The sequence below is a fragment of the Vigna unguiculata genome, chromosome 2 (assembly GCF_004118075.2).
Source record: "Vigna unguiculata cultivar IT97K-499-35 chromosome 2, ASM411807v1, whole genome shotgun sequence".
NCBI classification, from domain to species: domain Eukaryota; kingdom Viridiplantae; phylum Streptophyta; class Magnoliopsida; order Fabales; family Fabaceae; genus Vigna; species Vigna unguiculata.
This window is the reverse complement of record NC_040280.1, coordinates 19963254-20034461: the sequence shown is the minus strand read 5'-3', so window position 1 is coordinate 20034461 and position 71208 is coordinate 19963254. Positions and strand designations below refer to the sequence as shown.

Genomic DNA, 71208 nt, shown 5'->3' with positions numbered 1-71208 from the left:
GAGATGACAAGGACCGACTAGGGAGCTGACCTGGTTTGATTTAGTCTTAGGGCACCAAGTATGTTTGGGCTTGCTCCAGCTATTGATGACATGAAGAAAATGATATGGACTTCAAAAGTTGACCCAGTGTGAGAGTACGGATCGACCTCAGGGTACAAAATGTGTTTGACTTGCTCCATTTATGATGAAAAGGGTTAGGCAAATTAAGGGGAGTTCAAAGATTTCTCTGATTTGAGGACCTGGATTGACGCACAAATTGTGTCTGATCTGCCTCAATTATGGTAAGGCATGGAGTGGTTGAAAAAGATGGGGACATCAAAAGTTGCCCCTAGCGTGACCATGACTGGTCATATGAATGGTGATATGAAGCAACTATCTAGTTTGGATTTTAGAGAAAAAGGTTGGACAATTGTATGAAAAGGTTGGACAAGGTTTGGGCTGAGAGTAGAGGATGAAGATGAAATCCATGAAAAGGGTGAGAATGAAACAACGAAGGAGGATGCCCCTTATCTAATTGATTAACTAGGCTTATCAAAAACTGTCTGAATCATTGAAAGCAAATCTCAAAACATATTTTTCAATTTTTATTTTTCCCTTTTTTTTTTTAATTTTGGACAAACCTTTCAGCACGTCAATATGATTTCCATGAATTAAACTTTTTGAAAGGTACCGACAATCAGTCTTGGATTTGTGTGGGCTTTATTATGCTTGTATCGTGGTCAAAGCTATGGGTATGAAAACAAATGTGGATAATATAAACTCAAAAAGATGTGATGGTATTTTGGAACAATGATCTTTGAATAATGCTGCATCATAAATTCATTTGCCTCTTATGTGTTCACCATTTCTCTTTTTTTTTTTCTCTAAACATCGATTCTTTTTTTTTATTCTTGATGTAACCAAATCATCATCATCATTTTTTTGTCTTTTTCAAAAAATTTTATTTTGATGGAATTTTTTATTGGTGAACCGTCTGTTAAACAAAAGTGCAAACCATCAATGTGAGATGACCCTTGTTCAAGGTAATTTGAAAGAAAAATATTTTATCTTTTAAGTCTCAAAGGGGTAACAAAGGATCACATTTTGTGTTTTATGATAAAGAAACATGGTCACACATCATTTCCAAAACATGATTATTTTCTCTTTCAAGAAATTTTAACTCAAGAAAAACAAATTGGTTCATGTTAAAGTTTGTCCCTTGCTTTTATTTTTTTATTCTTTTTTTTTGCCTAAACCACTCTTTCAGGTTTTCAGTCTAGCAGACATTTTTTATTTTTATTTTCATGCTAAGAGATTTGCTCGCAGTCTATCCAGGCCAGTGTGCCCCTTTTATGTTGATCGTCCATGAAATTCAAAATGTAGGCTTTATGGTGAAAATGTAATGAAAAAAAAGGATGAGTTTGAAAATCTCATGTTATGCAGATTAAACAAATGCTTCAAAAGATATGATATCAAACATTATCTATTCATTCAACCTACTAATTTGACCAAAGCATGTTTTTTTTTTTGCCAAAACTGCCTTTTTTGGTTTTCAGTCTACCAAACTTTATTTTCTTCTTTTCTCATTTTCCTTTTTTTAATGAATTTTTTTTTTTTGGTCTCGATGGATTCAAGGACCACCCAACAAGTGTAGACAAGGATAAACTTAGAAAATCTACCAACTCTAAGGGTTTATGTTTATCAACTTGGGTAATGCCAATGTTGATAGGGCAAATCCTTCATTGTAGGGAAGCCGAAGGATAGACTGTTTCAAACCATGCGCACACGAACGTCTCAAAAGAAAAAAGCCAAGTCGTTATTCTTGATTAAACAATTGATCCCAGAAAAACGTGACACCCCATTATTCTTTCTTTTTTCAAGAAGTGAATTTGATGATTTGCGAGAAAAACAAGTGACTCAAAATGTAACAACCTTTTTTATTTCCTTCCTCTCTTTTGCAGAGTCGGTTTATTCATATGAGGTGAGATGCATGATATGGATTAAAAATAACTATGTACATGTCACTATGACTAAAAACAACAATTGCAACGCAAGTTTGTGCCCAAGAGGCACTTAGTCACTTGTATGTCGATGCGATTAAAGAGTACCATGCATGATATGCAACTAATTGAAAAAACCTACATGAGATGTAATGCATGTGCCTCAAGAGGCATTTATTCCCATGATATGATGATGAAATGTGATACAAGTATTTGGAAACATCATGCATGATATGCAAAGTGACATAATGAAATGCATGAATGCAGAGTGACATAATGAAATGCCTATTTTTGCCTCACGAGGCGCTTATTTTCATGAGATGTGATGTATGATATAAAAATGCTATGCGTGATTGTGTATACAAACACATAAAAAGACAAGAATACACAGATAAAACAATTAATCCAAGAAGCAAATATATACAAACACATAAAAAGACAAGAATACACAGATAAAACAAAAGGGGAAAGAAACATTAAGAAAATCACATCAAGTTTGTATATCTAATTAAATGGCTTGACTCTCTAGGTCCCCAGTGGAGTCTCCAGCTGTCGCAACCGGAATCGCAACGGGAAGGCAAACCGAAAAAGAAAACAGGTTTAAAAAGAGATTTGGAGTCGCCACCATAGTTATTCTGGAAAACTATAGAAAACCATAAAAATAAAACAAGTCTGCAAAAAACCAGATTTTGGATCTGGGAGTCGGTTACACATAGGGAAGGTGTTAACACCCTATCGCGCCCGCCCGAGGGCGGTACCTTTAATTAAAAATGTAAAGTTGATGTGATTTTCAAAATATTAATTTTTCCCAAAAATAATAAGACAAAAATCCTAAAAGAAACAAAATGTTTTTTTTTTAATTTTTTGGGCCCGACAAGGATTGACCTTGATCCTACGTATCCTCATTAAAGATGAGAAATTAGGGTTACGTAATTCTTTAAAAAGATATTTAAAAAAAAAACTATTTGGAAAATGATTTGATTTTTTGGAGGTGAACCTTACAAGGACTGACCTTGCTCCTACGTATCTCACAATGAAGAATCAAGGATCACGTAGTTCTTAAAAAGGGTAGTTGTTTGAAATATTGATATTTTTATATTTTTGAAAATTTTGTATTTTTTTTTTGTATTTTTGAATTACTTGAAAATATGTGTCACACGACGCGGGTAGTCGGACAGACACTAAAAGGAAAAGAAAACTATTTTTGGTATTTTTAAAAAAGAGTGTCAAACGGTGCGGGCGATCTGACAGACACAATAAAACAAAAGAGAATATTTTTATTTTTTAGATTTTTTTCTATTTTTGTGTAATTTTTATAATTTAAAACATTTTTGTTTTCTTTTTTTTAGAAGGAAAAAAATAATAGATAAATAACAAAAAAAGGATAAAAGAAAATTTAATAACAAAAAGGACAAAAGTGAGAAAATAATAATAATAATAATAATAATAATAGAGTGCATGAGTAACATGTGAGGTGCATGAAGTAAACATAAAACATAGGCCCAAAACAAGATAAACATAAACAAGGGTGCAAGGTTATCAATAATGGTAGTGCACGAAGTAAAACATGAAACAAAGGTGGCAGGGGTGCAAGGTTAGTAAATATCAGGGGTACTCGCAGATAAAATTAAAACAGGAGTATGAGGTAAAGGAAGAAGGGGGTGCGCAGAGTAAAGTATGAAACAAGTGTGGCAGGGGTGCGAGATTAGGAAATATCAGGGGTACTCGCAACAAAAATTAAAACAGGGGTGTGAGGTAAAGAAAAAAGGAGGTGCGCAGAGTAAAGTATGAAACAAGTGTGGCAGGGGTGCGAGGTTAATAAATATCACGGGTACTCGCAGCAAAAATTAAAACAGGGGTGCAAGATAAAGGAAAAAGGGGTGCACAGAGTAAGACCTGAAACAATACACAGAAGGGTGAGAATATTAAAAATGGTGGTGCAGGAAGTTAATGGGAGCAAATTTAAATCTAAACCCAAAAATAACTCTTAAACATAGAAAGCAAAACCCTAAAGAGAGTTTCTTCTCCTTCCACCAACCCTCACTCACGGCCAGACAACTCCATTGCCTCACAGCACCAACAAAACGAACCCACCTACGCTGCACCCGTTCCGGCCACCACGCCGCTCTAGCCCCTGGGACGCGTGTCTGCTCCACCTTAAACGCCAGCGACGACAACGGCCATCGTCGACGGAGCTGCCGTCGCTCCTGTCACCGCTCCAGCCTCGCGTTCGCATTTGCCAACCTAGACAGTCACGATCTGGACTGCCGCCGCGACACCATCACTGCTTGCTGAGAACACTGCCGGAGACGCCAATCACTCAAACATAAACTCGATTCGTGCACAGGTTTGTGTCCTAAACCCCAAATCACTGGCGAAAGTCTTTATCCTTTCCTTTGTTTCACTGTTCTGCGCTGGGTGTAAACGATTGGGAAAGATGAAACGTGAGAGCTTTGTGCAGGAATGGGATTCTGACCCGGTGTGATGATGTATTGCGGGGATGGAGTTGTGATTCTGATTTTTTGCTTGTGTATTTTGTTTGCAGGTTGATATGGTATTGTGATGTTGAGGTGAATGGGAATGCTGCGAGATTGGGATGGAGAAGGCAGGGATAAATGGAGGGAATGGGAGGAGGAGAATCTGTTGAGTGAATCAAGGGGGCGTCAATGGATTATGGTGTTTTTGTTGGAATCTTGAGGACGAAGGTGTTTTTTTGTTTTGCAGAGAACAGGATGAGAAAGAGCCCCCTTGAGTGAAGAAGGTTCATCCATGAATAAAGGGACTCTGGTGATATTTGTTGTGCCTCTGCTCTCTTCCTTTCCCATCTCAAGACGTGGGATAAGGCTGAAAGCAGATGTTGCTTCCTGCTCCCTCCTTCTTTAGTGATCATGACCATGGCCAGCTGGCCATCAGAGACCTTACGTTAACCTCTTGGTCTTCTTTTTTTTTTTCATTTCATTTTTTTTTTCTTAAATAATAAAAAGTAAAAAAGGAAAATAAAGAAAATTGTAAATAAAATAAGATTAAAACGAAAAAAAAATAAAACAAAATAAAATAAAAATAAAACAAAATATAAATATAAAATAAAATAAAATAATAATAGAATAATAATAAATAATAAATAAAAGTAAAATAAGATGAAAAGTAAAATAAGATTATGAGAAAAAAAAGGTAAAATACATTATAACCTGGACAAAATAGGGTATTGACACATTAAAATTAAAATTTATTTTATTTTTTATTAGGTTAAATTTAGTTAATGTTAAAATTTAATTTATGTTTATTTTAATTTATATTATAATTTATATTTTTTTATAATTTTATTTAGATTTTGTTTTAAAAAATTGTAAAACAACTTTTTTTTTTTAAATGTCTGCGACAATCCTATGGGTAACGAGATGGATAACGGGTTGAATTTTTTATTTCTGCGAGTAGGCATTTTCTATGCCCGATTGTAATCTCTAGTTGACTCATTGCATGGAAATCAAATTGAAAAATAATAAGATATTGAGTAATTAATAAAGCAATGGTAATAATAACTCTCTAGATTGAAATCTTAACGTAACAAAATTTAACTATCCTTAAAATTGTCAAACCTTTATTAATTAAGATGTCATTCTCTTTTCTAATAAATTATCTATTCATGTGAAAATTATTCAAGTTTATAGTTTGACTTTCCTCAGTGGAATATTTCAATTCAAGCATTCTACATTAAATTTTTGCATAAAGCCGTTTAACTTAGGTGGTAGAACGCAAGGCTCTTAACCTGTAGTCGTGACTTATATTTTATTAGGTTAAATTAAATTATAATTAAAATTTATTTTATATTTGATTATATACTAGTGTACACACAAGCGCTGTCGCGCCTGTGTGTACGCATTTTTTAAATATGCATGATATTATATTAGTAGATGATGATAAGTTTTTAAGTTAATATATAAAATAAAATTATATTTATTAAAAATAAAGAGAAATATATCAAAAAGATAAGAGCATAATTGTTGATAAATAGAGAAAGAGAGAAGAAGCAAAGATAGACAATTTTTTAAAAATGTTTGTAAAAGTAATAGTTAATTTTCAAAAATGTAATAAATAATTATATTTTAAAGGGTAAAATTGGTATTTTAAAATATGGACACAAAAGAGAGAATCTTCTTTTTATATTGTTATAGATAATAATTTGTTTATTTTTTTGTAATTTTCTTTTAAAAAAATTATAAAACTTGGATTGATAACGGGACGTGCAAGGGGTTGAATTTTTTTTTATGTAATGGGTAGGCATTATCCGTGCTTGACCTAACCCCAATAACAAAACTTGGACAAAAAGTTCATAGGTGCCATAATTATTATTATTATTTTAATTAAGAAGATATATTTTTTTCCTCTTTTTATTTCTTCTACTCAAAACAAACATACATAATAGTAAAATCAAAAAATATATGACTATCATTTATTATCATATCATAAAATAACCATAAAAAACTATCATTAAATGTTAAAGTTTATTTTTAATCAAAGTGTTCCTCTACGTTCTTCAATGACTTAAAATCTTTGATAATTGAACAAGAACTAAAACTTATTGCAATATTCTTTTCAATATATACTATCATACTACTTGTTAAAGAATTTTCAAATTCATTAATTATAATTCTATGAACTTTAGAGAGTTGTTTTTCCTTTTCTTTAAATTTTGAACTCATGAAATTTCTCAAGTTTAGTTGATGTAGATGCATTTTTTCATCTTCATCGCAAACCTCCCTGTTAAGAGAAACCATTCTTTTACCCTAAACCCAAAACCACACGTAAAAAGAAAATAGATTGCTTCAAAAAAAAAACAAAATTAGAAAATGAGCTTACTCAAAAGAAAAAATTATTCGGTCCAAAATAATCCTTAAATCCTCAATTTCAATGTGATGGAACTTAAATTTTAAAATAATGAAAGATTGAGCTTGAAAATTAAGTTAGAAATGAGAGGTGAGAGAGAGATAGAGGTATGGAAGACAAAGAAACCAAAAAAAAAGTATAGAATGGAAAACTTTGTTTTCAAGTTTAAAAAATAAAAAAAAACATTTTTAAACTAACTTAATATAAATAATATAATTGTTAGATATATTACATTTTATGTTAATTGGGGAAACATAACATCTATTGTTTATTAGGAAAACATAAACATTGTTTGATATCGGTAGATATTATTGACCTTTTTTATAACAATATTTTTTATTTACCATATTTATGTTTGATTATTATATATATTTGTATCACTCTTTATTATAAATATTTCATCCAATGTGTACTTTAGACAAAAAAAATTAACTCTACAATTTTTTTCTATATTTAACAATAATAATATAAAAATATTTTAAAATATATTTAAAAAACAAAATGAAAAAAAAAAATTGGGGGAGTCTTGGCTCCCTTGGTCCTTAGGAAGGACCATCCCTCATCCCTAGTTGACACATTGCATGGAAAGCAAATTTAAAAAATAATAAGAAATTAAGTGATTAATAAACAAACGGTAAGAATAGCTTTCTAAATTGGAATCTTAATGTAACCAAATTTAACTATCTTTAAAATCGTCAAATCTTCGTTAATTAAGATGTTCTTGTCTTTGCTAATAAATGATCTATTCATGTGAACATTATTCAAGTTTATCGTTGGATATATACAATCATCCCAATTAATATTACATATGCCTACTTTCATCTCTTTTTTTTTCTCTGATTTTTTAAAACACATATGAAACTAAACTGTGTGCTTGCGAAACTGTCTACTTCCCTTAGTTGAATTTTCAATTGTAAATTGTACCTTGTATCAAACCCGTCTAGCTCAGTTTGTAGAGTGCAAGGCTTTTAACCTTGTGATCATGGATTTAAGCCTTATGGTGGGCAATGCACTCTTCTCCTAAACTCAATTGGTAGAATGCAAGGCTCTTAACCTTGTGGTCATGGGTTTGAGCCTTATGGTGGACAATGCACTCTTCTCCTAAACACTTCTGCAGTACGTTGTTTGTTTTCTTGGTAGAGCACAAGGCTGTTGAACTTGTGGTCATGAGTTTGAGTCAGGAACGTTCATTTCCACGAATAAAAATTATTACTAATTATACATATTTTAATTTTTTTTAAATTGGATATGTTATTAGATATTATTCATATATACTATTTCTATTTCTTAAATTAAATTTAAAATGTAAAATATAAGTTTGATAAGTTATAAAATACAATTTGTTTATCCTATACACGTTATTAATAATGTCTACTAATTTTTAAAATTTTCTTTAGTTTATATATATTTTTTTCATAATATATTTTCATTATAATATTATTAGTTAAAATTTGTGAGACAATAGGAAGTCCTTACCTCTCCACTATTTTCCTTTTCTTTTCTCTTCATTTTAGGAGTGAGTTGTTTATTATTTATGAGAAAAATCATAGAGGATGAATGTGGTTGTTTAAACAAATTTTGCGTTAGTTTAAATGTTTGTTATAAGGTAGGTGGGATTTTGTATAACCAATTTCATGTGCAATTGAATAGAAATTGACACAAACACAAAAAAAGAGGCATGAGTAAACACGCATATGTTCGAGGCATCTTTTTTCGGTAATAATAAATTTAAGTTGTCAAATTATTAATTTTAGGAAACAAACTTAAATTTAACTTAACATTTATATTTTAAGATATAAATATAATATATAAATAATTAAAAATCCACTTGTTTACGCCTTATTGCCCACTTACTTGTTAAACATATTGTAAAACCATTCAATTATGAGTCTTTAATAATTGTAAGGTCCATTTATTTACTTTCCCCAAGGTTTAAGGGTCTATTTTAATCTGTTGGGCCTAAGATTGGTCCATAGGGTGCCCAAAACTCTTAAACCAGTTCTAACCCTCTCATTCTGCCACTTTTCAGAAAACTCTTCTTCTCCTCCCTCTTAGAGTTGCAACAACGAACTCTGCTAGGGTTTGGCCTCAGTTAGCTCAAACTCATTTCTCTTCCACGTAAGTTGGTTCCCAACTCATACTCTTCCTCCTCTGGTTTGATTTTTCGTGGTTCATGTTAGGGTTCACCTTAGTAACTTCATGTTCAATTTGTACCAATGTTGCAGCTCACGAATTTGCTCCTGGAGCTATAGTGCTCAGCTATTTGGGAGTCTATGTCTTTTGTTAGCCTTTTCCAGGTAAGGAAAGCTAGGGTTCACATGTTTTTACTATAATCTGCTTATTTCAGCTTTATTTCGTGTTTATATGACTTATATGTTATTGTGGATGCCTGGAAAACCTTAAATGTTGTTTGATGTTGAAAGCCTAGTTGTTTTCTATTTGAACAGTGGCGATGGCTGATATTTTCGTCCAAGCGAGCTTGTCTCGCCTAGGCGAGAATAACAGAACCTTACCCTGGTTCCTGCTCGCGCTCTCGCTCAGGCGGAGAGCTTTTGTTCTAAGCGATGAAGCATCTCGCTCAAGCGAGAGGGTCTCGCCTAAGCGAGAACTCGTGGGTGCCTGTTGTGTTTCGCATGGTTGAGCTTAGGCAAGAGACCTCACCTTTGGGTGAAGAGCAGTCTCGCTCAAGCGAGGAGGTCTCGCCCAAGCGAGAGCTCGCGAAATCCTACAGGCCTCTCTGTTGGCAGTCTCGCCTAAGCGAGGGCCTATAGCTTGAGCGAAAGACCACTTTCGCCTAAGCGAGGGTCCATGGCTTGAGCGAGACTGGTGCAGGAACTTGCTCTATGGCTGTTTTCTCCTATGTTTTTGGTTGTTGGTTGTATGCTTAATTGGATTATCCTATTTAAAGTATGCAGTATGTGAATATGCTTGTATTATATGATTTATGGACTTGAATTTATGACCTTTGTATGATTATGCGTATGAAACATGATGGATGGTTGGTAGAATATTGGTATGAGATTGGTATGTATGATAAATCTTTGATTTGGTTGGTGAGACATGGCTATGGTATGGAATGGACGTAATTCCATGAACCTCTTGATGAGAGTTCATGGTGGTGCCTCATGTAATGGACATAATTCCATGACCCTCTTGGTGAGAGCTCATGGTGGTGTCTCATGTAATGGACGTAATTCCATGACCCTTTTAGTGAGAGCTCATGGTGGTGCCTCAGGCAATAGACGTAATTCCACGAACCTCTTAGTAAGGTTTCATGGTGGTGCCTCAGTATATAATTAAGTAAGGATTGCATCCTGAAGCTCTAAAGAGTTAGTTATTCTCAAGTAGAGCGTACTGACTCAAGTGGTGAGAGTAGTAAGAGGCCCTAGTCTTTGGCAGGATAATGGCCTTAGATGTTTGAAGGCTAATCTTGTGCGTGGTAGGGTGAAACCCATTGGCAATGACTCTACAGAGCAGTAGAGGCCACCACAAGTGTAAGCATCTAGTGAATCTGACTGATTATATGTATCCGGATAATTGCGTCTTAGAGTCTTGCTTGGTTGTTATCACATGCTTGGTTGATTCATGTATTATTGACTTTTAAATTGCATGCTCAATTGTATGATAAAACTTTTTTACTCTAACTTACCCTTTCTGTTTGCTTATGTGTTTTGTGTGTGGTTTTCTCCTTTTGTGATGATCATCAATTTACTGATGTGAGCAGATGTGGGAACTCCTCGTGGTCATTAGGGTGATGGAAACTCCGCTGCGTAGCTTATCTTGGGTTGGATCCCCTTACTCCGAGTTTTCTTTTAAGGCACTATGACCTATGTACTATCTTATTCCATGAGCATATATTTTGGATACTGTTAAACCTTTATTTCGTTTTGTTAATGGCATCATGGTATGCCTTAGTTTTTCTCTCCAAGTATTTTGGATAACGGTAAGGAGTGACATTTCTACTCCATGACAATGTTCTTAATATTATTCTATGTGGTGTTTCATTTAATTAAGTTTATTATATTTATATTTATATATATATATATATATATATATGTTTGAGGCATTTTTTTCGGTAATAATAAATTTAAGTTGTCAAATTATTAATTTTTGGAGACGAACTTAAATTTAACTTAACATTTATATTTTAAGATATCAAATATAATATATAAATAATTAAAAATCCACTTGTTTACGCATTATTGCCCCCTTACTTGTTAAACATATTGTAAAACCATTCAATTATTCAATTATGAGTCTTTGATAATAAAATTGTGGTTCAACTTTAGAGAAAAAAATATTTGTTGTTTATAATTAATGACTTGTATGACAAAAAATTAGTTGAGTATAACTGGTATATTATTTTATTTGCTATTGTTTAATTTTCTCATTGAATAATGTAATTTGAATCATACAATTTTACTTCAAACTAATATTAATGTTATTTTAAAGTATTTTTTTGGATAATTTTACAAATTAAATTGGGTTTCAAATGTTTAAAAAACAAATAAAATAATTCGTAAAATACTAAAAATTCCAAAAAATAAAATAAAATATAAATAAATAATAAATAAAATAGTCAAAAACTAAATATATGTTGTGACTAGAAATGACAACGGGTCGAGTCAGACATAAATAGTGTCTACATGCTACTCGACCCGTAACAAAAGAATATACTCGTTACTTGCTGGATACTTGTTTAAAAAATATTCGTGGAGTTTTTAAAACCGCGGGTAACCATGGATACTTGTAAATATTTAAAAATGATATTTTATAAATTTTTAAAATAAATTTAAACAAAATTACAAAAAAATGTAAACTAAAATATAATTTTAATTTTAATTTTAATTAAATTTTATCTAATAAAATATCAATTAAATTTTAATTTTAATTAAATTTAACTTTGTAAAATCTAAATTAAATTTTAATTGTTTGTGAGTAACGAATACCCGCAGGTATGGGTAGTATGATACCCACATCTGTCCCGTTTATAAATGAGTGTTAAAATACTTGTACCCGCGGATAATAAATACCTATGAGTACTAATTATCTACTGCATATTTTATTCATGGATACCTATGAGCACGAATATTTTTATCATCCCTAGTCCTGACAAACATTTTTACATCCCAAGCCCTATATTTAAGTAAACATCATTATCACTATAAAAAAGGAAAACTTAATAAATTTGTAAGTAGTCAACATTCATTTCTAATTGCTACCATGTTACAGGTAATTAACTACTATATTGTGAAGGCCAGATAGGTCGTATCCTTCTTGAACTAACAAAAAGAAAGATAAGTCGTGTACCTCCTGTAACATCCCTAGGGAATATTACTTAAAAATAAATAATAAAAGAAATAAATTCATTAATAGTCATCTCGGTAAGAATCCCAACGCGGAAAAATTCAATTTATTAAGATAGCGCGCCAAAACTCATAACTGAATTCATAAAATATTACAAGTTCCCAAAATTTGTATTTAAAACATAAAATACATATGAGTAAAACTCTAGCTCTAATCCCATGCTAGCCCTCACTCCGCCATCTGAACATCCTCAGCACCACCTGTATCAACATCTGCTCCCGTGTAACGAATTACACGATCATCGCCAAACACAAGCAGAAAGGGTGAGCTGAGAAAATAAAATAACAAGCATATAAAACACAAGATAGATCATTTACCCATCTTATTCATTATCTAAAATTCTTGGCCAAGACCTTAACCCCAAGACTTATCAGTCTTCAAATCATACAATTTGTTAGCCTTGAACTCGGGAATCTGATGCTCACACGAACCTACCCGCTCGTGGTCCTGCCTCTACGAACCTCCCCGCTCGTAGTCCTGCTCTACGAACCTCCCCGCTCGTAGTCCTACTCTACGGACCTGCCCGCCCGTAGTCCAACACATGTGATCCACCAGCCCCCGTACCTCCCCGCACGTGGCATCTCTCAACGTGAGCACGGAACATACGAACCTACCTCGCTCGTATCCCCACGTGAGAGTAACTAGATATGAACCTCCCCGTTCATATCATCACATGTCAAACACCATCCATGAACCTACCCGCTCATGGCACAGCATCTCCCGATCCAAGCAAAGCATCATTGTCAGTTAGAACAACACATCAGAAAGCAAAGGACATCAGCATTTCCGCCTGGCTCGGTCCACACGCCGCCAGGCGAAACTGTTCCAGACCGCCTGGCGGTATTCACTCACCGCCAGGCGCCAGCGTCCTCCCAGACCCACTGTTTTCTCGTCACCGCCTGGCGGAGCTCGACCCTTCCCGCCAGGCGCCTCTCAGTGCAGGGTTCACTCACGCTACGTCTATCGCCTGGCGGTGATCAACAAGCCGCCAGGCGCCATATCAGAGGCATTCTGCAGCTGATATTTGGCACTCACTTTTAGTTAATTCTACAGCCCAAGTTATTCGAAGAGCAACTCACCTTTTGGTCTCAGTACCCCATTCTGATTTATTGCCAATTCCCAACCTATTTTAAAGTCGTTATAGCCCAACCTCATCATTCACACATTTCAACTAGAGATTTATTCATTCTTAAGTCATGCCATCAGGTCTTAATTCAGAAAGAACGGATCCTATTCCCATATCTCCCTTTTATACAATCATACTCATTCATAAACCCCATATACTCAATTGACAGTTCATGTATCATTTCATCCTTCACTTTATCTTCCCACTCCTCTTGCCCATCTCACGCGAATGCTTAGTTCCAACTTTACTACCATTCTACTCAACCAACTCATCTTCCCTATCATTGACCCACAACATCCACTAACAATTTAGGGTCATGTTCAGATTCTATTAAACATCAAAACATTCCAACTGCATTTTCCTCTCACTCGTTACACTACATATAATCTTAATCCACTTCCTATCCCCTTTACCTTGCCTCCTTTCAAGCCACCTCTCCTTTCCAACCTCTCACTCATAATTCTCTCCTTTCCACTACACTAACCTTCACAATTCCCAAGACTCCCTCTCTCTCTCTCTCGCAGAAATCCCCAGTACAACACTGAAACAGGGCTGCCACACATCATCGCCTGGCGGACAGAACAGCCCCGCCAGGTGGCACACCAGTATCAGACCATCTGCATTTTGTTTCTGTACTCCCCACAAACCTATCTTATTTTTCTCCTTCTCCGATAACCACCACACATACAGTTACAACCTTTTCAGCACCCAAACTCAATAATATTATAATTATCACATGCCTCAATTCCAGTTAATTCCTAATCAACCCAACCATCCCATATACAAAACCCCAATATGATCACAAACATTCCAACAAGAAGTATATGACAATAATCCATCTCACAATTTTATACAATCATTTGACACTCAACAGTTCATTACATTCTCCCAATTTAGCATCAAAATCATCAAACAGAACACAACCAAGGTCGCGTCGCCGGGCAGGAACTCATCGCCGCCAGGCGACTCAAACCAAAACAAGAACATACGCTCACCTCTGATGAGCCGCCTAGCGGTAAGGATCAAACCGCCAGGCGGTTTCTGGGAAAAACCCAGAAACCCAATCGAACAGTGCAGAAAAACAGGTGAAAGACATGTAGTTTCAATCACCAAAGCATAATACAACGTATACGTATCTAAAGCATCGAAAATAACTCCCTTTACCAGAAATTCGCGCTCCAAATTGAGATTCCCACTCTCCTTGCACACCTTTTCCCTTTGCTAAAAGAACCACTCCAACTCTTCTCTCGTTGGCCCCCTTCACACACCAGAATTGTCCCTTCTCACTCTCAGAACTGTTTGCACCTTTCACAGACTGATTTTTCCTCTCCTTCTCTCTTCTCTCCCAAGCTTAATGTGCCCTAATTATTCTCCATTTTACTAAAACGAATTTTATTAAATAAAAATGTGATTAAGGCCATCCAATGGTTATCACCCATTATTTTTCAGCCCCCCACATTGCCTCTCCAGTATCTGCTAGGTTTCCCAATCCTTTCATATTCATGCTCAAAATAAATTTAGCAAAAATAAACTATTTAGTTCTCAACAAGGTTTGAACCCACACTCATGCACATACCAAGCCAAGGCCAAACCATTCAACCAATCTAGATTTCATGATAACTCCTACAATTTTAGGAATTTATCATCACACCACGCATTCAATAAATGAGTACACAAAATGCATAATTTAAATAACATCCAAGTTGCACACATAGGACTCGAACCCAAGTCCTCACACACAATAAAGTACTCTCAACCACTTGAGCTAGTACTTTTCCACGTCGCAGCTCCTCACATTTATTACTTTAAATATTTTCATTACTCGTCCTTTTTAAATAATCAATTAAATAACTATTTAATTTTCCCAGGTCTTACACCTCCTGCATAACTCAAACAATGTCAGTTACTTTCCGGTAGGATACATAACACCTATAGGAATAATTAGTCAACCCCTTAGCGTCCAAGTAACCTTAAGAACGACATAAAAAGTTGACTACATAAACACCACGTCAAAAGACATCCTGAGTAATTGACTAATGTAAAGTAAGCGGACATCAAAACAAGGTAAGATAGCATGATGATAGACCGATATGTACACAACTCACACAAACTCACCTTCAAAATAACTTAAACAAAACCTAGGAAATTCTCAATGAAACTCATTGATGGTCATTGATGGAAATTGTGCCTTAAGGGATAGGCCCAGGCCCAAATACCTTCAAATAGAGATCCAAAAGCCTTCAAACCATGTAATTAAGGTAAGTCAAATAATTACTATAAATACAAGTGGACCCATACAATTTAAGGTACACAATTCATTAAACTAATATGTGATTTAATTTTGGAGCAAGCTCTGCTGACTTGAGTGTTGAAGTCTCTTTTGCAGGTACAATTTCCATTCGCAACAAAGAAGAAAGAGGACAAATACTTAATAGACGGTCCAACCCAAAGACAAGAATCCATTGAGAAGCCTAGAAGTTGTAGTAAGATATTGGTTTGGTCTCATAAATAACCTCGTATTGTTGCTATAGGAACAACTACTCACTTTTTTTAAAAATAAAACTAGTTTTAAAGATTATTTTTATATTATTTATGTCTCACATAATTATCATTGTATTCCACGTCAATTTGTGAAACCCTTAATTTATAAAATCTTTAATGTAGAAGGTAAAATAAAAGGATAAGTAGGTTCTCCAACTATAGAATTCAATATGCAAAGCTGGCTATATCTCTAAAACACAATTTCCTTTTTTATATTTCTATCCTATCTCGAGAATATATCATTTAGAGTTCATTTGTTTCTTGATCAGAGCATATCGTCAAGACCACTGTAGAGAACTCTACAAATCTCGTCAATCAAAATCGTGAATATAGTAAGTTTCCCTTCTAACCCATGTTCTAGAGTCAAATTTGTAATTTTTTGTTAAGCTTGGGTTTTCTAAGTTGCATGTAGTCCAACTCTACCCAATCTAGTCCTTGCATGTTGATGATTTTAGTGTAATCCTTAAATCATTGATTTGGTCTTCTTGTGAGTCTAGTTAGATTTTCTATGAGTGGAAGCTAGGGAATGATGTTGAGGAACTTCCATTTAAGGTGAGGGAAGATGATGTAACTATTCTATGATTTCTGAAATTCAATTTTCTGTTTACTGTTTGATTTTAGACTGAAATTATATGATTGAATTGGTAAGTTGATTTGGGGTAAATTGAATTTATGAGATGAAGGAATGTTAAATTTCAAGTTCTTGTAAAAATTGGAATTCTAAATGGTATAATATGTGATTTTGGCTTGTTATGATTGGAATTGATGATTTCAATTGTCATTGGCGTGCTGGTAAATTGTTTGAGACTTGTGAGAAATATTTAGGTTGTGTTGGGAATTATCAAATTGCAAGTTTATGTTGTCTGCAATTTTGCAGACTCGTTGGGCGCTAGGCAAACTGAATTTGACAAAGAGTCAAGGGAGATTTTCTCGCAGGGCGAAAAGATTATCGCTAAGCGAATACTGAATTTGATTTTTGCCGAGAGTCAGGAGGATTGGGATTCACTTAGCAACCCTGTCTCGCTAGGCTAATGAATTTGAATTTGGTTCCAGTGTTGAACTTGTTAAGTGAAACGTTCAATTGTTGGGCGTATGAATGTCCAGGGGTTATTCGCTGAGTAATTGTATGTGCTCATTGGGCAAGTCTATGGTTTTCATATTTGAATAATTTGAGGAGCTAATCCATGTTAGGTATGAGAATGATTCAAGGAGATGTTTTATGGTGAGAAGATTATGATATTTCTATTTTGTGTGAATTATGTAGTTGTATCATTCCTAAGGAGGAAATATGATGTGTGAGTCTAGTGTTATGCCTTCGTTAAGGACACCCTTTGAATGTTATCCTTATATTCTACTAGATTCAACATCATGTTGCTTTACAACAGATAAAGGTAGTGAGGCTAGCAGTTGAAGCCTCTCAACAACAGCATATTGTTGCTTTGCAATAGTTAGACTCCATTAGGGCCACAATTGGGGCTTCTCAACCCCAAAGCTGGAGGACTTTATGAAGCATAATCCTAAACAGTTTGATGGAAAGATTATCCAAGATGAGGCGGATTAGTGGATGAAGAATCTAGAAAGAGTGTTTGATGCTAAGAGGTGTTCAGAGATTTCTAGTTTACAATAATACCTTGCATCTGAATTTGAGATGAAACAACTTGAAAACCTCAAATATTTTTTGGGTATTGAAGTAGCTAGATCAAAACATGGTATTTTTCTATGCCAAAGAAAATATACTATTGAATTACTATCGAAAATTGGACTGCTTGAGAGTAAACTAATTGATACACCAATTGAACAAAATCATAAACTCTTTCAATGCTCAAATTCAACAAACATAGATAGAGGGAGATACTAAAGACTGGTAGGAAAATTAATTTATTTGTCTCATACACGTTCAAATATTACCTATGCAGTGAATGTTGTTAGTCGATTTATGCATGACCCACGAAAGCTTCATTTGGATGTTGTTGAGAGAATTTTGAGATATTTAAAGTCCGCTCCTAGAAAAGGAATTTTTTTTCTCAAATCATGGAAACTTAAAAGTAGAAGAGTACACTGAAGCAGATTGGGCAGGTTCAAAAGATGATAGAACATCTACCTCTGGATACTTTACTTCTGTAGGAGGGAATCTTGTAACTTGGAGGAGTAAAAAATAGCCTGTAGTAAGATCTAGTGCTGAACCAGAATTCAGAGGCATGACACTAGGTGTTTGTGAACTTTTGTTGATTAAAAATGTGCTATCAGATTTGAACTTTGAACAAAATGAAATTATGAGTTTGTACGGTGATAATACATCGACTATAGCAATTGCCACAATCTGGTGCAACATGATAGAACAAAGCATGTGGAGATTGATAGACATATCATCAAAGAAAAACTTGAAGCTGGAATCATTTCCTTTCCTTTTGTAAGATTAGAATTGCAGTTGACTGATGTTCTCACTAAAGGGGTGTCAAGCAAAGTGTTTAATGAGTCTTTAAGTTGGGGATGTGTGATATCCATGCACCAACTTGAGTGGGGGTGTTAAGATATGCCAAATATTCTATTAGCAAATATTATGCAATGAAATATTGTGTTAGCTATAATTTAGGTATTATTATCTCTATGAGCAACAAATCTGTGCAGCTGTCATTCCTTTGATAAATGAAGAATAATAACACCCTTGTATGTATATATATGGTACCATATTTTTTGAAATAATATATCCGAATTATTTTTTGAATCTTTTTATAATACCTAGCCAAGAGAAATGGTTACCGAATTGTGGAAACTGGTTACAAGTTGAACTAAATGAGCTATTAACTCTCGGTCCAGAGTTTCTTTCGAGGTCGAGTACTATTCGGCTTTGATCAGTACATGAGCCCCATTCTTCAATATGGGTCATGCTGAAGGCTAAAATAGATATAAATTTCTATGGAGGTCTGTGCCTTGATCAGTACAAAATCTAATGTTTTAGTTTAATGTTTTAACCATACGTGAATTAAAGCACTAAAGTTAATCATGTCTAAAATTATGCAAATTTATAAAAAGATGCTAAGCTATGTAGGAAATTTACGAGTGGATGATACCTTAGCAAGTAACTAGTTAACATATAATTAAATAAATGAGTATCAATTTATCTTGTCTAATTTTTTAAATTAATTGATAATTTAAATTTTTAGTTATATGTAAATATATTGTAATATAATTATATATATATATATATATATATATATATGATGAAAATTTATAAAAATATATTTAGAACAACATTATTTATTTCGTATTATGATGACAAGGGATATAAAGATGATTTAGTAGTAAAGTTGGGAAAGAGAGTGAGAGAAAATTGTGAGTTCAATTTCTCTACTAACAATTAGAAGATAACTTTATTTTTCTATTTGTAGATAGTTCTTTTATTATAAATATTTATTTTCCTTTAAAAAAAGGTTAAATTTTTTTAAAAAAAAAAGTCAAATTGAAAAAGCAATCGAATTTAAAAAAAATAATTATTTCAAAGAATTAAAATTGATAAGAATTTGTTTACACTAAAATATCTTTTTTATTAATATTATAAATTTGTTAAACAGCACAAACAAGGAAAGAAATACAAAGTAACCAACCACGATGAACTATGAAACAAATTTGACGTGCATGCTCCAGTGAAAGACACACGGAAAGAATCAAAATTTGACCAACTTTGTAATAATGACACATAGTATATATATGAATTCACCGTACACGTTTCATGGTTTGTAGTACCTCGTCACTCACTGAATACTATGTTTAAACTAAACCCACCACCCCATTGGTTTTTTCTTCTGATTTTTGGAGTGTTTTCATATTCAGTTCAATCACTGAGGTTTGAATTGCAATCAGGTCAGACCAAATGTATATCCGAAGACATAAGGAAGAATTCAATGGCAGTGGGCAATTACAGTGTCGTTAATCCCCACGTTGATCAACCCTTGCCTGATTCTCATAGTGTCAGTGTTCGGGTAAATTTCTTGGTTATTTCTCAACACTTGTTTAGGTTAAGGTTTTGATACAGTAATTTTTGTTTGATGCAATGGTTATCAGTTTTTTTCTTTTTTCTTTTTAATCTGGGGTGTGCCTTTTCATTTCTATTTCACCAATGCATGTAGTGATTTTCATTTTCACTCTCATGATAAGATGCAAGAGTGGGTGGATTAGTGTGGAATATATTGCTTCTGTTGAACTTGTAGTTTTGAAATCAAGTCTTGAATATACTTGAAGGATCGAAAAATGTACCCACTGAATGGGATCCAACAGAAGGAAGGTAGATAGAGAATCAAGGAGTAGAAAATTCAGCTTTGATGTTTTTTTTTTTTTTTTATAATTTTTGTGTCTGAATTAATATAGTGGTAAATTTGAATGATGGGTTATTTGGTTTGTCAGGTGGGTTCACTGAGAGGGAACAACAATATTTATCACCAGAGTGAATATGTTCATTCAGGACAGTTTGCATTTGTGGCAAGAGAAAATGGTGATCACATGGCATGTTTCCGGATTGGCCATCACAAACCCCAGATAACTCTCACAATTGATCTCGATTGGAGAACAGGTGTTGCAGCAAAAGATTGGTCCAATGTTGCAAAGAAAAGCAATATAGATGTAAGTGAGTGTTTGTATTAGTATTAAGGACGTATATTTGTTAAACACTTTCTACACAAAACAAGAGACAAAGATTGATGTAAAATAAATTAACATGAGTAAAAATTCATATTTACATTTTGTCATACAACTATTATATATAACACCAAGAAAGGTAAATGTGAGATAAAAAAAAAAATAGTGAAATGCAATTTAAGGATCTATTGAAAGAAACATATATAATTCAAATCCAATTGTTTATCCCCACCCTTCATACATGTCTAATGCAAATAGTGTTAATTTTTCAACCCTTAAATTACCATACACTGATTTGTCTCATATTTGCAGGGAATGGTACGTCAGCTACAGATTTTACAGGAAGTTGTCTCTTCCATTCACGAGGAGATTATTGATCTTCGAAAACAGTAAGCATGCACATTAGTTTGTATCTGAATTCTTAATTCAAATTTTATGAGGATTTTAATGTTTCTTCTATTCACCATATTTTCTTTTAGAGAAGAAGAAATGGAACTGCACAACTGGGAAACCAACACCAGTATGTTGTGGCTGTGCTTTCTTTCACTTTTTGTCTGCATGTCAGTAGCAGGGTTGCAACTACGGCACTTGAAGACCTTCTTTGAGAAGAAGAAAATCCTCTGAAATTTTGTCATTTCTTTTATATTGTGCTCATGAGCATACCAGAGCATCAGTCTATAGCATATACACATGTGGAGACCTCTAAATTATGCAATACTGTTCCTGTTATTTTGTTGAAAATAGATAAATTCATAAGGAACTATTGTTGTTTTTTAGTTTGGGTTTCAAAAAACAGAAAAAATGGATAGGTTATTGTATTGTGTGCTTAAACAATGCACTTCTTTTCACATATGTGTTCAAACAATACACTTCTATTCATAGCATAGCACTCTGGTTGAGTGATGGTGTGATGACAGTCCCTGATGAGAAAAAGGTGTGAATAATACCACAACATTTATTTAATCTAATTCGGGATTTAGTCCGCTAATTATATATATATATATATATATATATATATATATTAAATATGAATATTTAATATGTCATACATATTAAAAGTTTATTATGCAAACCATATGTATGTCATGTACAATTCAGGTAATGAACAATGTTTATAGATCTGATTATGCAAAAATTTCCCTGGATATAACAAATTAACATGGCTTTGGTAGTGGTAGCACATAATTTTTAATTTCTAATTTGTAATGCCCATCACTTGATTTCAGTTTGCAGGAGAAATTAATTTCACTTTACAAGAATAAAGTAATAAAATTTTAGGGTTTTTTACTAAAAATGGTTGTTTGTCAAAGTTTGTCAAACAAAACTTTGTAAAAGTATCATTTCCCTTAACAAATTTATGAGAAGAGAACTTATGCCCTTGGCCAAATAATCCAGCTAACAATACTCTCACATCTTAAAACATAATCATTTGGTAGCATCTGGATCTCAAAATGCTGTAAAGTTAGTCAATAATTTGGCTACAAATGCCAAGAATCACCTCAACGCTCTATAAACATAAATGTCACACCGAATGATGGAGTAACTAATCTAGGATAATTTAGGCGTAGGTGATATCACCATGTTCACATACAGATAAAATTGGATTGAGCAGCCTGCCACTTTGTCTCTCTCCTTAGAGATCATCACCTTGAAGGGAGTTTCTTCCTGCACCTAAAATATTTAATGGATCACCTCTTCTCATAGGGGATCAAGCTGACAGAATAGGTTCGGACAGGTCCAATATTTGCTGACATAGGAGGACAATTCCTAACTAAACCTTCACAACCAATACAAGAACAACCTAAAAATTGGGAAGGAAATCTGATAGTAGTTGATAGAATTTAACACATGAACTGGTCAAACAATGTTCAAGAAATGAAAACTACCAAAAGTTTTCGAACATAAGATAAAATTTAAACATTAGTTAGAATTGTTATATTTTTCCTTAAAAGGGTTTTGTACACAACATATTACACTCGAAACAACCACTATTACCTGCTCACAACAATAGCTGAATGGAACTCAGCCAAGAATTTTAATGAGACAAAAAAGTAATTGAATGTAAAAACCTGTTAAAAGAATCAGCATCAACCAGTTACGCTCATCTGAGACTTAAGTTCAAAACACCTTGTATGACCCCAGCTAGGTATTCCAAATTGGCTTCTTTGACAACCTCGCAGCAGCATTGGAATGGTAACAGCAGATAATCACCTGAATATCTGGACAGGAATGCTCTTATAATTCATGAAGCGAACACTCTCCAGTGATGATCTGAAGGCAAATTTTCCTTGATCTTTTCAAGCCGTTTAAGGATATCTATGAACGAAGGTCTTTGACTTATCTCAGAAGACCAGCACTCCTCTGTTAAACTAAGAACACGCAAGGTCAAATTCCATATGATTACAAATTACAGCCCTGAAGCTGCTCTAAGAAATAGTTGATAGAACAGAGATGAGTATTTGACTAGACTGGAACTCTGGCAGCCTAATTGTAAAGCATTCATAACTTACTACCAAGTGATCTCGAAATGAGAGATTTCATATTTATGCTTGTCATGTCACACTAGAACTCTAGGATTATTACCAAGCGGCACCCTTAAGGGTAAGCATAGTTGTAAAATTTTCTTCCAAGCACAACAGAGAAGCAGGATAAAAATAAATGTCTCGCTGTTGTTCTCTTAACTTAAATCTTATTCTCATTCATTATGGCTTACTGTTCACACATTAAGAGTATAGACGCTGGGTTGGTGTAAAAGCAAAGAAGAGGGGAAGTGGATGCTAAGTTAATAATTTCAAAGGTAAAGAATGATTTACGTCTGATATTGATTTCATCAGTTTAAAAAGAGAGAGAGAGAGAGAGAGAGAGAATGATTTACGTCTCTGACAGATAGCAAACGCGAATGGGAGAAGAAATTGGATTTGAGAGGGTAATTAGAAATGACTTACTCTCGCAGGTCAGAGGTATAACTCTTTGATCGAAATGAAGGCCTGTGTCCTTCTGCCACATATTTGGCTCCATCATATGGTTCATAATTTGAAAAAGGCGGTTCACCTTCAAGCATCTGAGCCAAAGAAGATTTCAAGAATAGTGAATTCGAAGTTTAGAACTATCTTCAACTTTTTACCATTTTATCAAACAAAAATCTAAGTCTTAAGGGCGGAATTACCTCATACAGAATCATTGCAAAGGAGAACACGTCAACCTTCTTATCATATCTCCGGTGTTTGAAAACTTCAGGAGCCATGTAGCGGTCTATTTTTCCCCCAAAAGAAGCAAATTTCAATTTTGTGCATACAATCCTTCAAATCTTACTACTTTTAATTAAAATAATTGCATACATTCCTTCAACTTTACCTCATTTTGAAATAGCCATATTAAAATTCCAATTTTAGATTGACCTTTCGTAAACCTCAATTAGATAGACTCTTCCATGCATAAGCGTAACAAAAACCATTCATCATATGACATGGGTGTTGATTCATTCATTTGATAATCTTGTAACGTAACTCATGATTTTATTTTATTTTTTAAAATACTCTTTATGTTCCTTTTATTCTACATTTTTTAAGTTATGGAACTTAAAAATAAAACAAACAAAAAATAGATATTATCTCATACAAGTCATATTATCAGTGATTTTAATTAATTACTGAGCGGATTGGTCTCATAGCAGAGTTTGAAAGCTAAGCACTCACCTCGTTATGCAAGTTCAAGATGGATATTTCAAAACAAGGTAAAGTTCATGCCATGTCTATGCATTTTGTCCTATTAATTTGAAAGAATTTCTCATACTCACAGCTTCCAGTTTCACCCGTCATCTTGTATACATCATGAGAACTTTGGACCTTAATAAGCTTACTAAGTCCAAAATCACCAACTTTTAAATGGTCGGCACTAGTATTGACTAAAAGAACATTCCTGAAATTTTAGGGGTGAAAAAGATTTCAACTTGTAGTGCATTCTTGCATCGACATATAAATAAATTCCTATCATGTTCTAGATCATGTTAAATACTCTAAATCTAGGACAAAGAAAAATTGAGATCAATTTGTAAGAATAACATATTTACCTTGGCTTTAGGTCTCGATGGATGATAACATTTGGTTCATTGTGAAGATAGGCCATCCCTCTACAAACAGTATTACTAAATATAGATTAGAAAAATAGTTAGATTCAATGAACCTGCATGCTTTCAAGTGTTTCTAGATTTCCTAGGAATGTTTTATCAGCATCGTTAGGAATACATGATGCTCTGTGATGAGCTTAGTTATGCATCTGACAACATTCTTGAAGCTCTTCCCTTACCTCAAAAAGAACTAATCAGTTTCTTTAACAAAAATAACAGAAATCTTAAACGATTTTCTAGTGAGTTTGTGAATACAGTTTTTGTTTTAAACAAAAATGGCAAGCTAGGATAGCATTTCCTCATACTCAGAGACAGCAAAACTGACCATGATCAGAAAAAAAAAAAAAAAATCACGTATAAAATTATATCAAATGGCATATATATGCTTAAAAGTGTTACTGCATGTAATTTCTTCATTACATGCACAAACCAGTATTCTTATACCTTATGAGGAAACTTTGGGTCATAGTCTAAGTCAAGACAAACATTAGATCGCAACAATGGTAGTGAGAAGTAAACAAGCACGAAGACTTCGTACGGTGGAAATCTGCTTTTATGGGGTTCCAAATCTTTGCAACCTTATCTCCAACAAAGTTTAAGCCGTTTAAATACATTATATTAATAAAAGCGTGAGAGCCGATACTTTTAAGCTATAACCAATTCCATTGTAGTTCACTTATCAGCAACGAGGAAGTCAGATTTCAGAGAAAGATGATTGAGTTATTTGAGTTGAACTATTTGCATTCCTTTATAACACCGACAATGTTTGATTTTCTATTTTATCTTTGTAGAAGCCTAAGAAAAGTACATCTATGACATGGGTAGAATACATTGTCTAAAACAGGGGAGGGAATATCTTAGAACATGGAAAAGAGCAGTAAACTTCCCAATCCATCACCCTGAAGCATCCATAAGAACACCAAAGAAAGCCACAAGCAGAGTCCAATAGAATTTCAAAGTAAGTCGAGAAGCAAAGAGACACCCATAAAGATATAAGACTTTTACTAGGTCACGGACATAGTAATTCACAATATCCCATAGCAATTAGATTGTAAAGCAAGACGGTAAAGCATTATTTTCTATACCAATGCTCAAGTTATGAGCTTTGGGAGTTCATTACAATCAATCATCTTTTATTGATCTTGATGTTGCCTGGAAGCTTAGGAAATTACTTCTGGAAATATTTTAGAAGTAGGTATGGCAAACTTCTTTTGAAATTGGAACATCTTCCGTCCATCCATTTCAGTAAAACGTAGAACAAGGCAACAGATTAAGGTCCTGTCCTATGCAAGAGTGCTCTCCTTGCAATCCCAGGTCTTTAGTGGGGTCAAATTTAACAGTTGTTTCAGCTTCTCAGTCGCTGTCCCACGAGACTTATCCATTTGAGGTATGATTTATAATTCATAATTTATAATTATATAACAGATTTACAGAGAGGTTAAAAAGATCAAGGGGGTTAATGTCTCTCTTGTTTTGAGGTTTTCTGTTTGTTCTCTTTACAAACAAATTTAAAAAGAAAAACAAAGGAAACATCAGGAATAACACACCATACCTAGCAATATCCAAGCCAAAGTTGATAGCTGCTGATGGACTAAGAGAACTTTTGTCCTTGAGGTACTTATGAAGATCACCCTATAAAAGACACGAAATAGTAATTTAAGAAAGTTTAATCTTAAAGCACAAGATTTCGTGAGTTCAGAGCATCTGAACCTAGGTGTCTATTTATATGCATTCACGTACTCCTCTTAGATACTCAGTAATTAACATAAGAGGCTTCTTGTCTGTAACAGCTCCAAGAAATTGAACAACATTAGGGTGTCGAAGTTTCACAAGTAAATTAACCTCGTGCCTGAAGTCCTGACTGTATTGAAAAGTGATCAACAAAAATAAAGGGATAAGTGACTGAAAAAAGTGTAAGATAGATAGAAAAAATGGACGATTTCTGAAAATGCACAAGCTTAATCACAAGTTTGTCTGTGTATTGCCTTCTCTCTCCTTTTTATTATTCATTATTTCATTTTTAAGGGGTTTGATTATACATGAGCTTTAATGTAAACCATTTTTCCCAAAGAGTTAGCTAATTCAAACAGAACAAACATCACCGCAAGAAACAGTCTAAAATTCTAGAAATTAAATAAAGGATCTTACATCACCAATCTATCATCTGACAGAGATGGAAGAATACGTTTGACGGCAACAGGCGTTCCACGCCAATGGGCTTTTACGATCTCGCCAAAAGATCCCTTCAGAAAACACACCCACAATAAGATCAAACCTCAAGATCAGATTTGGTTCATCAACTGTATGAATGCAAAGTAAAAGTAAAAGGATATGAGCAGTAAAGCAATCACGTAGAAATGATAGCGAGAAACAGAGTGTATAAAGAAATTAAAAAACTTAGAAAAACCAAGACAAAATAAATTAAAAATAAATAAATAAACGACCAGATTATCATCACGAAGATTAACAATTGAAGACTCACAACTATTTGTACTCACATACGATACAGTCTATGATGAAAACGACAATTTCATACTCACATCCAGTCTATACGATTAAGACACAATTTCATACTCACAGCTCTACCACAATAAACACAGTGCAAGTTCTAAAATTCACAGTAAGATCTTGATACAGCACAATGCAAACGAGATCAAGAAAATAAAGAAAACACCTTTCCAATGCAAACTGAATGAGAGAAGTCCAGCTCAGATGGGTCAACTTCCCAGTCACATTTGTTAGGCAATGGGGGAAGAACATTTTGGCCCTTTTCAGAATGACTTCCATTTTGGCCCTGCGTAATCAAACATCAAACTCATTGCAACACATACACACATCATTATCACTAACTCATTCCTCTCTCGTTTTAATGCAATAGAAAATACATTTTTATTTTATCTTTTGGTTTGAGACAACAGGTATCATTCTCCCCATTAGGCAACATTACTAGAACTAAAGACGATTTGATTAAGCTCGAACAATCTATGTCAGTGTCAGTTAATCGACGTGCTCACATTTCTATTTTCGTTGCGAGAAAAAAATGCCTCCTCCATTGAATATACTTACATAAGACAAGCCTCCATTTGACTTCAAAAGGTCGATTATCGGCATTTTTTTAGCTCCTTCTGCATCAGCCAAAGGCTTTCCAGAACAAAACAACACTAAATTATTCGTCAGAAGAAGTTAAAAAAAAAAAAAAAAAAACTCTAATCAATGAATCAATCATAACACGACATAAATAGGGAGGGAGAGAGAGTACAGTGTTTTTCCAACGATCCAAAGCATTGACGTCAGCACCGAATTCGAGCAAGCAGTTAGCAACCTCGACCCAGCCGTGGAGCGAAGCCACATGCAGCGGCGTGCGGCTGTCGTAATCCCTTGCCTTCACCAGCGATGGATCCTCCTCAAGAAGCTTCCGCACAGACGCGGCATCGTTTTGGTGCGAGTGCCACAGAATGAGAGACGTCCGACTCACCCGAGCCTTCTCCTTCGCCGCCGTGGCGGACGATCTGCTGCTGCCGGTGCTCATCGCCGATTGCCGCCCACCTCAGTTGCTATGTTTCGATGACTACTCGCGAAATGCAACGCGAAAGGAAATCAAATGCTGCAAAATTCACATGCAAATGAAATTGAAGATCAGAAAACGGTTCGCTGTAATGTGTAATGTGTATGTAATGTGCTAATTTGTGGCTTTGTTTCTTCTCCTTTCTAGTTTGTTGGTGTCATGTGATTGTGAAGTTTTTGCTCTCTTATCAGTTTTATTAGTTATTCTGCGTTTACTAATTCAACTGTAATTTTTTTTTCAAATGAATTAATTATTATATTCGGAACTTAAATATTATTTATTCAAGTGCTTTACACTTTAGTTAATCAACTGTAACGTGATTAAATTAAATTCCATACTCGAATTCTATTTTTAAATATTATCTTCACTTTGAAGAATTTTGTTTTTCTGTTTTTCTCGTTAGGATCAGGTGTGGGGTATATCCTGTTTTTGTATGACACCTTTCGTGCTCCTTGTACTAATTTAGTGTATGACCACACTTTATAGATTGCCACAGTTCAACTCAGATTGTGCATATCAAATTTTATACTTTATATATACAGTGGAGAACTTTTGTTCACACTGCATTAAAAAATGGCTCGTGGTCATCCAACAAAGGGGATCAAATCATGCTTTTATTTTAGACTAAACAATTAATTTAGTCTCTGAGATTATTGTTTGTCGCTATACTATTCTATAAATTTAAGAAAAAAAAGTTTAAATAAACTTTTGAAATATTTTAGAATTCTAAACATTTCCTCTTTCATTTTATCATATTATTGCCAAATCAAAATGAAAAGTATCTAATAAAAGTATTGTGGAGAACCCTTCATTATTTTGTTTAGTGTTTTTTTAGACAAAGTTCAGCATAAATATTTTTTGAGAAAAAAAATATACTTTTTTATATGTTAAAATTATATAAAAAAAAAGAGTAGAAGTTTTCTATCTAAATTCTCTTCTTTTCTTTTTCTTTAACTTATACGTAAGTTTTAGCTTATGAAAAATTATTTCATTTTTTGTCGTTTTTCTTTTATCTCCTTTATTGAGAAACTTATCCACATATCTTTCATAAACCTAAAAAATAGGACCAGCACCCAGTGTACATGGTAGTGATAGGTAGCTTATATATAAATGAATATATAAAAACAAACCATCGATTTTATGTCAAAAGCAATTATTTTATTTTCTAAAAGTTCTGGAACTAAATAAGCTATGTTCAAAATTAATACTTAAAGAACTAGATTAGAGTTTAACCAATAGTATTTAGTGTTCCAACAGATAAGCAACATCCAAGAGATTCATAACATGGAAGCATTTTATAGACATAATGTGGATTTAATATTGCATCCATAATCCATACAAGGTCACCTCTAACAACATGCTTAAGACAATTTTCTTTAATTTCAGTTGTTTTTATGAAAAATAAACTGCTTATATAATGTATAGTTACCTTTTTAACTACTTTTTTCTTTCAGGTTAATACATATTCCAAATATTTATGGTTTTCTTACATTCGAACAAAATTAATTATTTTAAAACATCTTTTCATAACTTATCTAAACAAAAATTAATTTAACAATAATCAAATCTCAAAATACTTTAATTTTTTAAGCAAGCACAAGCATTGGACAACCGTATACATTTTTTTTTGTTACCATATGCATTGAGCATAAGCATTGAACAATCATATACATGCTATATTATTTTCAATTATATGATGAATGAATTTCTATGAATATACATATTTTGTTCCTTTAGGGGGCTAAGAATATTAGCAATTAGCACAGATGCTTCCCTCATGAAAAGGGAATATGAATTTCACATCAAATCATCTTGATCTTCAAGGGACCTTTTACGAGCTCGCAGATTGAGTTTAAGACTTTCAGGAAGAGGAGGTGTCCTCCCTCTGCGGAATAGAACTGCAAGAGCCCTCATTTTCTGGCAAAGATCAAATATCTGCAAGAACAAAGCAATTGTTGTGGTGCATTGTTTCCAAGCAACAGAAAGAACAGTGACAAATAATAATCGGTTAGTTATTTGTACCGATGAGGCTTCTATCTCGGCAACACCCTCACAACCCTGACCACCTCCTTCTAGCAAGTCACAATACTTTACTGCCTCATTTTCATCTTCAAACACCTGCAACCATATTCTAAGTGATTAAATAATGTTCGAATAGATCAAAAATTACAATAAACCATGCAATAAGTTATGGACACAATATTGTTTCATTGCATTTAGGGACATAACTTAGAGATGCATTTCTGCAGATATTGTTTCTGTTGTTCTTCAATCAGAATTGGAGTTTCAACTTTATAATATGTATAGGAAAGTTACATGAGAGATCCGTGTATGTTTTCAACATTGATGGGGTCACAATTGCCACAGTGGACACATCAAGACATTTAACATTGAGGTTGAGGCTTTTCAGTTGCAGATCCTTTCTTAAAACCATACTCCAATTCTAATAGGTGAATAGTCCCAAAAGTACATAAAGAACTGCATTTTTTAGGTGCATCGATCCTGGTTTGCGCTAACCAAAGTAGCTGAAGTACCATATAAAAATTGGCTTCAAATTGAAGTAACCATATAACGATTGAATTCAAACAAAAGGTAAAAACACATATATCATAATATTAAGATATTTTCGCGTGAATTTCACATTAAAAAATGTTCCTCACATGTTTGATGAAAATAAATTAAGTCACAATATCATGTGTAATGGAACACATACCAGTACTCCCTCTCTAACATCTTCCACAAGCATTTGAAACTTGGTAGTTCCTCCCCTCGCCTGTTTGGACTGATTTCCAATTCCAGATCCCCACTTGCCTCCTTTAGAAAACAACAATCCCAGTTCTCTTTCAACCTCACTGTCACAGGAAAAAGCACACTCAGCAACGAGAAATGCCAACCACAATAACCAAGAAAAAGGACACAACACATTGAATCACTAATCAACCCAACCTTCTATTTCTGCGGGTCTTCATTGTGCACAATTGATTTTCCTTTTGCGTGAGTACATACACGGGCTTCGAAGTCTCTCTCCAAGGGTTGGCATCTAAAACTGAATAAAAATCAAAGAAATATAAACAACACATTAACAACAATTTGCTTTCTCCCTTCAATTTTTAAATGTACAACAACTATAGCATTAAACCATGCACTTAGTCATTATGACGATCTTTATTTCAAGTTTCAGTCCTTACGACTACGGTTATGCAACTGTAAATTCTAATCCCTACACATAGATAAACGTTAATTTCGGAGGTATAAGAATAAGGATAAATTATCCATAGATCACTACGGTTAGTTATACATTTTAGCTATTACAATTGAAATATGTTTCAATTACTACATGCAAAATAAAAAAGATAGCGTCTATGATCTTAACCAATGTTTATGGAAGAAAAGGGAAGGGAAGGTGTGTATAGTACCGTCGTAGCTGCTGGAATCGAAGGACTGCTGGAGGTTGCGGCGCATGTCGTAGGCGCGTGAGGAGACGCGCTTGACAAACTCGTTGGAGGTGCCTGGAATGGCGCCGTCCATGTGGAGAGCCCTGTCGAGGTCGTCGTGGGCGCCGTCGCCGGCGAGTGTGCAGGAGACGGAGACGTGGTGGCGGCGGCGGCTCCGGGTTCGGGCGGAGAGGAACCGCGGAGGGAGACGGCGGAAAGGGTGGCTGGGAGGGAGCACCATGGAAGGCGACACGGAAGGAAGGGAATCCATGAGAATCCGAATCGATTGGATTGAGAGAAAAGAGAAATTGGGAAGGAAGAAAAGAAAAGCAAAGGAAAAATTGAAGTTGAGTTTGTGAAATTGGAAACAAGATTTTTTGTTAAGTGGGGTCCACGTGGATCTTACTTGTTCCAAGTTTCAGTTCATACTTCAGTTCGTGATCATTTTGTACTCTACACACATATACACTACGTGGTTCCTATCGCCGCTACTATAACTTACACGCTATTTCTGGATCCATGTTTTTTTGTTATTCTTCCTACCAACAATTATGCTCAAAATATTTCAACCATTTTTATTCACTTAGTGACATAATTATAAAAGTATTTCTTAATTAATTTAAAGTCTTACTCTAGTATCAAGTATAAGTGAAAAACGTTTTAATCAAATGTAATTATTAGAATTAAATATTATCCTTCTTAATTAATGTTAACTTTAGTTGTTTTGTTTATATTTTAGTTTCGAGATAAAATATTCTCTGCTTACTCAATTATATAGACCAAAATTTTTAATAAACTTAAATATAAACAACCTTTAACAAGTTTTATTTTATTTTATTTAATGGTATCATAAACATACACTCTTAATTACTCTCTTATTTTGTTTTATCAAGTTTTAAAAAAGACCCTTTAAAGAAAGTTTATTTCTTAAACATGATGGTTAATAGAATTGAATTATATTAACTTTTTCATTAATTGTAAAAAGTAGTTATTTTCGTTTATATTTGAACAAAAAGAGTGATTTTTTGATAAATAAGAGTTTTTACAAATATGGATTTCTTTGCTTTATGAATGAAATTAAGTAGCATGATTTTGACATTTTCTATAAATCCTTTTTTACTTATTTTAATTTTCACAAAAAGAAGTATTACCACCATAAACTTCTTAGAGAAGATAATAGAAGTTGCATATTCCGCAAAGTTTCTTTTTGCTTTCTTTTCAGGTAAAAACACTTCAGCTGCATCAAACTGAAGCAAAGGCAATGAACAAGGTACTCGCACACAGCATTAGCACAAAGATTTGGAACTCATGAACTTCAGAAATACTACTACAAAAGCATCATGTCATAAAAAGAGTATACTCGAACAGAATTACTTGAATTAAATAAATGTTCTTACAGTTCAAAAGAAAAACATAATTAAGGGCATAAAAAGCAAGGTATATCATTGAAAACTTTCCAATCTTAAAAATAACAGCGGCGAAATAATTGCAGGGAGATATGATAACGCCACCTATGTCCATATGTTTCCTATATACAACCAAGTACATAAAATCATTAAACATTGCTTCCATTCTGCCATATCTTGTATGATTTTATAAGCTAATGAGATAGCTTGTATGAAAGAATAACAACTATAGCAAAAACAAGAGCTCCAATCACAGATGCAACGATCCATTTGTTCCTAGTTATTCTCCGTGACATGGTAGTTAAAACCTTCTTACTCTTGTCAATAGCATCATCTACCCCATGAAGCTGCAACACAGGGAAATATGCATCAACCAATAATCATCACAACTTCTACAATTGCACTTGTTAAGTTGAAGGAGGTTCGTAATCTTGTTCCCCAAAGAAGTGTTATGATTGGTTTTAATACTTCTCACATAATAAAGATCATCTCATGATTCTTTCCAAGTGCATGTAAAAAGGACTAAAACAACCTAAAGTTCACATAATGAGAATTCAAATTTAAAAAAAAAAAGAAAAAAAAAAGCTTATACATGTCAACATACCCTTTTATGCGAGTTCAATAGAGTCTCTCTCTGACTGTGCAAATCCTGGAGGATGGAGACACCAAGTTCTTCAGTCTCCAGTAAGGTTCTATGGCTCTCCCTTATTCTCTCACTGGACTGGTTTAATCTCTCCACAGACATAGTTAATCTTTCTCTCTGATCAGCAGAAGCCTGCAATGTTATCCATATTTCCCAACCAAAAAATAGATTAACAACATCAGAACCGCTTACATGGCTTACAAGTGGAACCAACTGCAGAAGCCTACTAATTTCAAAATTCAGAAAACAAAAACATGGTAAAAGGCCAAACATAATATGCATCTAAGCTGCAATCTCAGTATTTATAAAACAGGGCCCAAGATATGCATATGCACACGTCTGCAACCTTATTTGCAAGAAACAAGCAAACCTTATTCTCATCACAAGCATAACAACACTCTCAATGACTATTATGGGTGGCAAAAAAAACCATTTATCCATCATTCATCATATCCATCCACAAGAAAATCCATCAAATCCATCCATTACAAAAATATAAAAACAAAAAATGGTTTAGATCAAATTAATTTCATGGGATTAAGGAACCATATCTATAAATACGATCAAAATCAATCCACCTAATTTTTTTCATGATTAAATCTATCTTAAATTAATTTTTGCAAAAAAAAATTCAAAAACATTTTTTAATTTGTTTTAAAAATTTATTTTAATCCATCCAGGAAAAAATTGTTAATGGATGGATGAATTTGACTTTTATAAAATGGATCAGATTTTTAATTAAATTTTTAATAGCTCAAAATGGATTAATGAATTTTTTTTTTCATCTGATCCATTATGATCTGAAATAAAACATATCTATCCATCCAATTTGCCACCCCTAGTAATCAGACATATGACATGCTTAACAATAACAACAAAAACAATTAGACTGGCAAACTACAAGACTTCTACTATAAAAACTCAAGTAATAGTAGCCTGCAATTAAACTGGCAAAGGTAACTGATCAAACCGACATTCACACACAGCTATTTCTTAAAACATCAACGGTGTTAAGGAACTAATCGGATAGCAAATTAAACAGGCTACAGACATAAACATTAAATACCCCAACATGATGTACTAAAAAAAAGGAAACATAACAGTGAAAATAAGCAGTAAACCAGAGGCAAAAATTAGCGTGTAATTATGGAAATGTTCAATCAATGGTTAATTGGTTAGAGTAGGGTACTTACAGAAACTATTTATTAGATGGGGCTGTTTTGATTCGTTACCAACCTGGGACAGTTTTGGCCATTGACGAGGTCAATCCAGCTGCCAAAGTAGCTAGTTCAGTACCACTACAGCATTTTTATGTTTTTAAAAAAATTGGACTAGTGATCCATCTAACATGCTATGTTGAACTTGTCAGTCAGACTTGCATGTTCTAAAACTGCCATTTTGGCAGGCAACTCCAACATGGCACGTTACATAGACTGTCTGTCCAATTTAAAAGAATATATAAATACTGATGTGGCACTGAACTTGCTATTTTGACTAGCGAATTGATCTGGTAAACAGTCAAAACAATCGCACTTTGGTAATATGTTTCAAAACAGCCTCCTTTTGGTACATAGTTTCTACATGTCCCCTACTTTGGTCAATCATCTTTCAATCAATCAAATGATCACTTGTTTTAGAGCTCTAATGGTAGCTACCGACATGATCGAACAATCCAAAAATCTTAAGCTATTAAGTGAAGACTCTAAAATGACAAACTATGTTATATTCCAAGCATGTCCCTTCATGCAAAACCCTTCGGGCTTGAAGTGTAGACAATCCACAGATCCAACTATCTCATGCTATAATTATAGAAACATTCAACCAATAAAAAAATGTTGAAATGAAAGAATGATGACAGCACTGTACCTATATTTTATACATAATACGTAGAATCCATCTCATAAATTTAGGACATCATTTCCTTAATGATAACAAATATCTGAAAAATGTTTCCTGTGATATCTTAGCAGACCCCCTCAAGTTAAGATCTAAGCTAGTAACAAATAACCCCTTTAAATAAAAGAAATCAAACTACATAATTTGAGATACGAGAATGAAGGGACTGTGACGATTCTTTCAGACTATAGAAGGGCCAACTGATACTTTTGGTAATGTCATGTGAGTAGATTGATGTCTCTGATCTCGAAGTGTATGACTTGAAACAAAAGAGAAAATATATCAGAACAATGACATAATAACATAATAGGGGATTGGTTGCAATGACCAAAAATTATTCAAATCATGCCTAAAGTATGAAAGGCAAAGCAGATAGGACCTAAGACATAAACACGCGTGCGAGAGCACGGCTGATGAAAAAGATTATCAGAACAAAGAACACAGCAAGAACAAAAGGAAGACAAATGTAGCCGAAAATGTGAAAATGTGTTTGAAACATGGCAATAGGATGCGCTGCAATACAATTGTCTGAAACACACTGGTAATATCATAATATGCATGGTGGTGGCTAAGATGGCAGAAGATGTGGTTGGAATGAATAACACAGCTGAAAAACGGCTGAACTTGTAGGAATCAATAACATAACAAAGGGGATTTAAAATGTCACAAGATGTTGGAGATTGACACAGCATCGAAGACGATTAATTTGCAAGAAAAATCGTGAGATTAAAGCAGAACTCGGAATTTTAAGAAGCATAGCAATGAAACAATGATGGGTAGGTCAAAAGGACTGTGTTGCTCTAATACAACGTTGAAATTAAAGAATAGTGTGTTTATTCCACGATAACAGTACAATATTCATATACAGGGCTAAGAGAATCAAGCTCATAAGTTTAGGGATTAGAATCAAGGACAAAAATCAATCTACCTGCAGAAATAATAGAATAACAGAGAGATGGTATAACTTCCTTAATCACATTAATGGACAAAAATTCTCTAATTGTAACAACAAATATCTCAACAAAAACATTGTCATTTGAAACACCTTAAAGGTAATACAGTTACTATCATGAACCAACTATTCCAAAAGCTTAAGTTGCTATCTGAAGACACACTAATGATTTTTCTTAGAAAGTGGGATAGGCCTAACTCAACCCTACAAATTTGATCATATCTCTAGCCAACATGGGATCTCCTATAGTTTTACATTATATTTCTAACATATTCCCTCAGGTTTGAAGCAAAGATAATGCAACTATCTCATCCTGAAACTAAACTTTTTTTATCAAACTCTAGACCACTTGGTCATAAAAGCTTTGATAGCATGTCAAGGAAGGACTAACTATCCAAAAATTTTAAACTGTTAAATGAAGATATTTCATAGTTCTAAGAAAAGAATGCCATAAAGTAATGCAATCTAGGCCCCAAATATACCGAATGAGTATCTGCCATGCCAGCCTCCAACAATTCTTCACGGACAGCCTCATCAGAATTAGGTGATGTTAGCCTTTTAAATTCCTTTTTCAAGTTGCTTAGATCAGATTTGTATTCCCTCAGCTTTGCGAGAAGCATTGCCTTTACGCTTGGCTGCAAACTTCTTGCCTCAAGGTCCATTTTCCGAATCTGGAGAGGGAGAAGAGTGATATAAAAAATGAATAGAAGATAATACCAATAAAAATAAAGCACGAACACATAAGAAACAATCATCTTAGTACCAGAACATCAGCGTCATCCAGGCCTGCTTTGATCTCAGAAAACTTCTGCAGCTTCTGTTCTGAATAGTGTTGATTTAAAAAAATCAGTAAATAAAATTTAACATTAAACAATAAGCCATCATACATCTTCATATTACATAAGCAGACTCCAGAAAACGTCTGGCACGAAGCACAGTAAATAAAATCCTCCACCTCCTCCACAAACTTGTCTAAGTTTTCACTTTCATCAAGTAACGTAAACACTATTATCAACAAAAGAAACACGTGAACCATCGATGTCACCAGGGATCACCGTTTAGGACAACAGCAACAAGCGAACATCTGAGAAATCCAAGAACATGACTAGTCTCGGTAGTATAATTAATCTAACTGACCAACAAAATAGCAAACTTCATCGAATCACATAGATCAAATCACATAGCAGTGACACAAAAATCATTGAACACGAAAAAACAACGACTTTTACTTGCTTTGACCAAATCCTGACACTTAAATAACCCAGTACAACAAACATTGAATTGTAAAACCTAGTTTCCTTTCTCATAGACGTGGTTTATGAAGGTTTCAGCTATGAGAACATCTACTTCCCAAGACAAACTTATGGCCTGATATGCATCCTATGATGCGCTCCGTGCCAATCAGAGCTAGAAAACATTAGGGGCAGTTCAAGACACCACATAAAAAAGTGGTAAACGAGAAAAGGGGTGGATTAAACGAAAATAAAATTAGGATTTTGAAGGCACCTTGATCAGAAACAAGCGAGGTTGAACTACATTTGCGGGAGAGATTAGCAGAGAGCTCACAGTACTGACGCTCGTACCCTTCGAAAACCTCACTCATCTTGCCACACCCTTGATGGAAAAGATGAAGAAATTAAAATTGAGAATTGGAAAACAGAAATAGAAACTGCATGAGAGCAAAGTGGTGGATGATTCGATTTTACCCTAATTTGAATGGAAAAGGGTGCGAGGGATCTGAACAAGATTGGGGCTTTGGGTGTGTTGTTGGTGTTAACAGTGAAATACGTTCGTGGAAGATGTGAGGTGAGGAAGGAGCAAGACCAAACAAGTTTCCTTCTGCACTGAATTAACTGTAATTTCACCAACCGCAGGGAAGGATCGCCTGCGGTTCGAACAATTTGGTATGGATGATAATACAAGTCTAACAGTCAATTTTGGTTTTACCAAAACTTCCAGAAGTCAAACTAAATTTTTCTTTAAACACTTCTTTTGCCTGATTTGGATGAGGACAATATTTTTTTACATAGTTGACAATTTATTTCAAAAATTATTTAATTATTAAATAAGTTAACTTTTGTATCATAAAAACAAGAGAAATTAAAGAATAAAATAGTAAATGTAAAATATATGTGAAAATTTGTTACATGTCAACGTAATACTACAATTTGGATTATTTGTTATTTGGAAAATGTAGATTGATAAAATTTTACAACCTCTGCTTTTTATTGTATCGAGGGAATGACATTCCATCATTGGTAATAAAAGAGAAAAAAAATTGAAAAATCTTAATAATAGTAAAAAATAAGCTTAACTTACTATCTCATGAATTCTTTGAATTAAAAATCATAAAAAATTAATTTAATTGTACATATATATTATATCTAAAACTTAATCATCATTATATTTAATGTGTTATTATAAATTCCTGTACCATTATTTGTTATTAATTCAAGTAATGACACACATCATCTATATTTTTATAACATTAAGAATAACTTTTATCTTTATATGGATTCACCACTAAAAAATAGACTTTTGATTAACAATATTAGCAAAATGTAATACTATTATCATCTTTATTTAGTCAAAAATCAATATGGTCATTGAAGTCTCTCCTTTAGTGAACAATATTTAGCATATTTCTCTTATTTATTTCGTTAATTGTAAAGATAGATAAACTCTATTTTTTTATGAAAAAAGCACAGAAAATTTGAAAAGCATAATAAGAACCATATTTAGATATCAAGAAACCATATCTTTGTGCACATGAGTAAATTAGTATGATGCTATTCCAATTTAATTGATGGTATCAAGTTCGAGTATTGGATATACAATTAAGTAAAAATATTCAAATAGAAAGTATTTGATTAGTTCTACCCAACAAAGGAGCATCTCCAATAATAATAAAAAATATGCTATGTGACTTATTAAAAGAATATATTCAATAATAATTGATAAGACACCATACATCATAAATTTTCTTTACATGTACATTATTTTTCAAACTTGTTATCCCTTTGAACATTTTGATTGTTCATTATATAACATTCAAAAGATTATTATTTTAAACAATATAGTTATCACATGTTTAGCCATTTTGAAGTCCTTTACAAAGTGGTCCCAATTATGAAAAATGAAGGATATATGAAAGGAGAGTGTTTGTGGTGATGATGAAATTAGCAGTGCAGAGGAAGCTGAAAATTGAATGCATGAAAATGGTTTAAGCTTGCACAAAAACATACAACAACATTGACATAGTGAAAGGATGATGATGCTTTAAAGGAGAGACAAAATGTAACTAAAAAGATTCAAATGGAAGATGAAAACCCAATCCCCATAACCACAAATGGATGAAAAATTAGAGAGCAACTAGGTTATGTGTTTGACAATGAGGGAATGACCATGTAAGATGGTATAAATGTCCTTAACATCTCATATAATCTTACACAGACACATTACAAACTGCATAAAGAAAATTAGTAAATCAGATTCTTGCATCTGAAATTGGAATTCCAACTTTGTTGCATTTTGTGATAACTCCTTTGTATACTATAATTCAATGAATGCATCCATGATTTTACAACAAACATGTGATGGTACTAACCACATGGCTTGGCTCGTTCTTGCAACATGTGATGGTACTAACACAATAGACTAGTTTATATGAATTGATTTTTTTTATATTTTGCTCGATTGTAACTACTATTATAGGTGAACACATTAGGACCAGAAAAGGAATTCAATTGTCAAACTTTCCCCTAATATTCATCGACAAAGCCTTTATTTTGCATTAGTTTTTCAAATTCTTATAATGCAAAATAAACCTAGCCCTTCTTACAAACATTCTGTCATAAAATCAAGCCTACTCTGCTGACCCAAAAAACAAAAACTGAAGCCTAATATTGAAAATTCTTAAGCCAACCAATTTAAACCCAATGGCTAAAAAACAAATCTTGCCTTGAAATATTACATGAAGGTTGAGGCATCACAATTGTACTATAATAACACAGGACACCATAACTAAAGGAAAATGGGTAGCTAAAAAACCTAACAAAATTTTATGTATCTTCATGTACTGAGGTGGATAAATATCAATCTCTGTTTTTCTTCATCATTTCTTGAGCAGCTTGTTGGTAAACATCAAAATATCCGCTCTGGTAAGAATTTCTCAGCCGGAAGTTGAAGTAATTCTCGAATCCCTTCACAAACCTGCATTGTAAGAGTTTAAAGTTCATGGAACTCTACCATAAAATAATTCTTATTGCATAAAAATAGATAACAACTTTCCTAATATATCTTGATGGAAAATTCAATCCTTGGTTCGTACTAGAATTATCTTAACACTACCCAACATTCTTTTTTCATAGAAAAAACCATCACTTAACTTGGGCAAATCCACTCAACTCAATCAGCCCTCACCTACAATGGTCAATGCAAAAAAGGACAGACCCAAGTAGGTTGAGTCCAGCCCATTAAAGATTAGCTCACTTCTCAAATGTGCCCCATGACTTGGGGACAGTAAGGTGAAGTTTTACCATGCATATTACTTATCTCAATATCTAAACACCTAATTTAACATTTCCAAGTCGAACAATATAAATATGTTTAGCAAAGGACAACAAACAATAATCCTTGGTAGACTTCAACTTGATCTTCATGCATGTTAAACTCTACTGTCTATGTATTTATGCCCCATGACTAGAAAATTCTAAATACGTATGTATAAATTAACAACTAATTATAACATTATTTGGACAATTAATCCAACATAGTCAAACAAGAATACACGAGTGGTAATAAAAATTTAAGCATAGCAACACATTACCACTACTATTCAAAACAAAACCATGCATTTTGTTTCAATTAACATATTTGGTAATGTGGATTACATTTTAATGCCTATAGTTAATTCATTGGTATGCACCAGTTCATGCTGAAGCAAACACAAACCCAATTTGAGGTAGGGTGCTTTTTTTTTCTTAGTGAGCTGACCCATAAATAGGTCATAACATACACGCTCTGTAGGCTTTTGGCCTCAAGGACATTAGACCCTTTGAGGGTTCTTCAGCTTGAGCTTCTTATCTGTCTCATGTGGTCTTAGGTTGTGTACGATATGCTAACCAATGACCACCACTTACGCAGGAATAATTATAAGAAATAAAGGAATTAAGGACATACAAGCTTGATTTGGGCTTTAATTGATGCAATCAACCGGGTGTACTCATCTATCTGCCTGCAACATAAGCATGCCTTAAGTTTCAACATGCAACATTATTTTCAAGTTTCAACCTTAAAATGAATAGGAAATAAATAAAAAGAAAATTACTTGCCAGTGTGTAGAAAGATAGACAAAGAAGAACAAAATGAAAATAACTTGACCCTCATAGCCAAAAGATAAAAAATAGACCAAAAAATTCAAGACCTAGTCACAATTCTAGGGCTAAATGCATAATTTAAACTAGGATCTATTAACTGTTTCCATAATGATGTTTGACAAAACTTCTGTAGTTGTATCTTGACATCTAAGCTCATAGTGGAACAAAGAACCAATTGATGGACTAATACCATATTACCCAAAATGCTTAAGCACACATTTTTATAATGATAATCAAGCCTTCTAAACTATCTTATCTTTCTATATCGGTCAAATTTGTTTAGTGTAATGACCCACAAACCATCCTGAAAGTTCACTAACCTAAGTTACACATACATCAATCATGAACTCTAAGCCTATCCATGTCCAAAACACATGCAGGGGAAGTCAATGAGATTAAAAAGGAAAACCATAGAAAATTTTTCTAATTTCAATCATATGAAAGATAAGAATTCTACAAAAGTATAGAATACGATCATTTACTATACCTCTTAGCCAAAGAAATACCAAACTACAACTAAAGAAAACAAAGTGTTTCAGTTCATTTTTGAAAACACATGTACATGGATGAATCAAACTCATGGAGAATAATGATACAAAATATGTCAATAGGAAATATACGGATCTTGACCATGGGTTGACTAAAGTAAGTTTCAACATAACAAATAGACTGAAAAATCATAATAAAGAGATTGGTTTTCATGTTTCAACTGAGTAAATTATGTTCAATCCAAACTTGTACCTGGCTATCTTTTCTTCCCTTTTTTCTATGTAGTTCAAAGCTTCAGACCAAGTAAACTCCACATGGAATCCAAATCCTACATCCACAAATATGCGTTGTGTATCTGGCCTGTAAAGTTTAAATAAAATACATGAAATATAAGAGATGTACTAGTGGGAGAAAGGTTTCCCTGAGTTTAAATCTTTGTCAAATTGATTGTACCCAAGAGAAGGAGGGGAGTGGCAGCAGAACAGTGTCTGCATCCACGTTAGCCATATAACACAAATCCTAATGGTTGATAAGATGATGATGACTGATGTTGATAATGATAATATATCAAAAATGTCTATGACCACTAACTACAAATATAAGATATGCAATTGAAAAACATGTTTGATCATGATTCATATGGACTGGTGATAAAATATGAGTGCCCCATAGGAAAATTAAAAAACAAATTGAGAAAAAAATAACATTATTAGTAACCAATGCTAAAACTAAAATTCTAATGACTTACACTTCTGCCTGCAGGTACACTTCAGACCCAAGATTGACCAAAGTTCTTAGACTGGTTACACTATTCTTCTCTAGATTTTCAATGTTTCTTCGCAGATCAGCACTAGTAAACAAGTCAAGTGATATAACAATGTAAAAATTTGTTTTGACCTTTAGGTGTTAGTCCTTAGATGGAGATTAATCACCAATTCAGTTCTGCCTACAACTAAGATTTACATGATTTGAACTTTCAATGCTACTGCAGACTTTATGACAAATAAATAATACATAAAGTTGTTGTATTGATATTTCAGTCTTACAAGGTTATTAAATGATCCTAGCTGCACGCACATACTCTAAAAAGGATACAAAATTTTTTGTTGTTCAAAAACCTTGTCCCTGAAATAAAGAGATTAGAAAATGAGTAAATACCATTAGCAGAATTTGAGTCATGCACATATAAAACTACTTTAAATCCATTTTCGAATACATAAATTGGAGACCTCAAAAAACCTAGAAACACACATAAATTACTTATTATACAGAATGAACTAATTATATAGCTTATGTACAAATAAATTTCCCATTAAAAGGATTTTGGGTATTAATAAAAAAAACACATTTAGTAAGACAAACATTTCATACACATTGTTTCAAAACAATAAATAGAATGCAAAGGAGAGAACATCATACCGTTGACTAATTGCATGAATAAGATCAGGTTTCAAGCGTTTGTCAACAAATTCTTCATACTTTCTAACTTTCTCTCGGCGTGCGCTGTCCTCCATATGATGAGAGTCCTAGTAAAGGAATGGTCAGCAACAAATTGTAAGCTATATTAGTAAAATGCACGCATTCATGCTTAAATTCCCAACACCAATCAACAAATAACAGACAAACATATCCTAACTTGATGTTCACTTGAGCATTTTATCAAGTATGGGGGACAAGGAACAAATCTATTGGAACAATATTTACATTAAACACTTTGCATTACTTTCATAAAAAACCATTTTTACAAAAAAGAAAAAATAGATAACAGATCATTGAAGATACTACATAGAGAGAGTTTCATATGGTCGGAAATCTTACCAAAGAGAAAGAGAAGAGCAGTAATTGCTTAGTGGAACAGAGTATGCAAGGGAAGTGTCTCCAAAGGTAGGGTTTTTTTTATTCAGTTTGGAAGATCAAAAAATTGAGAAGTGTCCCGTGACTATGTCGTTTTCATATTTTAAAGATCCATAAACTGATTGGGGGCAATAACATCCCATGTCACAGAAGAAATCGGTGTATCGTTCACTTTTTGTTGTGTTTCTGAGTTTGAACATATCACTTATTAATTATTATTTACATCGATATATATATATATATATATATATATATATATATATCTAGAGAGAGAGAGAGAGATATTAAGTGAAGACTCTAAAATGACAAACTATGTTATATTCCAAGCACGTCCCTTCATGCAAAACCCTTTGGGCTTGAAGTGTAGACAATCCACAGGTCCAACTATCTCATGCTGTAATTATACAAACATTCAACCAATAAAAAACTGTTGAAACGAAAGAATGGTGACAGCACTGTACCTATATTTTATACATAATACGTAGAATCCATCTCATAAATTTAGGACATCATTTCCTTAATGATAACAAATATCTGAAAAATGTTTCCTGTGATATCTCAGCAGACCCCCTCAAGTTAAGATCTAAGCTAGTAACAAATAACCCCTTTAAATAAAAGAAATCAAACTACATAATTTGAGATACGAGAATGAAGGGACTGTGACGATTCTTTCAGACTATAGAAGGGCCAACTGATACTTTTGGTAATGTCATGTGAGTAGATAGATGTCTCTGATCTCAAAGTGTATGACTTGAAACAAAAGAGAAAATATATCGGAACAATGACATAATAGGGGATTGGTTGCAATGACCAAAAATTATTCAAATCATGCCTAAAGTATGAAAGGCAAAGCAGATAGGACCTAAGACAGAAACACGAGTGCGAGAGCACGGCGGATGAAAAAGATTATCAGAACAAAGAACACAGCAAGAACAAAAGGAAGACAAACGTAGCCGAAAATGTGAAAATGTGTTTGAAATATGGCAATAGAATGCGCTGCAATACAATTGTCTGAAACACACTGGTAATATCATAATATGCATGGTGGTGGCTAAGATGGCAGAAGATGTGGTTGGAATGAATAACACAGCTGGAAAACGGCTGAACTTGTAGGAATCAATAACATAACAAAGGGGTTTAAAATGTCACAACAGGTTGGAATTTGACACAGCATCGAAGATGATTAATTTGCAAGAATAATCATGAGATTAAAGCAGAACTCAGAATTTTAAGAAGCATAGAAATGAAACAATGATGGGTAGGTCAAAAGGACTGTGTTGCGCTAATACAACGTTGAAATTAAAGAATAGTGTGTTTATTCCACGATAATAGTACAATATTCATATACAGGTCTAAGAGAATCAAGCTCATAGGTTTAGGGATTAGAATCAAGGACAAAAATCAATCTACCTATAGAAATAATAGAATAAGAAAGAGACGGTATAATTTTCCTAATCACATTAATGGACAAAAATTCTCTAATTGTAACAACAAATATCTCAACAAAAACATTGTCATTTCAAATGCCTTAAAGGTAATACAGTTACTATCATGAACCAACTATTCCAAAAGCTTAAGTTGCTATCTGAAGACACACTAATGATTTTTCTTAGAAAGTGGGATAGGCCTAACTCAACCCTACAAATTTGATCATATCTCTAGCCAACATGGGATCTCCTATAGTTTTACATTATATTTTACTAACATATTCCCTCAGGTTTGAAGCAAAGATAATGCAACTATCTCATCCTGAAACTAAACTTTTTTTATCAAACTCTAGACCACTTGGTCATAAAAGCTTTGATAGCATGTCAAGGAAGGACTAACTATCCAAAAAGTTTAAACTGTTAAATGAAGATATTTCATAGCTCTAAGAAAAGAATGCCATAAAGTAATACAATCTAGGGCCCCAAATATACCGAATGAGTATCTGCCATGCCAGCCTCCAACAATTCTTCACGGGCAGCCTCATCAGAATTAGGTGATGTTAGCCTTTTAAATTCCTTTTTCAAGTTGCTTAGACCAGATTTGTATTCCCTCAACTTTGCCAGAAGCATTGCCTTTACGCTTGGCTGCAAACTTCTTGCCTCAAGGTCCATTTTCCGAATCTGGAGAGGGAGAAGAGTGATATAAAAAATGAATAGAAGATAATACCAATAAAAGTAAACCACGAACACATAAGAAACAATCATCTTAGTACCAGGACATCAGCGTCATCCAGGCCTGCTTTGATCTCAGAAAACTTCTGCAGCTTCTGTTCTGAATAGTGTTGATTAAAAAATCAGTAAATAAAATTTAACATTAAACAATAAGTCATCATACATCTTCATGTTACATAAACAGAATCCAGAAAATGTCTGGCACGAAGCACAGTAAATAAAATCCTCCGCCTTCTCCACAAATTTGTCCAAGTTTTCACTTTCATCATGTAACGTAAACACTATTATCAACAAAAGAAACACGCGAACCATCGATGTCACCAAGGATCACCGTTTAGGACAACAGCAACAAGCGAACATCTGAGAAATCCAAGAACATGACTAGTCTCGGTAGTATAATTAACCTAACTGACGAACAATATAGCAAACTTCATCGAATGACATAGATCAAATCACATAGCAGTCACACAAAAATCAGTGTACACGAAAAAACAACGACTTTTACTAGCTTTGACCAAATCCTGAAACTTAAATAACCAAGTACAACAACCTTTGAATTATAAAACCTAAATTCCTTTCTCATAGACATGGTTTATGAAGGGTTCAACTATGAGAAAATCTACTTCCCAAGACAAACTCTAGATCCTGATATGCATCCTATGATGCACTCCGTGCCAATCAGAGCTAGAAAACAACAGGGGCAGTTCAAGACACCACATAAAAAAGTGGTAAACGAGAAAAGCGGTGGATTAAACGAAAATAAAATTAGGATTTTGAAGGCACCTTGATCAGAAACAAGCGAGGTTGAACTACATTTGCGGGAGAGATTAGCAGAGAGCTCACAGTACTGACGCTCGTACCCTTCGAAAACCTCACTCATCATGCCAAACCCTTGATCGAAAAGATGAAGAAATTAAAATTGAGAATTGGAAAACAGAAATAGAAACTGCATGAGAGCAAAGTGGTGGATGATTCGATTTTACCCTAATTTGAATGGAAAAGGGTGCGAGGGATCTGAACAAGATTGAGGCTTTGGGTGTGTTGTTGGTGTTGACAGTGAAATATGTTCGTGGAATATGTGAGGTGTGGAAGGAGAAGACTAAACAAGTTTCCTTCTGCACTGAATGAATTGTAATTTCACCAACCGCAGGGAAGGATCGCCTGGGCTTCGAACGATTTGGTATGGATGATAGTAAACAGTCAATTTTTGGTTCTACCAAAGCTTCCATGAGAGAAAGAAAGGATCGAAATTGATGTTGTTTTTTAAGGGTTTAGAGAATGATTTTAGGATAGATTAGATAGTAAAATTCGTAAAATATGTAATAAATGAAAAAATAAGATTATTAAAATATCCTTAATATTAAAAATAATATAAAATGTTATATAAAATTATTTAAAATAATTTATTTAATTTTTATTTTTGAAATAATAAAAAATCTATTTATAAGAAAATAAATAATAAAATATTTTGGTATAAAATTAAATTTGACATTTATTAATTTAATGTTTACGAGAAAAATAATTTATTTATGCTTTATTTGTATATATATATATATATATATATATATATATATATATATATATATATATATATATTTTGTTTTTAAATCTTTGAAGTATACATTTTTTTTATGAATATATTTTTAATTTGATTGTTTGTTAATAATATAGGTAACCGTTTTTAATAAATATATTTTCTTTTCTTCAAATTTTATAGAATTATATGTTGTTTATATATTTTTAATTTTTAGATTTTTAGATGTTTATTAATTATTTTTATTAATAAATTAAAATTAAAATTATGTATATTTATTTGTTAAAAAGTTAAAATTGGTAAATATTAATAAATTAAGTTATCTAAAATTTTTAAAGTAAATAATATTTTTATATGACACATAAAAAAACATATCAAAATTAAAAGACTATAATAAATTAAATCATTTTCTTACTATTTTCATTAAATATAACACGGATAAAGCGATAAATTTTTTATCCATTACCTTCTAATCTTTTTAACAGTAGTTAGTGGTGGATTTTCACCAAAATTTCTGGAGGGGTCAAAATAATATACTTAAAATGTACATATTTAATATTATTGTCACTCATTCAATAAAAATGAATAATATTCTAGTATAGTTATAACTATAAAACAAACTACACTATCTATCAGATTGTCCATCGTTTTTTTATATTTTTAAACTTATCAAATAATTCAATCATAATTAAATTTTTCAGATATTTTTTTTTTCAATATAAATAATCACATTATCTACAAAATATTCATTTTCTATTTTTCTAATGTGTACATATCGATTCAAAAGTTGCATTTTATTTTATTGTTATGCGATGAGCAACCATATTGTCATGTTTTGATCTTCACTCATCTTTTATCAATTATAAAAAATAAATTTATTCTTTTGTTTTTCGTCAATATACCTATTTAAAAAACAAGTTTAAGACTAAAAAATAATTTATCCTAATATAATCAATAATTGAGAGACATAATTACTAACAAAAATTATAATAATCAATTCACTGCCAAATGAGACAAAAGAAATTTTTTTTTCTTTTGTGGTAACATAACAAAAAGAAATCAGATAAGGGTAAGAGATAAATACAACATTGATAATGGTACCATAAGGATGATGATGCTTTAGACTAGAGTGAAAGGAGAGACAAAATGTGAACTAAAAAGGATCCAAATGGAAGATGAAAACCCAATCCCCATAATCACAAATGGATGTAAAAATTAGTGAGCAACTAGGTTGTGTGTTTGACAATGAGTGAAGGACTATGTAAGATGCTATAAATGCCCTTAACATCTCATACACTCTTACACAAACAAATTGCAAACTACATAAAGACAATACCTCTTTGGTAACTCACATTATATACCCTATCATTTAATGCAACTCAAGCCTACCTCCACTTTTCTCTCTTTTTTTCCCATTATTAAAACATTGCCACCACACCAATCTCAAGGACTAGTTACATGACTCTTCTTCTATTTATGGCTCTCATCACTACCATCTATTTATGGCTCTCATCACTACAATGAGCAACTTGTTGTTAAACATCAAAATATCTGTCGTGGTAAGGATTTCTCAACTGGAAGTTGAAGTAATTCTAGAATCACTTCACAAACCTGCATTGTAAGAGTTTAAAGTTCATGGAACTCTACAATAAAAGAATTCTTATTGCATAGAAATAGATAAAACATTTCCTAATATATCTTGATGGAAATTTCAATCCTTGGTTAGTACTAAATTATCTTAACACTACCCAACATTTTTTTTTAGAAAAAACCATCACTTAACTTGGGCAAATCCACTCAACTGAGTCAACCCTCACCTACAATGGTCAACGCAAAAAAGGACAAACCTAAATAGGTTGAGTCCAGTCCATTAAAGATTAGCTCACTTCTCATATATGCTAATCCTATGAAATGATAGTAAGGCCCATAACTTGGGGACAATAAGGTGAAGTTTTACCATGCATATAACTTATCTCTATATCTAAACACCTAATTCAACATTTCCAAGTCGAACAATATAAATATGTTTCACAAAGGACAACAAATAATAATCCTTGGTTGACTTCAACTTGATCTTCATGCATGTTAAACTCTATTGTCTATGTGTTTATGTCCCATGACTAGAAAATTCACAATACGGATGTCTAAATTTATAACTAATTATAACATTATTTGGACAATTAATCTAACGTAGTCAAACAAGAATACACGAGTGGTAATAAAACTTTAAGCATAGCAACACATTACCACTACTATTCAAAACAAAACCATGCATTTTGTTTCAATTAACATATTTGGTAATGTAGATTACATTTTAATGTCCATAGTTAATTCTCTTGGTATGCACTAGTTCATGCTAAAGCAAACCCAGTTTGAGGTAGGGTGTTTTATTTTTCTTACTGAGCTTACCCATAAATAAGTCATAACCTACACGCCTTATAGGCTTTTGGCCTCAAGGACATTAGATCCTTTAAGGGTTCTTTGGCTTGAGCTTCTTATCTGTCTCATGTGGTCTTAGGCTGTGTACGATATGCTAACCAATCACCACCACTTACGCAGGAATAATTATAAGAAGCAGAGGAATTAAGGACATACAAGCTTGATTTGGGCTTTAATTGATGCAATCAACCGAATGTACTCTTATATCTGCCTGCCATATAAGCATGCCTTAAGTTTCAACATGCAACATTATTTTCATGTTTCAATCTTAAAATGAATAGGAAATAAACAAAAAGAAAATTACATGACCACGTGTAGAAAGATAGACAAAGAAGAACAGAATGAAAATAACTTTGACCCTCATGGCCAAAAGATAAAAAATAGACCAAAAAATTCAAGACCTAGTCACAATTCTAGGGCTAAATGCATAATTTAAACTAGGATCTATTAACTGTTTCCATAATGACGTTTGACAAAACTTCTATAGTTGTATCTTCACATTTAATCTCATAATGGATCAAAGAACCAATTGATGGACTAATACCATATAACCCAAAATGCTTAAGCACACATTTTAATAATTATAATAAAGCCTCCTAAACTATGTTATCTTTCTATACTAGTCAAATTTGTTTAGTGTAATGACCCACAAACCATCCTAAAAGTTCACTAACCTAAGTTACACATACATCAATCATGAACTCTAAGCCTATCCATGTCCAAAACACATGCAGGGGAAGTCAGTGAGATTAAAAAGGAAAACCACAAAAAAAATTTCTAATTTCAATCATATGAAAGATAAGAATTCTACAAAAGTATAGAATACGATCATTTACTATACCTCTTAGCCAAAGAAATACCAAACTAGAACTAAAGAAAACAAAGTGTTTCAGTTCATTTTTGAAAAACACATGTACATGGATGAATGAAACTCATGGAGAATAATGATACATAATATGTCAACAGGAAATATACGGATCTTGACAATGAGTTGACTAAAGTAAGTTTCAACATAACAAATAGACTGAAAAGTCATAATAAAGATACTAGTTTTCAAGTTTGAACTGAGTAAATTATGTTGCATCGAAACTTGTACCTGGTTATCTTTTCTTCCCTTTTTCTATGTAATTCAAAGCTTCAGACAAGGTAAACTCCACATGGAATCCATATCCTACATCCACAAATTTGCGTTGCGTATCTGGCCTGTAAAGTGTAAATAAAATACATGAAATATAAGAGATGTGCATTTCAATGGACTTAAGACAAAAACAAATATGCACAAATTATAATGCACAAATAAAATGAACTAGTTGTACTATTGGGTGAGGGGTTTCCTTGAGTTTAAATCTTTGTCCATTGATTGTACCCAAGAGAAGGAGGGGAGTGGCAGTAGAACGGTGTCTGCATCCACGTTGGCCATATAGCACAAATCCTAATGGTTGATAAGATGATGATGATGATGACTGATGTTGATGATGATAATATATCAAAAATGTCTATGACCACTGACTACAAAGATAAGATATGCAATTGAAAAACATGTTTGATCATGATTCATATGGACTGGTGATAAAATATAAGTGCCCCATAACAAAATTTAAAAATAAATTGAGAAAAAAATAACATTATTAGTAGCCAATGCTAAAACTAAAATTGTAATGACTTACACTTCTTCCTGCAGGTACACTTCAGACCCAAGATTGACCAAAGTTCTTAGACTGGTTACACTATTCTTCTCTAGGTTTTCAATGTTTCTTCGCATATCAGCACTACTAAACAAGTCAAGTGATATAACAACGTAAAAATTTGTTTTGACCTCTAGGTGTTAGTCATTAGATGCAGATTAATCACCAATTTAGTTCAGCCTATAACTAAGATTTACATGATTTGAACTTTCAATACTACTACAGACTTTATGAGAAATAAATGATACATAAAGTTGTTGTGTTGATATTTCAGTCTTACAAGATTATTAACTGATCCCAGTTGCATGCATAGAACCTAAAAAGGATACAAAATTTTTTGTTGTTCAAAAACCTTGTCCTTGAAATAAAGACATTAGAAAATGAGTAAATACCATTAGCACAATTTGAGTCATGCACATATAAAACTACTTTAAATCCATTTTCAAAGACATAAATTTTAGACCTAAAAAAACCTAAAAACACACATAAATTACTTATTATACAGAATGAATTAATTATATAGCTTATGTACAAATAAATTTCACATTAAAAGGATTTAGGTTATTGATAAAAAAACACATTTGGTAAGACAAACATTTCATACACATTGTTTCAAAATAATAAATAGAATGCAAAGGAGAGTAAAGGAATGGCCAACAACAAATTGTAAGCTATATTAGTAAAATGCACACACAATATCACATATGTTCATGCTTAAATTCCCAACACCAATCAACAAATAACAGATAAACATATCCTAACTTGTGGTTCATTTGAGCATTTTATCAAGTATGGAAGACAAGGAACAAATCTATTGAAATAATGTTTACAACAAACACTTTGCATTATTTTCATAAAAAACCATTTTAACAAAAAATAAAAAATAGATAACTGATCATTGAAGATACTACAAAGAGAGAGAGAGAGAGAGAGATAGTTTCATATGGTCATAAACCTTACTAAAGAGAAAGAAAAGAGTAGTAATTGCTTTGTGGAACAAAGTTTGCAAGACAAGTGTCTCCGAAGGTATGATTTTTTTATTCAGTTTGAAAGATCAAAAAATTGAGAATTGTCCCTTGACCAAAATATTTTCATTTAAATCGCCTTAAAGGTAATACAATTACTATCATGAACCAACTATTCGAAAAGCTTAAGTTGCTAATCTGAAGACACACTAATGATTTTTCTTAATGTTTAGTCAAACTTTTCCTTGTGGCTTTCTTAAGCAACATTAACACAAATACCTTACACCCTTAAAGATATAAGATGAACTAACATCATTAGTAATGGATTTTGCAACACAATTATCGACATAATAAACAAATATTAGAAATTGTAGTTGAAATTCATACTGGAAATCAAATAAGAAACAATGAACATTATAAATTAAATAATTGTATATTGAATAATTTGTCTTGAAATTTTGAAGTATTTGCAAAAAAAGTAACATAATTAGTTTATTGAGAACCTAATTGCAATTATCAGAAATTGACAAGGGACTAAATTGCAATCATGAAAAATATTCAAGGACTAAGTTGCAACTACTAAAATATAATTAAGGACCAATTTGCAATCATTATAATGTATATATAGGGGTCAATTTGTAGTTTTACGGAATTTTAGGTGTTATAACAAACTTTTGTAATGTTGTTATCTTTGGTTACATTTTAAAAGGCCATGTAGGTGGCTGGATTTACAACTTTGCATTTTGAAATATTTATTGATCAACACATATTCAAAACTTTCCTCCAAGTGCAGTCAAGTTAGTTTGTGATTAATGAAATCATGTATCTTTATATCTAATACAAATGGAATTTCAAAAAGTTGATCCAATACGTGAGACTAGTTAAGGCATCTTCTATGTTTCTATAAGTGAGTTTGTGACATGTTTTTCAACTTATATTGGTGTTTATTCAACTTTGAAGATGAGTTACAGGTTGTTGTTGTCGTTGAACATGTTTTTAAGTTAGTTGGTCTACACTTTAGTTTTGATGTAATTTTAAACTCATGTTGAATGTGTTTCATAATGATAATATTGTTCATTTTCATTGTTATTGTACTTATAACATGTTACAAGAAAAGAGGTTAATGAAATATGCATCTCATTAGTTGAAGGTGCATAAGAATAATTACCTGACGCATGACATTGAGTTGGCTGCGGTAGTGTTGAGGCAGCTATACAACCCAAAGGCACACCATTGTCTATGTAAAGAAAATCCAACTATCATTATATTACTAATATCTCATTCTACTTTATTATTTTGATAGTAACACCAAAGAAATATTCTTTCTTGTTGTCCTTGTGGATGATTCAACTAATTACCAATGTCATACATCAAATTGCTTTTTGTGAATAATGATACCAGTTAAAACCAACATAGAATTTAGTTCTTTGAAAAGTTTGCTAATGGTACCATAACACTTTGCCCTACATAATACATTGAAGTTTTTTGCATTGACGGTTATGGAATATATCAGAAAATAAAAATAACTATGGAACCAGATCAGGGAAAAAGAGGGAAGCAAAGGATGTGCATTTCTAAGCTACAATCTAAGTGTTTCTAAGCTACAATGTAAGTGTAAGTGAGACATGAAAATATTGTTAAGATGAAAGAATTCTAGACCATCAATTTAACCCCTTGGTAATCGATGCTGACATCCCTAAGCTTCTTGTAGATGATGTCTTATTGGTTCTAGATATTACACAATCCAACAACCCGATTATCCAAAAATGAAATTTTGAATTGCATAACTATTTCCAACCATCTTCTTATACATAAGCATTAAGCATTTCATATCCAGAAAGAAAGGAAAGATTCGTGCTTTACATTCATAGATAAGTGGATGATTAATAAATAAACACAAAGCATAAAACATTCAACAAAATACTAAACACACATTACCCTAAAACCTTAGAACGTAGAGCTGGTAAATACCTGACGTCCCACGCACCCCCTTTGTCCCCAATCTAGATAAAGTTTGCTCTTGCACGCCGTTCTGCTTTGAAGACGGTGACAAAACACTTTAAACAACCAAAATGTGCTTGGGAACTATGAGTAGAATGGACAACGATGGTGGCTTTTGACGAATATCTCCGAGCGACGGCTGGTTGAGGATGAATGGCTATGAGGGTGAGCACGTCTTGGTGTGAGATGGTAGGCGTTCTTGATTTTAGGGTTCTCAATTTTGGGTTATCAATTTTCCTGCAAAAAGAAGATGGTGACGAAATACTTTAAACAACCAAAATGTGCTTACGAACTGCGAGTGGAGTGGACAACGATGGTTTTTGGGCTCTCAATCTTGGGTTATCAATTTTGCTGCGAAAAAACGATTTTAGGATTTCTTGGTTTTGAATGTTTTGGTATCAGAGTTAAGGGTGTAATATTTAAGATGGGTTAGTGTAAGTTTAATCTTCATGTCTAAAGATTATCACATATAAGTTTAAATTTTCATTAGGATTTTCAAAAGATTATCACAACTTATTTTTACAAATAATTTTGTTATTTAAAAAAAATAGATAACTTTTATATTTGTAATAAAAGAGATATTGAAAAATAAAATAATAAATATATTGTATATAAAAATTTGTAGATTCAAACAACATTAACACAAACATCATACACTCTTAAAGATATAAGATGAACTAACATCGACAAAATCCAAAAATATTAGAAATTTTAGTTTAAATTCATACTAGAAATCAAATAAGGAACAATGGTCATTATAAATTTAAGAATTGTATATTGAATAATTTGTATTGAAATTTTGAAGTATTTTGCAAAAAGAAAAGTAATACAATTAGTTTATTAGATACGTAATTGCAAATATCATAAATGTGTAAAGGACTAAATTGCAATCATGAAAAATATTCAAGGACTAAGTTACAAAGATTAAAAAATAATTAAGAATCAATTTGCAATCATTAGAAAATATATAGGGGTCAATTTGTAGTTTTATGAAATTTTAGGGGTTATAAAATATTTTTGTAATGTTGTTATCTTTGGTTACATTTTAAAAGGTTGTATTTGTAGGGAAGATAATGTCTATGTTGATTTATTAGTCAACTATGAGGTGACTTATAAACAAAACTTTATTTCGTAGAATAATTTGTCAAATTTCATTAGATATGGATTTGTTTTAGAAATGGGTTTGATTTAGTTGTTGTTAGATTTGCAAAGTTGTTCTCGATTACGTGAGTCGTAGTCTAGTCCCTCATGCTTGTATTTATTTTTTCTTTGCTCGATGTTAATATATTGCAAAGTGATGTGTGAATTAAAAGGTGTCAACTTACTTGATATGTCTTTGTCTTATAATGATGCTTAACATGTCATAACTTCTAATAAAATAAAATACATTAGTTATGAAACACGTGAACTTGTTACTCCATCTAATTATACTTAAAAGCTCTAAATGAATTCAACCAATTGAATGCCTTGGCCTTATTGTAATATAGTTTAAGTTGGAAGAATTTGTAAGTATAATACATTAGCACCCATAAAATAAATAATGTTTCTCTCTTTTTATATGTTGTTATATTTGTTAAAGGACACTCTTCATTAAATTAGTAAAAGACTTTTTATAGAATTTACCTTAATAACTAAAAAATTGGACTTTATACTATACTTAATATATGTATGTTCCGAGTATGTTGCAATCAAATGAAAAGAAGTATGTTGCATTCAGTAGTTGAAAAATATGATAGTGAAAAGAAATTTTATGAACTGGAAAGTTAGCTAATAAAACTTCTAAAGATAGTTGTAGACTATAGATACATTGTAGTAATTCAGACTCAACATGTTTCATGAAGAAGAGAGAAAAGAAGAATGAAATAACTAGTATTATTGATGAGCAACCCCTATCATATTTTAGATTACACTTCTTTGTAAACTGTAGTTGTTTAGTTAGAAGTGGTTATATTCAAATGACATCCAATCTTAGAGAGATACGACTATGTTTCAAATAATACCTCATCTTAGCCAGGAGTGACATTGTTCCAAAGAACACTTGATTTTAGGCAAGGGTGTCAACACTCCAAAAAATACTTGATCTTAGTGTTAAGACTTTGGCAAGTGTACCAAGTCGCGCAAGTAATAACCGGTAAGACCGGGATATTGTTTTCCAAGAGACTCGTGTATACTAATTAATTGCGTAATTAGTGACTAATTTAAACTAATGAATAAATCCATATTTTGAGTTTCAATGTATGAAATTAAATTTTAAATAATTAAAATTGAACTTTGGAAGTTAAAGGCACTTAGTGAATGGAAAAGATTAGAAATGAAATGACTTGATATTGCCGGGATTAGAATTCACCAACTATGCTCTCATGCAACTACAATTTAACATCATCTTCATTAATATGCTAATGTCAACCCACAATTTTTCTCAAACCCTAATTCCTTAATGGATTGAGCCTAAATTTCCTTATTAAAAGTCAATTCCTTGAACTTTTAATAAGCTAATTTGCTTTATGCACTAAGGTTTAAGACAACCAATGGGTCAAGCCCCATTCCTAGGTACAAGCTCCATTGAGTTTTCTTATTCCAAATCTAGGTTTCAAAAGATATTTCCACACCCAATGAACCAAAATTCATGCAATGGATGGCTAAATCAATGCAAGCATTAAGTGAAGAAACAAGAAGACTAGAAATTAATGAAAGAGTCATATATATAATCAAAACATTTGCATTTACACAAGAGTTTCGTGGCTACATCTAACCCCAACAAAAATGGGTTTAGCTCTCCATTGTCATGGAGAGCTCAAGCATGCAAATGAAAGAGATGGAAGAGAAAGAGATACAAAGAGGAAGATGGAGTTGTTCCCACAAGCCCTAGCACTCCTCCAAGCTCTCCAAATGTGTTCTTCGTGCCTCCAAAATGCCAAAGATGAGTTTCCCCTCGCGAAAACAGAAGAAAAAGAGCCAACTTGCCACATCAGCGAAAACTGGCGCCTGGCGGAAGCTTCTCACCGCCAGGCGCTAGCGAGAAAACAGTGGCCAACCTCTGCATCTACCGCCCGATAGTGTACAGGTGCGCCAGGCAGTGAGCCACTCTGTCGCTTGGCGTCGTCATTCTACCGCCAGGCGCTGGCATTGTGTCGCCTGACACTTCCTGTTGACATTTTCCTTCTTCTCCTTGCTATTCCAGGTCACTCATTAATTTAGATTGTTGGAACAAAGCTTTCCATCTACAAAAAGGACACAAAAGTGGGGATTAGTGGTATATTTAGATCAATGTAACCCAAAATGTATTTGTTTACAAAAGTAAAGTAAAATTGAGGATTAAATAGGTTAAAAGTTTTGGAAGAGATGATTTTGCTATGAAAATGTAGCTTGGATAATGGTAAAAATTAACATTATCACTTAGTAAATAGTGGTTGTGTTCCAAATAATATCCAAACTGATCCAAGAATAAATTGTGGTCTAAATAATACCAAGTATTTAGCTAGGAGCTGTTAGGGTGTAAAGAATAATAGTCGCCTTGTATCTTGTAGCAGTAATCTACATAGTAAAAATTTGATTGTGTTAATCAATAGTTGAATGTAGTTTGTGATGAACCATTATAAAAACATATAGTTTAAATGTTTTTCTATACTTCTATATCTTTCATATTGTATGTAATTCATGTGTAACCAACAAAAAAGGAGTTTTTTTTTTTCAAAAATAAGATCTATGAAAATGTTATGGCAATGTGTTTAGGGTTGGAAAAACGGATTGAGTAGGCCAGGATTTTTAACCTTTAGCCCGTCTTAACCCAACCTATTTGGCTCGTTAACCCGTTGGGTTACAAGACAAGCTGGTTATCGGTTGGCCCATGACCCGTCAACATCAAGTAAAACGGGTTGGCTCGTGACCTGTATCAATATTTTTTAGTTTTTGTCTTTTTCAACTTTATTAATAGTTAACATGAATAATGAAACCAAATGTCTTAAGAATGATTTTCGTCGATGAATATGTGATTTTTATCTTCATATATGTACTCTTCTTTACCTTTTATCTTTTAATCAATAGTTTAGTAGGAACTAAAAGACAATCAAGTTAGATAAAACAAAATTTTTTCTTAAAAAATGAATCAAGTTAGATAAAACAAATTTTTTTCTTAAAAAATGAAAGAAGCACAAGCTTATCGACTATTGTTTTAGTGAATATTATCATAAATATGATAATGAATTTCTTTGTAATTTTTTTTGAATTTTTTCAATAAAATAATCACTTCTTAGAAGTTTTCTTTTAATTTTTATAAGAAGATAATAAGTAAATGTTGTAAAAAGAGGAAATGAAATAACTTTTAATTAAAAAAGTATTATTTTTAGCTAAATATATTTGCATGTCATCTCGTTTCGTATTCCGTTTTTTTTAGAACATTAATTATTCTAGCAAATAATTCAGGGCCAATGACAATGTATTTTATGTTAATTATAATTATGTTTTGTGGTTCTTTTTCTCTTTTCCATTTTCAAACTCAATCTTCTTATACTTAACATTCTAGAAGCCCTTTTTACCAACTAATCTCATTAGTCTAAGAAAACAATTCACAATAAATAAATAAATAAATAAAATATCCTTTCACGTAACATTTTGTTTTGGGTTGATCTTCGATTTGGGTGTTAAATCGGAACCAAAAATACAACTTTAGTCCAAAAACGAAACTAAAGAAACGTGAACTTTTTGTAATCTTAAAATATTAATTTTCAAATTTTAAATGATGAAAGTCAAATTGTTTTGTAGTTTTAGAATTGAAATTTAAAAACAATAAAACGAAGGTTGTGTGTAAGAATATTAATAAAATAAGACATTTCAAAAAGTTGAGGTGTGAAATCAAACAAGAGATTCATAAAGCTATTCACACTTGCAACCTAATTTCTAATGTATGTTTATATAAATTGTTTTTTATTTTTAATTAAGCCACCAAAATTATAAAAAAAAAATCATACATTTAAAAAGTGAATTTCACAAAATGTCAGAAATTATGAAAATGACAATTTTGCAAAAACCATTTAAACAAACAGGTGAAAATTGGAAGCCATTGGTCGACCGCTCTACCATAATTATAATAACAACCTTTCAACCCAAAATAAAATATGAATTCGCAAATGTATAATCAATTAATCATATAACGTTTCCAACTTGGAATTAAAAACCTGTCCATCACTGTCATACATGATTAGTTTATGTTCAACAAAATTTTGACCTTCAACAATTTATTTTATCATTTATTTTAAAGTTTTTCAATTTAGTTAATTTTCAATATTTTCTAGCATCATTTTATTTCAATTTCCATGTATTTATGATCAATTAAATTACAATTGAGTTAAAAATTGAAAAAAAAGGAAAATTTCATGTAAAATTCATGAAAAAAAATAAAATGGTAAAATATATTATTAAATTAATTTTTCATAAACTGATATTAAGATAGTGGGTTTAAGAATAACCTTTCAAAAATTATATACATGAAATAAGATTTGTTTCTAAAATTGGTTTTTATTTTTAACTAATTAGATATTCAACACGATGATAATGAGGATGAAAACGAAAGAGATCTGATATCAAATGACATGTAAGTCTTTCAAACATATTTATAAATTAGTTTTACCTTAAATCTATATAAAATATTCATCACACTCTTATATTTTTATATTAAAGATATCAAATATGGAAATCGAGAAATATTTGATAACCAATAATATAATAATTTTAAAAATAAAATAAAATGAATTCTTAATAACTTATGATATCATATCAAGAAAATAAATTTATATGTAACTTAATTTTACAAAACTAAACTGAGATTTGACTGAACTTTACGTAAATTATCTTATATTTAACATGTGAGATGTCCAAACTTCATATGGTAGTATTAATTAATTAAAACATTACCTGTAATCTAAATTTTTCTAAATTTTTGTGTAATTAATTTTTTTACAATGTTACGTTGAAAGTTATAATTTAAATTTTTGTATAATTTAATGTTTTTATAATGCTATGTTGAGAGTGACATTTGCAATATGGTTAATTAGTTGCTAATAATTGAGTACCGACTCGACTTTTCTTTCTAAAAATTATCTTTAAATGAATAATTCTCTTGTATTCATTTCTCAAATGTATTTTTAATTTGCTTCAAATAATACACGTGCATCTTTTGTTAGATTTATTCTTTTTCCTTGTTCATATAAGAGTCTAGTTTTTTGTGCTAAGGTAAAGAATCTTCACGAAACTCTATTTATTTTGGTGGAGTTAAGGTAAATAAACTATCAGTGGAAGTAGTTGCACAATGATGGAAGAGGATGTTCCTAATTTGGTAGTTGGCATAACCGGTTCATGTTCCAAAGTTCTTCTCACACACGTATTATTTTGACGCGTGTTCTCCACTCTTCTGTGAACACGACGAGATTTAAGTAATCTTTGTTCTCTTCCCACAATTTTTCTGTTCTTCTCACTCTGTACTTCTAGTCAACGCAGCAAAACTTGCCACATAGTACCAGTTATTCGTTCCAACTCTCCAATATAGCCATTTGGGTATGCTCAAATTTTGGTGTTCGGAGACTGCACCAATCATACTGTGATAAAGTCTCATACTTTGGGAGTTTCTGAATCTGGGTTTTTCATTTCAGGCTTCTCAACATCTATTTCAAGAGTATGAGCAGTTTCTTTACTTTGATTTCATTTTCCTCTTTTGTGCAATCAGTTACGAGTTTGTACAACATTGTTTCTGTTATCAATCGGTTGCTGGATTATTTAATGCAGGAAATTATCATTGCAATTTTGTTTACAATCAAATAATCCAGTGAAATTGTTTCTTCCTATAGTTTATTGCATAACCCTGTTAACTTTGACTGATGTAAAAACGCCCATATGATGTGAAAATTTTCATTGTTTTACCACGTTGACTAAGATAACGTTGTAAACTAGTGGGATAATCAACTTGGCTTAACCGAAACCAAGCCAAAAGGGTATTTTAACCTTAAGTAATTTAGTTACAAAGTATGCTTCAAATCTGAAAAAGATTTGATTATTTGTTTCCATTGTTTGTGTTTCTTGCAGTAGCGTATTCACCATTTGCTTGATTTCTGAGATTTCCTTGAAAACATGATCGTGTCTGCACTGTTGACATCTGTTGGCATCAATACCGCTTTGTGTGTGCTGTTCTTCACACTGTATTCTATATTGAGGAAACAACCGAGCAATTATGAAGTTTATGGGCCACGCATGCTGGCTGAAGGAATGTCTAAGAGAAGGAGTCGTTTCAACTTAGAAAGATTGATTCCTTCTGCAGGTTGGGTTGCAAAAGCATGGAGGCTTTCTGAGGAGGAACTGTTGCAATTATCAGGGTTAGATGGTGTTGTGTTTATGCGCATGATAACCTTCAGGTATATCATTTCCTTCATCAATAGTAAATTTGTGTCACCCCCTTCCACATTCAACCCTTCCAAAGCAAGACAATAGAAGCATCTGCATAAAACCTGTTACTTAAATTGTAAACTGAGTTCTCATGTTTCTGTTGTGCAGTTTGAAAATGTTTACCTTTGCTGGGATGATTGGGATGCTTGTGATTCTTCCAGTTAATTGTTGGGGGAATCAGCTAAAAGATATTGATATTGTGGACTTTGTCAACAACTCCTTGGATGTGTTCACCATATCAAATGTAAACAGTGGCTCTCATTGGTGAATACTAACTCAAGAATTTTTTTTCCAATTGAGAATGTTTTTTTTTTCCAGCATTGTTCTATTGTTACGGATTCATTATGGACTGAACTGTATGAGATTGTTATTCTTTATGATTTTGTTTCAGGTTGTGGGTTCACTTCATTGCTGTATATATTGTCAGTGGCTTCATTTGCATGCTACTCTTTTTTGTAAGAACACAAACTCTTAGCTTTTGGAAATATTTTGTCTAACTGCTTCAGCAATCTGAATAGTTGTATGCATTGTGCTTCATACTTAATGCAAGTCTTTTTCTTTCTCTTTAATTTTCTTCACTAATTGAAGTGTACAAGTAGATATAATATAACTCACCTTACAAGAGTCAACAATTTAATTACTTACTCATTTCTCTGTTTTATTTTGTTGTCAGGAATATAAATACATATCGTCTAAAAGAATTTCTTACTTTTATTCTTCGGAACCTCAGCCTCATCACTTCACCATTTTAGTTCACAGCATTCCCACTTCCTCTTCTAGCAGCATCAGTCACAGTGTTGAGAGATTCTTTAGCGAGCTTTATCCTTCTACATATCTGTCGCATGTGGTTGTTCGTCGAACGGGTAAAATCCATAACCTCGTGGTAAGAATCATGTTTGAATTTCAGTTTCCTTTCTTCTTAATGGATTTTCACCTTTATATTTTATTATTGTTGGAAACTTCTTTTTTAGTCTTTTAAAGGTGTGCATAATTTTGGTATTTTATTTATTTGTGTTTCAGTTTTGAGATATATGTAATGTAACTGATATCTGTATCTTTCCGCTGCTTTAATGTAGAGTGAGGCCAAAAAATTGTATAAAAGAGTTACTCAATTACGATCAGATCCCACTCGGCAGAAGCGTATGAATCGTGGTATTTCTGGAATTTTTAGGCAGAAAACCAATGTTATAGAGGAATATCAAAAGAAATTAGAGGACATTGAGGAGAGTGTGAGATTCAAGCAGTCAGAGGCTTCATTGGCAGGAGAAGTATGTGGTAATCTTTCAATCTTTTTCCAAAAGAAACAATTTAAAAGGAATTTGGATTCTCTGTTAGTTTTTGGTATTGTTATTAAGCCTTTAAAATACACTTGTTAGAATGAAGTTGGAACAAGATAGCCGTAATGGAAGGTGAGGCTGGATCACCATTTTTTTAGGGAAAGCTAATGCTTATAGGATAGTTTGGCACTGCTTAACACCCATAAAGAAGCAAATTATGTTTGAATAAAGGAGATGGAAGTCTTCTTGTTTCTAGTGGGTGAAGCAAGGCTAAACTCATGAGCTTATTATCTTACATTGGAACAAGTTTATAGAAGCTTCTTTTTTTTCCATCTCATCCATGTCGCCCGTGTGGCACTAGAGGATCAGTACTAAAAACTCAGCAGAGAATCTGGACTCAATTAAGTTTAACCATTTACATTTTTTCTTGTATAAAAGTTCATGCTACATTTACTAATCTATGTTGTTGTTGAATATTGAAGGAGGCTCGAGCTGCCTTTGTGTTCTTCAGGTCTCGTTTGGGTGCTGCAACTGCTTTTCATATAAAGCAATCTGTGAATCCCACCCAGTGGATTACAGAGTTTGCTCCAGAACCTCGTGATGTTTATTGGCCTTTCTTCTCTGAATCGTTCATGCGTAGATGGATTTCTAAGTTGGTGGTTGTAGTTGTGTGTACTCTTTTCACCATTTCATTCCTTATACCTGTAGTATTCGTACAGGGGCTTACCAACCTTAATCAATTGGAAATTTTGTTTCCCTTCCTGACAAGTCTTCTCTCCATGTAAGTTACTTTGCTTTATCAACACTGATACACAAAACTGAACTAACTTTGGTTTAATAACATCTTAATGCAAAGTTACTGAACCTTTTGTGAATCTGCTTTCAGAAAATTTTTCAGTCAAATAGTGACAGGATACCTCCCCAGTCTTATTCTTCAGTTGTTTCTGAAAGTGGTGCCTCCAGCCATGAGATTCCTTTCCTCCATTCAAGGATACATCTCGCACAGTGATATAGAAATGAGTGCATCTAGAAAAGTTCTGTGGTTCACAGTATGGAATGTTTTTTTTGCATCTGTGTTTTCTGGCTCAATCCTGTCCATGCTGAAAGCCGTCCTTGATCCTAAGAACATTCCTGCGAAGCTGGCAGTTGCAGTTCCAGCACAGGTTAGTTAATTTTTCTCTTCAAAACTGATTTAGAACAAAATTGTGTTGAAAATCCATATAAACTAGAGATAAAACCAATTTACAATATAGAAGCGAGTACAAACCTCACCTTACAAGCCGGTTTTGTAAGATTGAGTTAGACTTAAAGTTCACTTCTTTATATGGTATTATAGTCATGAGTTAAAGTCTATCCTACTGAAATTTGATATTTGTTGGATTTATTGTTCTACCCATTATCAGGTTATATAAGTGCAAACCTCACTTTAAAGATATAGTATCAACAAAATATTTATACTATCCATCACTTTGATCTAAGCAACAAAGTTACAATAATATAACAAAGTTATTTCTATCTTTCTGATGTTGATTTTGGTTTGAGTGCAGGCATCATTTTTTATTACCTATGTTGTCACCCAAGGATGGACAAGTGTGTGTTCAGAACTGTTCCGTGTAATTCCTTTTCTTTTCTGTTGGATAACAAGGCTCTTCACAAGTCCAGACGATGATGAATTTGAAGTTCCATCTATTCCATACCACAAGGATATTCCGAGGGTCCTTTTTTTTGGACTTCTTGGTATTACATATTTTTTCCTTGCTCCATTAATTTTGCCATTCCTCTTGGCCTACTTTTGTCTTGCATACATCATATATCGAAACCAGGTTAGCATTTCTTTGGATTTTTTTTTCTTCTATCTGTTAGAAGATTATTATGTTAAGAAACATTTCTAATTTTCCATAATTATGTTCTATTGTGGTACTGATTCTGTATAAAGTAAATAAATTTAGCACCAAGTAAAATGATAACGTTAATCATACTTTCAAGTGCAAAAGGATCTTAGATGAGGAGGCTTCTTTGAGATCATTGATTTCTGTCTACTCATGAAAGTAAATCTGCTGTTGGTTAATTTTGTCCATGAAAATGCAAGACACTGAGAAAACATTTTTGATATAGTTCACACTGATGATCTGCCAATGTATAATCATGAAAAAAACTTATTCTGTTTTTTACTATTATGTTAATTTTATCCATGAAATTGTGAGAAACTTAGCAAACATTTCTGATATAACTCACTCTGATGATCTGCCAATTTATTATGCAGTTCATAAATGTATATGCACCAAAGTACGATACAGCTGGGAAATTTTGGCCTGTTATACACAATTCAATGATATTTTCTCTGGTACTCATGCAAATTATTGCTGTGGGAATCTTTGCATTGAAAAAGCTTTCTATGGCCTCAACTCTGGCAATGCCTCTACCAGTCCTCACACTTCTCTTTAATGAGTACTGCCGAAAACGATTCCTTCCCATATTTGTTGCATATTCTGCGGAGGTACATTTCCAATCCATATAACCTGAATGTGTTGGAAGTCTAACATAAATTAAAAGTAAGATTAATTTAGAATATATAAGTGAGTGCAAACTTCGTCTATAAGCTGGTATTGTAGGATTGAGTTAGGCTTAAAGTTCACTTCTTTACAAAATGGTCAAATACTTTTTACTATCCAACCAACCCTGAACATTTCTGAAACAATAGAGGGTTATTGCATGGTTCATCCATTGTCATTTTGATTCTGATTTTGGTTTATGTTTGCAGAGTTTGATAAAGAAGGATAGGCAAGACCAAAATGATGCTACAATGACACAGTTTTATGAGAATTTGGTGAATGCTTACAGAGACCCTGCATTGCTTCCACTCCAATACTTACCAAACTATGATAATCTTCGAACTCCCCTTATACCTCAGGCTTAATGCTAAGGCACAAGGGTTCAATTTTAGAACTGTTGTGGTGGTTCTCTTCCATATATGATGAGAAATATTCCATTTCATAAGCAAAAGGTGGCTATATATATATATATATATATTCCTATTTGTGAAAATAGAGAATTCTTGAATTCCATAGGAGTGGTCAATTTTTACCACTGTCATAGATGAAGAACCTAAAAATTACAGATACAATTGTTTGTATATATTTGTTGTAAACATAATAATATGTCACAGCCAAAGAGGATGCTTATTGCTTAATTGCCATATTTAGAGGAGTAAGTGAAACTAAAGTTGGTGATTATTTGAGCTTAATGATATAAATTGTTTAGTTTTATTAATCAATAACTTTCTATGGTTGTTATCTTAATCTTTTCTATTTGTAGATCGTTTGACTATTCTTGATTGGTGATCCTTTGATGGTTCTATTGTGTCTTATCTTTAGAGGCATTTTCATTTTATATGATTTGATTTTTTATTTCTAAAACAGAGTTGAACAGAAACAAGGTAGAAACATTAGAAAACACAATCGCTGGTAATTTTAATTGATTAAAATAGAGAGAAATTTGAAAATTGACTCAGTGCAGACGTTTTTAATCAATTAAATCGAGATTTGAATCGATTAAAATTATTGAAAATTTCTTTTTAAGTGTTTTTAAAGCAATAGAATTAACTGATTAACATACAAAAATGATGTATCTAAATACGGGAATGAGTTTAAGATTTAATTTGCCTCAAATTACTTCATCGAAATCATTTAAAACACTCCACAAGCATGAATACAAACAAGCCTATTGACTAATCTAACTCGATATAAAACATGAAAACCATGACATGTTTGATTGAGACTAAGTGAATTGCAATGAAACATGATCACAAAGAGAAACTAGTTATATCTACAATCCATAATTAAGAGCTTCAATACTGGAGTTTTACATCTTTTTACATCTTGAAGAAAGGTTGCTAACTTTCATGATGCTTTTCTTAATGAAGGAGATGTTGAACTAATATATGTATCTAGACCAAGCTGAAAATCAACTAGATTTATGTACTCAAAGATCACATGTTGAAATCAAAGACTCTTTCAGATTATGAATTTCCATATGCAATTTTAATCTCATTTTGGTGACCCTACACAAGATGGGATTTGAAAATTTTGATGGATCTCACTCACCGAAGATGATGATGAAGATTATAGAAGACAACTTGTTCTTAGCTATTTTCTTGTAAAAATAGATTTGAAACTTGAATAACATTCATATTGTATTTGGATTGGAGATTTCTACTATTTCAATGAAATAGATTATATTTTAATTGTTTGTTTAGAATTAAAATTCTCTTCACTTTCTACATATTTTTTTTAGATTGAGTAATTAAATTATATTTTATTTTAGTTTTCTTATTTGAATAAAGTAATTAAATTTTTCTTTTAAGATAAAATTTTATTTTAAAATTAAACTTTACAAAAAATTTATTAGTCAAATTAAAATATTCAAATAATATTTTTTTTTCAATATATATCTATACTATATAAAGAGGGTTTTTTCTTGTGTTCACATTATTTTTTTCAATTTTACTCTTCAAGTGACTATTTTTTTTTTCAAATTTATCCTTTTTTATTTCACTGTTTTTTTAATTTACCATTTTTAAATTAAATAAATAAAAATAAAAATCCTCCACAAAAAAAAAAAAAACTTATCTATATTAAAATTGTAAAAATTATTTATATTTTTTTATAATTATAATTTATTGTTTTTTGTTATTGTATTATATAGAGAGGATTTTGTTTTGGTATCTCCATTTTTTTTCATTTTACCTGTTAGGTGATCGATTTTTCAAACTTAGCCATTTTTTATTTAATTATTTCTTTAAAGTTAAACATTTCTAAATCATCTACAAAATAAATAAAAATTATCCATAATCAAATTATAAAAAATTATATAAAAAGATAGTGACTAATTGTAAAATTTTAAATTTTTATCTTTTAAATTTCATTGTTATATTTATTTGAAATACTTTCTAAAAAGAATATTAATTTCAATTTTTCTTTAATTTTTTCAACTAAACAACTCATTTTATTTTAATAAATTTTAAATTTATCAAATAAATGAATTATTATTTTAAATTTTCTCGTCCAAATATATATTATGAAAAACTAACTCTTAATTAAAAACTTTTGTAACATGACTCACTGCAACAAAAACTTTTGTGAGAAAAATTGAGTGACAAGTATAAATTTTATCAATATTTGTACATTATTTAGAAAAAAAAATTATGTCATAAATATTATTCAAAAAAGTGATTGTGAGAACTTAGAAAATGGTTTGAGAGCGATGGTGATTTTTATAAAATAATAACACTATATTATTTTAATAATAAATGGTTTAAACTATAAATAGATTTTTAATAGTTGAAATTCATTTTATATCAAATCATTATCTTTCTAGAAATTACTTTTCTAAAATTCTTTGTCTTCTCCATAAGTTTTTTGTCTTCTCACTTATTTGTTTGACAATCAGATACCACTTTTGTGATTAGAACGTCGAGTTCTACAAGGGTAGCAGATTAGAATCTCCAATAGAGTAAGTTGATCTTTTATCCCTTTCTCTAGGTTCAAATATGTTTTCTCCTTGCATGTAAGCTTCCTCTACTTGCATGTACCTTTATAAAAGTTTCTACTTATCAGTGATCATAATGGTATGATCTGATAATTCTTGTGATGTTTCTATGTGCAGATAGAACATCCTGTGGAGTTAAAGGTGTTTTGGTGTTTTAAGAGTTGTTAGAATTGTCTTATAGGTGGGAGAAGCTAATTTTAGCTTTTACTTGTTGCTTTCTTATTCTAATGGTTGACTATAATTTTGGTGTGGTAGAAGCTTGAGCTTTGAATTATCACTTGTTGATGGTCCGTAATGAGTTTGTTGAATATGTACTTGTTAGTGATTTGAGCCTTGATGTGTGAGAAACATGATGTATGAAATCTGGTTGTGGACATGAGTACCTCTGTGAGATTCTTTAGTTGAGTAATATGACCCTACTTGAGTTAAAAACATGAAATTTTAAGTAAATGGGATGTTTATTAAGTGGGCATTAACTTAAAAGGTGTCAAATTATTCAAGTGAAGCTCAAAATGGAATTTGGGAGTGTTGATACAACATCAAGCAGTATTGATGCTGTTGGGCATCGCTCATTACAAGGGTTCTCTGTGTTAGTCCTAGGCGCCACCTAATAACGTTGGGCGTCACTTTCTAGAATTAAATCCTAGGAACTCTAGTGGTGTTCTCGCTGGGCATTGCACTAGGCTTGCTGGGCAAGAAAGTAGCATTGGGCGGCATTTAGTTGGCACTGGCGAGAGTTTTCCAGACAATTTTCATTGCTTGTTTTGTAATTACACAAGAGGTTATTTGATATATGTAGTTAATTTTGTGTGTGATATTGATTTAAAAGGAGTGAAGTAAAGTTTTTTCTGGTGTTGATAAATGGGTTTCCAAGGAGGAAATCCTTTTTGTGGTAAGTTTCTTTAATGTATGCATTGTTGTAGGCATTCAATACTGGAGGTTATCCTGACACTCAATAATTATCCAAATTCATATAGAGGAGGGTAGGTTATGTGTGAGAGTAGTAGGATGTCCTAGTCTTTGAACAATTTTAGGGTTCATATGATGGTGGGAGGACTAACCTTATCTGTGGTAGGGTGAAACTCATTTGCAATGGCTTCATAGAGCAATCATTAACACAAAAAGGCTTTTTAAGTCTATTATTTTGGTTTTTTAAGTCTGGTAGAGGTCAGACATTATAGCGGGAGACATTAATTAACGCCTATTGTCCCTGTAACAAATATTAATTAACTTTTGTTATAAATGCAACAAACATTAATTTAAGTTTGTTGTGGGGATAACAAATGTTAATTTGAGGTCTTTTAGTTTTAAAATTTTTTGCCAAAATTTACCTCCATTGAAACCATAGAAAATCAATATACAATACAAGAATACACAAAAATTTCCAGAATTTTCTAAGTACTATGGGTTTCTTAAATAAAGAAGTAAAGTATAGAAAATGGCTAAAAAATACTAATAAAATAAAAAACATACCATAAAAATGGATTTTTTTAAATCCTAGACCCCAAAATCCTCTTTGGAGATTGACTAACGCATTCGTCACCCCATTTCGACCAACTTTCATTTTTGGAACGTCTTCATCCAAGGTCTGTAACAAAAGTTATGACCATTTGAAGTTTTAACCACCAAATATAGACAACTCTAAATCTATGACAAATATCTCATATGTGAATACTCTACATTTGAATACAACCTAATAGAAGTTACCACACAAAAATTTAAGTCAAAAATCATTTTCTAGCTATTTTTAGTGAATTTTAAAAAATTATTATCATATAGGTTAAGCTAAAATCGCAACCTTTAGGGCACAAAACAATGGCTAATTAATGAAAACATCAACCTTAATGTGAAATGCAATTGAGTAGAATGAAAGTTTCAGCCCAAACGGGCACCACAAC

At 32.5% G+C, this 71208-nt stretch overlaps 6 protein-coding genes, 1 long non-coding RNA gene and 1 pseudogene across 14 annotated transcripts; 3 read left to right on the top strand and 5 right to left on the bottom strand.

Moving 5' to 3' along the window:
• The first annotated feature begins 8893 nt into the window (after positions 1-8893).
• Positions 8894-10678, top strand: LOC114173202. The gene is made up of 3 exons (XR_003602467.1): positions 8894-8981; positions 9089-9160; positions 10588-10678. It is a non-coding gene; the product is annotated as an uncharacterized LOC114173202 (long non-coding RNA).
• An 8969-nt stretch (positions 10679-19647) lies between these two features.
• On the top strand, positions 19648-21442 carry LOC114174676 (transmembrane emp24 domain-containing protein p24delta9-like). Its single transcript, XM_028059503.1, has 4 exons — positions 19648-19877; positions 20299-20514; positions 20842-20918; positions 21009-21442. Exons 1-4 carry the CDS (start codon positions 19662-19664, stop codon positions 21151-21153), a joined length of 654 nt encoding a protein of 217 aa, XP_027915304.1. The 5' UTR covers positions 19648-19661; the 3' UTR covers positions 21154-21442.
• Positions 21443-21910: 468 nt separating this feature from the next.
• On the bottom strand, positions 21911-28420 carry LOC114173063 (integrin-linked protein kinase 1-like). Of its 3 annotated transcripts, XR_003602449.1 has the most exons (12): positions 27915-28418; positions 27722-27796; positions 27330-27449; positions 26804-26898; positions 26396-26516; positions 26208-26287; positions 24599-24658; positions 24326-24447; positions 23696-23781; positions 23475-23590; positions 22599-22898; positions 21911-22306 (listed from the first exon to the last, which is right to left on the bottom strand). XR_003602449.1 is itself a non-coding variant. In XM_028057279.1 (11 exons), the coding sequence occupies exons 1-11, from the start codon at positions 28182-28184 to the stop codon at positions 22772-22774; spliced, it is 1272 nt and encodes a 423-aa protein (XP_027913080.1). In that variant the 5' UTR covers positions 28185-28418; the 3' UTR covers positions 21911-22771. The 3 variants fall into 3 exon arrangements, 2 of the variants coding, with proteins under 2 accessions (XP_027913080.1, XP_027913081.1); XM_028057279.1 differs by having other exon boundaries at positions 21911-22898; XM_028057280.1 differs by lacking the exon at positions 21911-22306 and having other exon boundaries at positions 22770-22890; positions 27915-28420.
• Positions 28421-29875: 1455 nt separating this feature from the next.
• LOC114172137 lies at positions 29876-32090 on the bottom strand. The gene is made up of 5 exons (XM_028056800.1): positions 31637-32090; positions 31167-31266; positions 30934-31072; positions 30243-30338; positions 29876-30155 (listed from the first exon to the last, which is right to left on the bottom strand). The coding sequence occupies exons 1-5, from the start codon at positions 31923-31925 to the stop codon at positions 30018-30020; spliced, it is 762 nt and encodes a 253-aa protein (XP_027912601.1). The 5' UTR covers positions 31926-32090; the 3' UTR covers positions 29876-30017.
• Positions 32091-33071: 981 nt separating this feature from the next.
• On the bottom strand, positions 33072-38509 carry LOC114173821 (vesicle transport v-SNARE 12). The gene is made up of 6 exons (XM_028058447.1): positions 38258-38509; positions 38058-38165; positions 37315-37373; positions 37034-37222; positions 33665-33835; positions 33072-33407 (listed from the first exon to the last, which is right to left on the bottom strand). The coding sequence occupies exons 2-6, from the start codon at positions 38152-38154 to the stop codon at positions 33255-33257; spliced, it is 669 nt and encodes a 222-aa protein (XP_027914248.1). The 5' UTR covers positions 38155-38165; positions 38258-38509; the 3' UTR covers positions 33072-33254.
• Positions 38510-40274: 1765 nt separating this feature from the next.
• Positions 40275-47684, bottom strand: LOC114173836 (vesicle transport v-SNARE 12-like). 4 transcript variants are annotated; one of them, XM_028058478.1, is made up of 10 exons: positions 47415-47684; positions 47215-47322; positions 46473-46531; positions 46192-46380; positions 43838-43944; positions 43514-43543; positions 43167-43268; positions 42671-42778; positions 41733-41787; positions 40275-40763 (listed from the first exon to the last, which is right to left on the bottom strand). In XM_028058478.1, exons 2-10 carry the CDS (start codon positions 47312-47314, stop codon positions 40695-40697), a joined length of 819 nt encoding a protein of 272 aa, XP_027914279.1. In that variant the 5' UTR covers positions 47315-47322; positions 47415-47684; the 3' UTR covers positions 40275-40694. The 4 variants fall into 4 exon arrangements, with proteins under 4 accessions (XP_027914279.1, XP_027914280.1, XP_027914281.1 ...); XM_028058479.1 differs by lacking the exons at positions 43167-43268; positions 43514-43543; XM_028058480.1 differs by lacking the exons at positions 46192-46380; positions 46473-46531; positions 47415-47684 and having other exon boundaries at positions 47215-47304.
• Positions 47685-49507: 1823 nt separating this feature from the next.
• On the bottom strand, positions 49508-54231 carry LOC114174558 (annotated as a pseudogene).
• Positions 54232-61277: 7046 nt separating this feature from the next.
• On the top strand, positions 61278-66980 carry LOC114173970 (CSC1-like protein At1g69450). 3 transcript variants are annotated; one of them, XR_003602651.1, is made up of 11 exons: positions 61278-61722; positions 62130-62455; positions 62595-62750; positions 62878-62941; positions 63160-63369; positions 63563-63754; positions 64246-64544; positions 64650-64926; positions 65311-65500; positions 66027-66260; positions 66525-66980. XR_003602651.1 is itself a non-coding variant. In XM_028058680.1 (11 exons), the coding sequence occupies exons 2-11, from the start codon at positions 62175-62177 to the stop codon at positions 66678-66680; spliced, it is 2145 nt and encodes a 714-aa protein (XP_027914481.1). In that variant the 5' UTR covers positions 61280-61722; positions 62130-62174; the 3' UTR covers positions 66681-66980. The 3 variants fall into 3 exon arrangements, 2 of the variants coding, with proteins under 2 accessions (XP_027914481.1, XP_027914482.1); XM_028058680.1 differs by having other exon boundaries at positions 61280-61722; positions 65311-65586; XM_028058681.1 differs by lacking the exons at positions 61278-61722; positions 62130-62455 and having other exon boundaries at positions 62595-62730; positions 65311-65586.
• Positions 66981-71208: the final 4228 nt, after the last annotated feature.

Bases quoted from the DNA above. Each gene is read 5' to 3' on its own strand.
- LOC114172137 (XM_028056800.1), bottom strand. From the start codon at position 31,925: ATGGATTCCCTTCCTTCCGTGTCGCCTTCCATGGTGCTCCCTCCCAGC. The intron at 31,073-31,166 runs GTTGGGTTGATT...TTCCTGTGACAG, and splicing joins AAGACCCGCAGAAATAGAAG to TGAGGTTGAAAGAGAACTGG. The intron at 30,339-30,933 runs GTATGTGTTCCA...ATATGGTTGCAG, and splicing joins ATGTTAGAGAGGGAGTACTG to GTGTTTGAAGATGAAAATGA.
- LOC114173970 (XM_028058680.1), top strand. From the start codon at position 62,175: ATGATCGTGTCTGCACTGTTGACATCTGTTGGCATCAATACCGCTTTG. The intron at 63,370-63,562 runs GTAAGAATCATG...GCTTTAATGTAG, and splicing joins GTAAAATCCATAACCTCGTG to AGTGAGGCCAAAAAATTGTA. The intron at 65,587-66,026 runs GTTAGCATTTCT...TTTATTATGCAG, and splicing joins ACATCATATATCGAAACCAG to TTCATAAATGTATATGCACC.
- LOC114173063 (XM_028057279.1), bottom strand. From the start codon at position 28,184: ATGAGCACCGGCAGCAGCAGATCGTCCGCCACGGCGGCGAAGGAGAAG. The intron at 24,659-26,207 runs GTATGGTGTGTT...TACTGTTTGTAG, and splicing joins TTTGGCTTGGATATTGCTAG to AGGGATGGCCTATCTTCACA. The intron at 22,899-23,474 runs GTAAGTCATTTC...GCGTGTTCTTAG, and splicing joins TATACCTCTGACCTGCGAGA to TTTAACAGAGGAGTGCTGGT.
- LOC114173821 (XM_028058447.1), bottom strand. From the start codon at position 38,154: ATGAGTGAGGTTTTCGAAGGGTACGAGCGTCAGTACTGTGAGCTCTCT. The intron at 33,836-37,033 runs GTATATTTGGGG...ATAACATTGCAG, and splicing joins GCATGGCAGATACTCATTCG to GCTTCTGCTGATCAGAGAGA. The intron at 33,408-33,664 runs GTATGTTGACAT...CCTGTGTTGCAG, and splicing joins TATTGAACTCGCATAAAAGG to CTTCATGGGGTAGATGATGC.
- LOC114174676 (XM_028059503.1), top strand. From the start codon at position 19,662: ATGTTTAAACTAAACCCACCACCCCATTGGTTTTTTCTTCTGATTTTT. The intron at 19,878-20,298 runs GTAAATTTCTTG...TTGGTTTGTCAG, and splicing joins CTCATAGTGTCAGTGTTCGG to GTGGGTTCACTGAGAGGGAA. The intron at 20,515-20,841 runs GTAAGTGAGTGT...TCATATTTGCAG, and splicing joins CAAAGAAAAGCAATATAGAT to GGAATGGTACGTCAGCTACA.
- LOC114173836 (XM_028058478.1), bottom strand. From the start codon at position 47,314: ATGATGAGTGAGGTTTTCGAAGGGTACGAGCGTCAGTACTGTGAGCTC. The intron at 43,945-46,191 runs GTATATTTGGGG...TTCCTTTACTAG, and splicing joins GCATGGCAGATACTCATTCG to GACTCTCATCATATGGAGGA. The intron at 41,788-42,670 runs GTACAAGTTTGG...CTTATGTTGCAG, and splicing joins AGGGAAGAAAAGATAGCCAG to GCAGATAGATGAGTACACCC.